This window comes from Magnolia sinica, chromosome 2, assembly GCF_029962835.1.
Source record: "Magnolia sinica isolate HGM2019 chromosome 2, MsV1, whole genome shotgun sequence".
NCBI classification, from domain to species: Eukaryota; Viridiplantae; Streptophyta; class Magnoliopsida; order Magnoliales; family Magnoliaceae; genus Magnolia; species Magnolia sinica.
In genome coordinates, this window is record NC_080574.1 from 139876156 (window position 1) to 139948244 (window position 72089).

Sequence of the window (72089 nt, forward strand, 5' to 3'; positions counted from 1 at the left end):
TTTCCTTTTATTGATGTCTTTCCTTTGATTTTTTTTGGTTCTAGCATGATCACGCTAGGCTAAACCTCTTAGCTAGGGCTAAGAGGTGAAGCTTGTAGCCTGATGGGAGAGATGTTGCTGGTGCCCTTTGATTAGATTGAAGAGATTTTTCTGATTTAATTTTATGGGAATATTCTTTAGTTTTTAATGGCATGTTGTGACTGAAATTACAATGGGCTTGCAATGGCTTTGAGTATTCCTCTTCTCTTATTTTGATTATAATGTCAGGAAGCCCTGATGTTCACCATCGTCTCCTGGGCATGGTTGGATGTCGTACCCTTCCTGATTTTCATACATTGTTGATTGGTTGGTAATTAGTTTAATCCTGTTGTTTACTTTGTCTCCTGGGCATGGTTAGATGATGGAATCCATTCTAATTCATACACCTTTCATCTCTTGAAACCTATATCAATGGCAGTTCAGTAAATTTCCATAATTTGTGATCCTGGCATACGATCTCCCTGATCTCTACAAGTGGATCCTCTGAATCCCTAGTTCCCGTCCTCTGAATTCCTAAAAGTCTTAGATAATTCTTCCACAATTATTCCTTAATTTCTATTTGGTTTAAATCACATCTTAGTCTAGTTCTAGTTCTTCTTGGTTTCGGATAACGTACAGGTATCAGTCCCTGTGGATTCGACCTCGGTCTTACCGAGTTTATTACTACATCACAACCCTGCACTTGGGGAGTGAACAATCACACACACATGGGCATTTCCCTTTCAGATGTGAGATAGGCCATGCTCTTCAGAATATCACTCTTCTTTCTCCCTCTTTAAAACCCAACTCATTTAGGTTAGAAGATTCATGTGGCAACCTTTTTAGGTGTATGACATTCAACCTGGCCAACAGATGAATGTGTAAACTGAGAGGAGCTGAATGCTTTTGTGTATTTGAGACAACCCAAAGGTGTTGAATATATAGAGATTACAGCATCTATACAAGGAAGGAAATAAAATCAGAATCATCTACTTATGAGAAAACCAACTATATAAGGTATGCTAGCTATACAAGGTATGTTGCAGCCTGTCTAACATCCCCCCTCAAACTAATGAGGGTCATCAACAAGTAATAGTTTGCCAACGAGAAATGAGTGACGTGCAGAAGTTAAGGACTTGGTAAAAATGTCTGCAATTTGATCATGAGATGCAACATGCGGTAGAGAAATGAGCCCAGACTGAAATTTCTCACGGATAAAGTGACAATTACCTTCAATGTGCTTCGTCCGTTCATGAAAAACCGGGTTAGAGGCAATCTGAATGGCACTGAGATTATCAACATGGAGTGGAGTATGATTCTGCACAGGAATGCCCAAGTCGGAAAGAAGTCCACGTAACCAGACAAACTCACTACATGCAGCAGACATCGCTCGATACTCCGCTTCTGTGCTTGATTTGGAAACAGTGGCCTGCTTCTTACACTTCCAAGAGATGAAAGAAGTGCCGAGAAAAACACAGTAGCCAGTGATAGATCTTCGTGTGAGAGCGCAACCAGCCCAATCAGCATCCGAAAAAGCACGAAGGTCCAGAGTCGCCGTGGAGGAGAAGAACAATGATCGATCTAGAGTTCCACGTAGGTACCGTATGATGCGTAACACCGCAACCATATGAAGAGTCCGAGAAGCAGAAACAAATTGACTGACGACTTGGACAGCATAGGCAATATCAGGGTGAGTCATCGTTAAGTAAACCAGAATCCCAACCAAACGACGGTATAAGTCGGGCTGTGCAAGTAGGTCACCATCGCCGCGGCCACAATGAATGTTAAGTTCTAAGAGAGTCTGAACTGTTTTCTGATCTATCAATGATGCCAAAGAGAGAAGATCCTTGGCATATTTACGCTGGCTGACCAGGATCCCACGTTCAGAACGTGAAATTTCAAGCCCAAGAAAGTATGTGAGATGGCCGAGGTCTTTCATCTTGAAGGAGGATTGCAGAACTTCCTTTAAAGCCGAGATGCCAGCAACATCGCTACCAGTCAGTAGGAGGTCGTCAACATAGACCAGAACAATGATAATTCCGTGAGCAGTGATGCGCAAAAATAAGGATGGGTCATGACCACTTTGAGTAAAGCGAGCACCCGTAACAACATCGTGAAAGCGTTGGAACTATGCCCGAGGTGCCTGTTTGAGGCCGTACAAGGCTTTCTTTAGGCGACATACTTTATTGTCAGGGATTAAGGAGCCAGGAGGAGGTTTCAAATACACGGTTTCTTGAAGATCTCCATGAAGAAAGGCATTTTTCACATCCATCTGAGCGAGTGGCCATGAGCGAATAGAAGATATAGCCAAAAGAGTACGAACAGTTTTCATTTTGGCCACGGGAGCGAAAGTCTCATCATAATCAATTCCGTATTCCTGTTTGTATTCCTGAGCGACAAGTCGAGCCTTGTATCGATCCAATGATCCATCAGACTTGAGTTTGACCGAATAAATCCATTTGCTACCAATTAGCTGTTGGTCAGCAGGTCGAGTGACAATGTCCCACGTATGATTATCTTCCAATGCTGCAAGTTCTTCTGCCATATCTTTCTTCCAATAATCATGAGTGGCTGCCTGAGAGTATGAAGTAGGAATAAAAACGGTATCCAGAGTAGCATTCATGGTAGACATAGAGCATATCAACCGATCAGGCGCTCGATGTTCACGAGCGGAACGACGGATCGATGAAGGTTCGGGATCAGCAACGGGTACAGTAGGTTCGGGTTGAGTAATAGGTGGTGGATCTGTACGTGGTTGACGTGAGTAAACCTGCAACGGACGAGGAAGAGTACTTGAGGCAAACGGAATTTCTAGAAAGGCAGTTAGACCAGGAGAGTTGGGAGTGTGCGGAGGAGGAAGAGATGAATGAAAAGCAATGTGCTCAAGAAAAACAACATGTCGTGAAACCCGAACACGACGAGAAACCGGATCATAACATCGAAAACCCTTCTGAGTCTCCCCAAATCCCAAGTACATACATTTGACTGATTTTGGAGATAGTTTGTTACGTTCACGTGAAGCCAGGTGAACATAACAGATACAACCAAAAACACGAAATGTGGAATATGAAGGGGGTAAGCCAGTGAGAACAGAGTAAGGAGATTTACTGTTCAGAACTTTGGTTGGCATCCGGTTAATTAAGTAAACGAAATGTAACATTGCTTCAGCCCAGAAAGAACGAGGAACACTCATAGCTGTCATCAGGGTGTTGACAGTTTCAACAATATAACGATTTTTTCTTTTAGCCACCCCGTTCTGTTGTGGAGTATCAGAACAGGTGGTTTGATGAATAATTCCATGCCCTTGAAGAAATGTATGAAAATCAGTTGAGAGATATTCCCCCCCTGAGTCAGAGCGGAGAGTTTGAACTGAAATCCGAAATTGAGTCTTCACCATACAGTGAAATAACTTGAATTTTTCAAAAACCTATGACTTCGATTGCAGAAAGTAAATCCAAGGTAGCGTATGAAATCATCAATGAATATAACATAGTATCGTAACCCAGAGAGAGACATGATTGGTGAAGGACCCCAGACATCCGTATGCACAAGTTCAAACATACAAGTTGATTTTGTAGTACTTAGGAAAAATGGAATACACTTACTTTTTGAAAGACAACAGGAAGAACAAGAATAATTCAAATTATTTTTATTAAGAGAAATATTTCCTAACATGCCAGACGAAATTAACTGAAGTAACCGATCGGAATGTGGATGACTCAGGCGAAAGTGCCATAGTTTCCACAATTTATTTACTGAAGAAATATCTGATGAAGAAGGAGAAAAGAAACAACGAGCCAGAGTGACAGATGGATCAAAATCCAGCACGTATAGACGACCATGCCGCCTACCCCTCCCAAGTACCTTCCCCATCACCAGATCCTGCACAAAATAATAGTTGGGAAGAAATATGACTAAGCAGTTATTTGATGTGAGTTGACCAACTGAAATTAAATTGGAGGAGAGGTTAGGGACGTGAAACACATCACGAAGGGTGAACTGGCGATGAGCAGAAGGAGAGAAAGTCAATGATCCAACAGACTGAATAGGGAGTCTAGTGCCATCCACAGTAGAAATAGCTTGATTGCCGGTGTAGGGACGAATGTCACGAAGATGGGATACAGCACCGGTCATATAATTGGAAGCACCCGAATTGAAGAACCATGTAGAAGATGGGGATATACCTGACATACCGGCCGCAAAAAGGGCCTGAACGATTTGTTGGAGCATCGCAGGAGTCAACGGAGATGAAAGACCTTCAGCAGAAACAGTAGATGTAGAATCAGTAACAGTCGGCTCGGAAGAAATAGTGGCAGCAGTAGCAGAAAGAGCACGATCACGGCCACGACCACGACCACCACGTCCACGGACGGAAGAAGATGCATATGCACGTGTACGGCAGTCTTGAATACCATCACCAGTTCGTCGACAATAAGCGCACCATTCTTTGCATTGAGTGACAACATGACCTACCTTGTTGCAGGCACGACAGGTTAAAGAAGAGGAGTCACGTGTTGGTGCAGTGGTGGACACAGCAAGCACCATATCAGATGATCCCGGAGTCGAGGAAGAAAGTGATAGAACTTTCAGTCGTTGTTCCTCAGCCAATAGGTCATTAATAACTGAATTCAACGAAGGAGTAGGGCTATGGTTCAAGAGAGCAGCTCGACAATGCTCGAATTCCGGACGCAGTTTCATAAGAAATTGGCTAACTTGCGCACTTTCACGCATAGTTTGGAAAATCCTAAAGTCATTAGGAAATATTGGATCCATCATGGCCATCTCAGTCCAAATTGTGACAATTTTAAAATAAAATGATTGAATACTGTCATCCCCTTGAGTAAGATTTACGAGATCCTGTTCCAGATGATATGACCGGGCCGCATTACTTTGTTGATAAATTGTCTGAAGATAGTCCCACATTGCCTTAGTCGTGCGATGAGGTGTGAGGCCAACAGCAATGGATCGATCGACTGAATCGAGAATCCAGGTAATAATCCGTCCATTATTCATTTCCCAATCAACCAATTTATCGGCATCCGTGGAAGTGGGAATAGTAACAGATCCATCAATTACTCCCCACAAACCACGACCCTTCAGAAAGTTCTGAAAATGGATGGCCCATAATGAATAGTTGGTACCATCAAAACTACACATTGGGGCCTCTGTACGTGATGAGTTCTTGTCCATTGAGCGGAATTAATATAAAGCACGCAAAGAGTTATAGCAGAAGAATGTTTTAGGTGCACCGTACAGAAGGAGATATCCAACGCGTAGTAGTATCTGGATCTTGGCTGAATAGGATCTTGGCGAAATAGGAACAGCAACAGCAATAGGTCTGGATGGGAGCAACAGCTCTGGACAAGCAATAGATCTGGATGAGCAGAGGTTGCTAGAACAGATCTGGATGAGCAACAGATCTGGATGAGCAGAGGAGCAACAGATCTGGACGATCAGAGGTGGTCGGACGATCAGAGGTGGTCGGACGATCAGAGGGGCGACGCTGGACGAGCAGGGGTGGTCGGACAGGCAGGGGGTGGTCGGATCTTCAACAGGGGATGGTCGGACGCGCCGGGGTGGTCGGATCTTCAACAGGGGACGGTCGGACGACGCAGCAGGGGTGGCCGGACGACGCAGCAGGGACGGTCGGACACGCAGAGGTGGTCGGATCTTCAACAGGGGACGGTCGGACACGCAGAGGTGGTCGGATCTTCAACAGGGGACGGTCGGACGACGCAGCAGGGGTGGCCGGAAGACGCAGGGGTTGCCGGACGACGCAGCAGGGGTGGCCGGACGACGCAGAGGTGGTCGGATCTGACAGGTGGTGCCGGATTTGGATCAGTGAGGCTCTGATACCATGTAAACTGAGAGGAGCTGAATGCTTTTGTGTATTTGAGACAACCTAAAGGGGTTGAATATATAGAGATTACAGCATCTATACAAGGAAGGAAATAAAATCAGAATCATCTACCTATGGGAAAACCAACTATATAAGGTATGCGCTAGCTATACAAGGTATGTTGCAGCCTGTCTAACAGAATGTGCCCGCAAGGATCAGAATAACTAAAAATACCAGCTTATCCAATGATAAGCTGGTGCAATACAAAAACAATATACACCACCAAAATGCATTCAAATTCACCTGTAGCCCATTTGATGATTCGCTCTGTCAGATATATGGTTTTTCTGGTCATCATGGTTGGCTCATATATTTGATGAATTGGATATCATACACATACTACATGAGCCCCGAAATTTCCCACTTATTACTTGAAAGAAAACTAAACGTGTGAATTTTGGCAATTGTATCCGTCAAAAAGAACTGCATGAGGAATTCCATTTAATGGATGTATTATTTGGCAAAATCCTATTCCCCAAGCATTTTGCAGTAAAATTCCCATATTCATGCACAGAAATCGTGCTAGCATGTACCTAGCCTGAGTATCTCACAGTAACCTTGTTTAGGTTCCTGCTGCTAACCAAGTGCCACATGGGTGGAACTTTCATAAGATCCACCCTCTCCATCATGCTCTGGAACCCAAAAATCATGATGATACAAAACTCAGGTAGTCCACAGCATAGGAAATAAATCATATGGGACTTCCACCATTGTTTTGTGTAGGGTCCACTGTGGTGTTTACATGCCATCCAATCCATTCATCTGGTGTGCCACATCAGGATAAATAGATTACCCAAAAATACCAATAAAACTCATGTGTGCCATAGCAGGATAACCCCCCAGCGTGCTCATGCATGCGCACACGCAGAGGGAGGGAGGGAAGGAGGGGGAGAGACAGAGAGAGAAGGGGGAGGGGGGTGTTTTTGAATAAATAAAAGAAATAATAATAATAATAATAATAATAATGCAAGTTGATAGAGAGAATAAGAGTAAGGGAGAAAATGGATAAGTAGACATCGGTGAGACCAGGTGGGGAGACCAAAGGTTTGGGGAGTGTTGGAAGGCTCTCTCCACCCTTCATATGGGTGTGTCTCCAGATCATGGGCCATTTCAGCCCTACTCTGCCCCCACCACTCCACTCTCTATTCTTTCAACCCTCACCTTCCTCTACCCTTCTGTCCCCCTATCATTAACACCCCGTGTCCACGTGCTCCCTCCCTCACCCGTCACAACTAAATTCAACAATGCATATTTGGAATTGAATTTCAACTAACCATATTCTAATTTCATTTGTTCACTATTCATTTTCACATGGAGTAAGTGGGTCCTACCAAAAATAAGGTTAATCCCAATTTAGATTTTAGAAGGAAATCCCTCCACCAATGGACCCTTGAATGTTTGTAGTCCATCTAATTTCCACCCTAACAAGTATTGGACACTAGAATTGAGAACATCCATATCTAGACTCTCCATCAATTCTAGCCCCTCTCTTCATGTGCCCCTACAGTTCATCCCTACCTCCTGATCAATCACCATTTCTTCAGAACCACCACTGATTGGATGGCTAGGATTGCCATATCAAAATGAAGCTCAAAATGGGCCAAATACTGGATGAACCAGCAACTTTGGTGATTGCATTAGGTTTCGTTAGGAAGTATATGGACTGGCTATTTTACGAGCCCTTGATTGGATGGCAATGGTTCTCAGACTAGATTGAAAACAGCCTATATATATACGGATTGCCTATATTGAGAGCCCTCAATTTTGGGGTTGGCTATTAAAAAAGATTTCAGCTTTCCTAGACTATTTTCCCAATTGCTTGGATGGAGCTAAACTTGCAAGCAGCCTGTAGTTGATCAGTTCTTCATATTAAAATGGTGGTGGCCAAGGAATGGATTGGAATGAATGGATGGTCCAAATTGAGGATTGGACTACAAATTTGCAGCATCCTATGATACAACAAGTTGTATAGGATCAATTCCAACAATCCAATTACACTCAACTAAAGCTCTTCCAAGTCACTATTTAAAAGTTCATAAAAAAGGTATTGGGCTAAAGGTTTTGAAACAGGTATATAAGATGTGATGTCATATAATTCACCCTGATACAGCCAGGAATCACCCTGTATCAGTCTGTTTCAGGCCAATGTAGCCAGTATCGTTCATTGATGATACCAGCATTCATGTCTGGGAAGATACTTTAAACCTTGATTGGTCTCCCTTGTCGAGGATTTCATCAAAGGAGACAGAGGGACCCTCCTGTTCACCCAACCTTCAATTATGCATTCTTATGCAAATGTGGGGCAATGACTTGTATGACCATTGATTGAATATTGAAAAGATAAATAAAATGCATACACCTTCAATTATATGACCATCTACCTCATGCACATGCCCACTCTCAATGATGAAAACAATAACCTTCTTCAATCCGAACGGTCCAAATCTTGGGCCGAAGTTTTACATCCAAACGAACCTTATTCACCCATTAATAGACCCTTTATTTTTATTTATTTATTTATTTTTTAATTTTTTGGTTGAGTATGGGCCACTGTCTTTATTTGTGTTTTGACTATCAATTAAATAGCCAAAACTGGACAGTTATATCAACCACTCTGCATAACTTTTGGATTTGTACAAAATCCATGATGGGTCCTAAGATCTGAAAGGTTTGGATTGAGTATATGTATGAGGGGATGTATATGAATACAACTACTCCACAGAATTATGTAATAACTTAATGGAATGAAATTGCCTGGTTCCTACAAAAAGAAAGTGGGAAGGAAATCCACTTTCGTAACTTTGACTCTGATTCGTCCCCACCTAAACCTCTTTTCCATCTTCATCACATCTATCTACATCTGTTTACAACTAAGATGATAGTTCCTCTCATCAAGTTTGCTACAATACATCCCACTTATTGCTTCATCTACGTTGGGATTCTTTGAATCGGGTTCATTTTTCAATCATTCAAACCGTACATATGGTGGGCCACATCATCGACAGGGTACCCACCCAAAAAAAAAAAAAAAAAACACCCTTGAGGTTGGAATAGTTCAACCCTTTGATGTGATTATTCTTTTATCCTGAATATGGACTACTAGCTGTATAGTTATTTATTTTGTGGGTCGTTTATTGAAAGTTTAAAGGTTTCTTTTTTGGGACAGTCATCATAAGTTGCGTGGCACATCATATTAACGGTGTTGATCACTGAACATGATCCATATATACTTTGATTAGTTAATTAGTCGATTATCAGGCATTTATTGGATGGTTGAGATGAGAAATAGACGAATGTTCAAATTCAGCAAACAAGTGTACGGTGAAACAGATTTTAAGACTGTTTCATTTCTCAATTTCCACATGTAACTAACCCCTCTTGAGAGGGACTGCCAATCAAAGATGGGAAACATAATGCATATAGATTGTGTCTATCTTATCTCCTGCCCATGATGGCTGGATCATAAACACAATGCAATATGAGCTGTCCATTTCCCTGGCTATTGATTGGGTGATTAGGATCATCCAACCAAAGTAACTTTTTGAAAAGAAGGGTGAAAACATGATTGATATGGATCGTCCATTTTCATAGATATTGTTTGGACGATTATGTTCATCTGATCTAGGGCTGTCAATAGGCCAGGAAAATTTAAAAAAAATTTGAGTTTTAACCACACCGTCCATCCATTTTGCCATATCGTTTTAGCATATAAACTCAAAAATGAGGCAGATACAATCTCAAGTGGACCACACCATAGGAACTAAAAGTGATAGTGACACCAACCGTTGAACCTTCTTGGGGCCCACCATGATGGTTAAGTGATATCCAACCTGTTCTTAAGGTCACATAGACGTGGATGAAGTGAAAATACAAATATCAGCTTGATCCAAAACTTCCGCGACTTCCAAGAAGTTTTCAACGGTGAGAGTTTAATCCCTACTGTGTGGTCCAGTTGAGCCTTGTATCTGCCTCATTTTTGGGCTTATATCCCACAGAGATATGGAAAAACGGGTGGACGGTGTGGATAAACCCATACATCACGGATGCCCCCCAGAACCCCTGCCTGTTCCGATCTGAAGACCGCCTGGTAGGACGCAATCCGCGTTCGATGGTTAAGGCTACCTAACAAACTTTTATTATTATTATTATTATTATTTTATAAGTGTGGGCAATGAAGGGTGGGACTGGCATGATGGATGGTCTAGATAAGTGATCGATAGTTTGTAGCATGATCAATATGAACCGTTCATTTCCCCAAGCTTTGAATAGATAGATGGGGTCACCCAACAAATGATCTCTGGGGAGGGATGGACAATCAAGGGTGGTAACACGATGGATGGTCAAGATCAATGATCGGACCATTTTTAGTATTATGATCAATGTGGATCATCTATTTCCATGGGTATTAAATCAATGGTTAGGATCATCCAACAAAAGTGATCATTTGGGAGGGATGGGCAAACAAGGATGGGATACATATGGAAAATTGTCTAGATCAAGGATCAGAAATTTTATAGTATTGTGATCAATATGGACCGTCCATTTCCGAAGGCATTGAATGGCTTGTTACGCTTATTCGAAAGAAAAAAAAATGATTCTTTTGAGAGGGATGGAAAGTCAAGGTGGGACCCACATCATGGATGATCAAAATTAGTGATTAGGCTGTTACTACGATGAATGATCAATACGGACTGTTCATTTCATTAGGCATTGAATGGATGGTTAGGATCATTTTTCCAGAGTAATTTTTTAGAGATGTGCAATCAAGGGTGGGACCCACATGATGGATGGTTCAGATCAAAAATAAAACCTTTTATAGTATGGTCATTAGGGACTGTTTTTTCCCATTAGAAATATTTGAATGGTTAAAATCATTCTACTCAAGTGAAGATTATTTTAGAGATGGAAGTCAATGGTGGGATGCACTATATATATGGATGGTTTAGATCAGTGTTGACATCATTTGTATTGTCATCAATATAGAACATCCATTTCTTTAGTTATTGAGGATCACCTAATGTAAGAGTGATCTCTGTTTTTAGAGAGATGAGCACTTAAGGTGAGATATGCGCAAGAGATAGACTAGAAAAATGATTCAATGATTTTATACCATAATCACTAGGATCATTACATATGTGACTATCATTTTCTTTATTATTATTATTATTATTATTATTATTATTATTATTATTTTCAATTCATAGATGGGACGGTTAGCATTCTCTACAAACATAAGCAACCCAAAGTGTTTTTTACACTCAAACCGTAGTGGGATTTCACTAGAGTTGAATATTGAGTCAAGTCGAACCGAGTAAGGGCTGACTCGACTCGATCCAGTTTCGAAATAAGCTTGACCCGAACTCAATCCTACTCATAGCGAGTCCAGCATGCCTGACTTGATCCGTGTTCGGTCTGCCCTGGATTAATCTGGATCGAGTTTGTTCCAGTCAGAAGTACCGAGTCGGGTCGAGTTGGCACCGAGTCGGATTAAGAGATGAGGGAGGGAGGGATTGGAGAGGAGAGGAGAGGAGGGTGATGGTGGTGGGTGGTTGCCGGGCTTGGAAGAGGAAGAAGAGGAGGTGGTTGTCGGGCTTGGAAGAGGGAGGGAGGGAGAGGAGGGTGATGGTGGTGGGTGGTTGTCGGGCTTGGAAAAGGATGAGGTTGAGAGAGAGAGAGAGAGAGAGAGAGAGAGAGGTTGGGATCGGGTCAAGATAGGGTTAGAAAGTTGGGTCGAGTCGGGTTTTGGATCGAGTCAAGTCTAACCGGATTGAGTTACTGGGTAAACTTGAACTCGACTCTTTTTTAGTTTATATTAGGTGAAGCTTGCTCGGCTCGAACCGACTCACCCGTTCGGTTCAGGTCAAGTCAGATCAGACCCGAGTTGAACGAGTCGAGTTATCCGGATCGGTCGTCCAATGCCTACCTCTAGATTTCACCACATATGGGTACTTGAACCATTGACCTAGTGCTGAAACTCCTATGAGTCTACCACTGGGGCAAGAGTAAGGACCCAAGCAACCCAAGTTTGCACCAAAGTGGATTGGTGATTTAAGATGAAGATTGCTCCAATTTTATTTCTCTCCTTAAGCTGTCCACCTTTTGGTGTTATTAATCAAATGGCTAGGATCACAGCATTTGTTTGCCCCTAACAAAATGATTGAATGGACCACTTGTGAATTGAATGGATTCAAGAAAAAAATCTCACGCACACACAACGACTTGTAGATTAAAAGTTCGTGCAATTAGTGGTGTGGGCCAACCCTAGCATGTGTACGGTATCCAACCTGTCCAACGGATTTCCACGCTATGATGATGGGACGTACCAAAAATTAAATTGGTTGAACCATTAAGAGAGCCCCACTTGAAGTTGCAGGTCTTTGATACGCTTGTCCTTTATTTTCTATGGTGTGACCCATATGCTGGTTGGATTGGTCTGGTCTGAGCCGTCTTTTCACAATGGTGCAATCCTTCAACAGCTAGATGCCATACACACAGCTCCGTGGGCCCAACCAACAACTAACTTATCATGCACTATGTGTGAGAGTTTCTCATATGTGTGGGTGCACGTGCGAAAGATCGTTTCTTAGATCTTTAGCTTCGGGTCAGGTTTAGGACAGATCCAGGTTGAATAAGAGCATCTACATGGTCAGATCCACCCGATGGATGGAATGGATCTTACGCACGTGTGCAATATAGGTTGACACATTCATGGCGTGTAGATTGGGTTGACAAGAGCTGAAGGGCATGGGCTTAGCAAAACCTCATTCCTGTAATGCGAAGAGAAAATTATCACAGTAAACGCTACCTTTCATTCAGCATCTTTTATGTACAGTACAAAACTTATCTTCCCAACTTAAACCTTAAACGTATGGATAGAGCATTTAGAGGACGAAAATACCCCTGCCCGTACGTGCAATGCTACGTGAAAAAGCAGGGTATTTTCACATATGTTGGTTGGCTAAATTAGCTTTTCTTACACATAATCATATATATGCTCTGTAAAGTAACTTATTCTAGTTTTGGAGATATGCTTGTTAAATAAATAGGCGGAGAACTGGATTAAATGTTAGGAAAACATTTTTATATACTTACATATATACATATTTATATAATTATGTATTTGAGAAAAATGTAAGAGAGAAAAAGTTCTTCTCATAGAAAATAAAAAATAATAATATGCCAAACTGCCGTACGGGCGGCAGTGCAGCGGCAGCCTAGGCTTTTTTGTTTTTTAAATTATTTTTTTCCATGGAATCCTCGTTGCTTTTGTGGGTCCCATCATGAGGTCTGTGTTATATCCAAACCGTCCATCTATTTGGCAAGCTCATATTAAGGCTTGAGACGAAAAATAAGACAGATCTAACTATCAAGTGGACCACACTCTAAAAGGCAGTGGGGAATTGAATGTCTACCATTGAAACCCTTTTAGAGGTTATAGAAGTTTTGGATCATTATGAAATTTGTTTTTCCTCTTCATCCAGGTCTTTGTGACCTTATGAATAAATTGGATGGAAAATAAATGTTATGGTGGGGTGAAAATAAATTTTCCCGCTGCTCTTTGTGGTGTGGTTCAGTCGATCTTTGGATATGATTTATTTATTTATTTTTATTGGGGATAATGCTTTAAAATGATCTCGAAATATGGATGACCGTTTTGGATATAATAAATACGTAAAACTGTCGAGCCATGTAACTTTGATCTTTTTTGAACCGTTCGTACGACTCGGAGTTCAAAGAGGGTCAACGCTTGTCTTCGAGCACCAGCCGATCAGCTTGAAGGAAAAAAGCAGGGGCATTTCGACCTTCGGCAAGTCGTCCGTACAGATGGTGCTTATTCCGGTGAGGTAAAAAGAACTGGGCTCAAGAAAGTAAATGGGCCATAAATGGGTCGTACAATGGTAAATTTCTCAGTGCACTTTGTGTATGGGAACCTTTCCACGCGTGTAGTATTATTTGGATTCGGTGGCATCTAAATCATCCATGTGGACCGTCCACTTGGTCCAGTGAATTCCTCATAGGTCTCCTTGAAAAACATGCGCTTATCAGATGATCCAAACCGTCCATTTAGTGGCATGCAAAATGGATGTAGAAGACTGTTCGTACAAGAAAGACTCAGTCAGGGATGCAGAGAACAATGTTTTTGCTACATCTTTTGTCCAGTAGGGGGAGAAGAGAAGGATGGAGCTCATGGACGGTTCAGATAAGTGATGTAGATGCCAATATGTCTAAATGCAACAATGTGCACGGGAAGGTTTTGATGCATTCAGCTCACCGTAGATCCTTAAGTGTATATAAAGCAACAGGGAGCACTATAACTTACGGTACTCTAATAGCATACCAGATAGAGACATAATCACTGCTCATAGATCCGGTCTGTCCATTAAATAAAGTACACAGGTCATGGCCTACCCAATAATTTAAAAAAGAAAAAGGAAAAAAAGAAGCACTAATGAGATGTTTCATAGCATTTGATCAATAGCCTGTAAAATGAACGGTCATGATATTTTATGAAAAAGTAGGTCAAGTAAAAAATCTGATTGATCTATGGAAAAGGCCTATTCATGGATGGATTGAACTCTCTCCTCGGTGTTAACTTTCAATGGTACCTCATGGAAAATGAGGCGAACCTAATGAACAGTCCAGATTCACGGGTTGGACTCTCCAAATGTCCCGATGCAAGTAGGAGCACTATAGCTTATATTTCTCAGAGGGAGTACCGGATCATTTTCTTGCGTGTGTGTGTGCGCGCGCGAGTGGGTGCACGTGCCGTCACTGTCCCATGCACATTGACTCTCGCACGAAGTGAGATTTTTCATGTTGTTGGCCGGTAGATGTCAGCCATTTTAGTTTCACGCATTTTTTTGAAAATGCAAAAGGCCCGTTTGGGTAGGGGATACTGCTTAACGGAATTAATTCTAATGCTGATTTGGTGGGCCCCACGCACTCCATGACAGATTTGCTACACGTACCTCCACGTAATTGTAATTAGTGGCATTTTTAGTTCTTTCTAGAACTTTCACAATTGCAATTTTTTCCGAGAGATGGAGGGTAGAAGCCTACCAAATACCCGAATGGACCCAAACCATTGCATTCTCTGTTTTAGATAATTCCAAAATCATCAGTGTAATGATCATATTCTCTCTCTCTCTCTCTCTCTCTCACTCATAGATAGGCAGAGAGGGAGAGAGAGAAATGATCACCTGTGCTCCTTCTTAGTTGAGAACTCGTGCACACCTCTATGCATGCGTCATGACTACAAAATTTGAATGGTCCACATCATGTGGCACCCCATAAAACCTCTATGACCCAACTTTTAGCCTAATCCAAAACTCTGGTGGACCATAACAAAGGATGGGGCGAATCAAAGGAGGAAACTGTTTTCCTTTGCTATAGCCCACCAGAGTTTTGGAGTAGGTAAAAAGTTTGGGCCCTACAGGTTTCATGGGTGCCCCATCACTTGGACCATTTGGATTTTGTGCCTGTGGCACATGTGCGAAGGTGCAAATAAGTTCTTGCTTAAGGTGTGCAGGTGATTATTTCTCTCTCTATATACATGGTAAGCTTTGTGGGACTATATCATATCATGGTAAGCTTTCCATGAGGTCGAGCTCTGTGGGACCCACCAAGAAAAATGATAGACATCCATCCCATCAATCAGATACACCCTTTCATGGTGTGCCATGGGCCGAAAAATCTTGCCAATCTATGGCTTATTGGGCCACACCATAGACAACAGTTGAGAATGGATGCCCACCCATTAAAACCTTGGCCTAGTGAGATATGGTTTAGACATCGAGCCCATCCATTGTGTGTGTTCCACTTGGATGAGGGATCACACCAAATTTACGCCATTCGAAAATTTGAGGTGGACCTATGGAGTGCTTTCAAATATTTTTAACATGATTTTTCGTAATTTCAAATGGTGTAGCCTTCTAAATTCTAGATACAGTTGATTTTTTGAACATCCCATGACATAGAGGGGACTTACTGAATGCACGGTATGGATGTCCATCACACATCACGGTAGGGCCCACAGCTCGATCTCATAGTACAATTTATATATATATATGTATGTGTGTGTGTGGGGGGGAGACCGAGAAAAAGCTTCTCCACTATCTAGTCTATAGGACAGAGCCTTTTGAGAGTTTGATTGAGCTAATTCAATGCAAGGGTTTCCCACCCAACTGTAAAGATGGTGGAGAAGAAGTCCTTTAGGGTTATGATGGTGTCTGGTTGGGACAGTCGTCAAAGTCAAAAGAAGGATTGAGAGGGGCTAGCTGGATTTTAGGGACATGACCCCTCCTTTCCTATATTTCAGCCTCTAAAAAGAGAGAGCTTTTTTCTTGAAACTCCCTCGTGTATACAAAGTACACACAGGCAGTGTTATGATAACAATCATTTGGCCATGGAAAATATTCCAGTAGAGGATCTATGCAATCTTTCATGGAATAAAACTTACAAATATTTCAAAGCCCATATGAAGAAATATGGAGAAAAAGATAGTGGAATGATTGTTTAGTTGATTAGTCCTTTCATGGCTTCATATCACTAATCTAAAGTTTGTGAACTTGATATGGAATCCACCCATTATAAAACTCACTTTTTATCTTTTTATCTTTTCTTATCTTTCTTTTTTAAACTCTCTTTCTATGCCCATTTCAATTTAGTAGTTCTCTCATCATATGCATGGTATCTTTGGGAATCATGATTATAACTCCAGTTAAAATTCAACCCAAGCATAAAAAATTGTCAATGTCATGCGAATCTAGATTCACAATCGGCAAAATTTTGAACTTTGTCAAATTTCCAACATTTTCATGGAGAGGATTGATAGTCTACAATCGGCTATAGGTTTCCACATACGACCCAATTCTTAAAGCATTCTTGCAAAAAAAAAATTATTTTTTATTTCAATACTTGTTGAATCTGCTCCTTAATTGATGCATTCTCTGTGAAAAAGAAAATGAGGAGTTGAGGTGGAACACTCAAATCAAAATATATGGAATAGTGATAAATATACTGATTATACGTCGATCAACCTCACAACCATTGGACCTCTAGGCCGAGCAGGTCAGGTTTTCTCATTTGTTTCCAAATAGTCCATACAAGATAGGACTATGTAAGCCTACCTAATATTTGAAAGACTCAACTCTATTTCTTTAACATTGTGTATCCATCTCTTTGAAAATTTAGGCATTCCTTATTACATTATTAAGGTGTCCGAAAATACTCAGGATCAAAGTATCACATTTGATAATTGATGAACAAGCCAATTAAATGATCTTTAAGTTTCGCAATTGACACCCAAGAAGGGAAAAAGAGAAAAACAAGTGCCAGTGAGATAGCATACTAAACGCAACAAAAACTAAAGGGTTTCCTGGTAAAGATTTAAGGCACCATTTGGTAGGCGCCCAGTTCATCTTATTTTAATTAACAGTAATTCTGTAATAGAGATATTGATCTCAAATACATGATTACTTTTTAACACGAACTCATTATGTATTAGAGATGTAATTATTGTTAACTAAAATGCCACAAAGTTAGCCTTGTTAGGAACTTCAGCAAAAGAGATTGGCTTGTCACTAGTGATCACTGGTATCAGTCGATGGTATCTACAAAAGAGCTTGGCTTACCACTACAAACTGAACATCGGTGGCATCTGCTGATGTACTATCCATATCCAACCTGGGCGATATGAAACTGAGGTTAAGCTCATTTTCTCCTCATACCGTGTGATATTTTGAAAATTATCGCAATGAATCAACAATATATTGATACATTATGATATTTTGTAAACATAAACTCCTTTGTATTGTCCATACCATCTTACATATCGTCGAAACCATCAATACGTGTCATTAATACAATCTTCAGCTCCATTTGCAGGAATTTTGAAAAATTCACCAAATTCCTCAAAAAATATTTTTTATTTTTATGAAATTTTTGTTATGGTAATCTTCCAATGGTGATTTCAACTACTTGATTATTTGAAGAAAAGAAAATTTGGGTGCAAAAATCGAAATTGAAGATTGCGCAGTACCAGAAACAAAAATCAGTGGGCATTTTCAAAGTTGAATAGTTTTTCTTTTTTAAATCACTTGAAATCTGTGGAATGAAGTTCATAATCCATAATTTTACATGTTTTGCATTCTCAATTACGGAATTTGGCCAATGATTTTTCTAGTTTGAGAGAAAGTGGGAATAATTTTAAAAAATCTGATTTTTCAGAGCCCATTGATTTTTTTACTTTCTTGCATGTCTTTTATGATTTATATATTACATATGAACTGATTTTGAATATGATAGAATTACTTCTATGATACAACGGATAGTTTAGGCCCCTATACAAAGGAAGTTTATTATGTGTACTTATTTTTGTGATCTTTTGAATTCCAAGTATATAATAATGTCTTTTGTCAACATCCCCTGGATTTCATTGAAAAATTCGATGAATTTCTTAATGTTTTTCATTATTTCCCAAAAATGGCAATACAATATGCAATATATGCTATAATTCCCCCTGATATGTTTATGCATTCTAAAGGTGTGATACGTGCATCGATATCGATATTGAAAACACTACTTGCCACCACAAAGTTCTACTTCTATCAAATCAGCTAGTCTCCAAGGGAACGGACCCTCATACCAAGAGATGACAATAATCCCCCCAAATGATGGCCTGGAGAAGTGGAAACAAAAAGTCTTGAACAAGTAGTCTGGACATTTTCAAATGAGTATCCAAGCAAAAGAAGTCTCAGCTCACTCTCATTTTGTTAATTGAAGAAACCTGGGAAGTTGTAATATTGATTTGGCTGACTTGTTGAATCTGCAAAAGATGCAAAAAAGGGATACTAAATTCAGAAAAGATGAATAACACAATGATTTCTTTCAGTAAATCCTCTTACCGCCTCTGACCAGAAATGATAAAAACCCTTCTCTTCTCTTCTTTATAATTTAGTTTATCAAGACAATCTGTTGATTGTTTCTTATTCCTCTCCCCCTTCACTGGTACAATTTGGTGTCTGAGTGAAGATGGACGACAAGGTAGGAAGCATTTCACTGCTTTTCTTGCCTCCACAAATGGAGGGATTACAACACAAATGACTGCCTCACTTCCTATCAAAGACCTCTGCGGATGAGGAACAATTAGTTGATGGGGAAGTATATGATCCTTAACCCAAGGATATGCACTGTATACTCCAGTTTTCAATTTGTAAAAGTTAGGCCATTGGTCCAGTAATCTAGGCCATCAGTATGATCCGACCCGCCATGGATGCAGTCTTCTAGGTTTGATCATTTCATGGAGCGAATTATGTGATAGCTTCATCATGGATTTACACATTCTCACCACTCTCTCAGAATTTCACAGCTGGGAATGGGAGCATCTGTGAGAGGAAGGCGGTCTGAATGGACTAGGAAGAGATCAAAACCTTAGGCCTGAAATCATGAAGCTCAGACAGCAAGAGCAAAACTTATAATGTCAACTCTTTGCGAAGCAACAGATGACAGCCCTCTCTCTCTCTCTCTCTCTCTCTCTCTCTCTCTCTCTCTCTCTCTCCTGTCTTTGTAAGGTCACCTGATGGTTCTACTGCCTCATTCGGCACTTTGACATGCCCTGAGTTTAGAAACCACAAAAGACAGGGTTGTCTATACAAAAAATAAAATAAAATAAAATAGGGTATATGAATATCTGCAGCACACACACACACACAAATCCTCAATCGCATCTAATTATATTTCCAGAATCTCAATAACATGAAAACAAGCAGCATGAGATGACATTCTTATTAGGTACAGAGCCAGCAAAAACAGCTGACCAACATATGCAAGGAACCAAACTAACTGCAAATGCATGTGAGAGTTAGCACGACAACAGAAAGCAGTCATTCACCCAAACTACATCTTAACAGTACACCAGCATTTTCTCTGCTATAAGAATATAAGCTGGAAAGGGAAAGAAGGATTTGTACAGGGAACTTCACCTTGAGCTTTCTACACACTTTTCTACATGCTCAGGTCATTTATCTAATTCACCACCTGCTTAAAAGAGGGCCAAAGATTTACGTCTAGTGAAGATGCTCATTTTTCTTTTGAAAAAATTGGAAGATTTTAATGCTGGTTGCTTTTCTTTGCAGCTGCTGCCAGAATCCCTTGATAATTCGGCATCAGATCCAACCTGGAGGGAACTGTCAAGAGGATCATTATGTCTGAGATCTCTCAATAGCTGGAGTAACTTCATGGCGCTCTCTTTCCCCCTCATATTCCCATTGATAGATATATTGACAAGAGCCGGGATAACACCCTCATTCATGACCGAATGGCAACAGTCTGAACTATGAGAACATATGGAAAGGAGAACAGCAACTGCATGTTCTTGTTCATCACGAGTGCCCGTGTCAAGCAGTTCTGAAATAGACTCGATGCATCCATTGGTTTCAAAGATCGCAACTCTAGCTTCTTCAGTGTCGCATACATTTTGCAGAATCTTTATGCAGTTTCCAGTGACTACTCCATCACCCAAAAGCTGAACCAGCTTTGCAATGCATCCTGAGGACAGAATGTGCGATCTGAAGTCACTGTGAGATGACAAATCACAGAGGACTTTAACAGCTTGCACCTGCAATTCATTGACTTGTGAGCCGAGAATCTTTATGAGCGAAGGAAGAGCACCAGATGCCATGATTTTGGATTTAAAACTCTGGTGGTTGGTTAACACTTGCATGATTGCCAAAGCTTCTTTAGATATCTCTGAATCAAGAAAAGATGCTAAAAGCTGAAATGCATCTTCATGTAAGGGTGGTGTGCCATTTCTGCATGGTGCACCACAAAGAGGGTTAGTCATTGTACTGTGCAAAGGGAAATACTAATTACATGACAATGTAGAACAAACGTAGCATGACCAAGGCCGTAGTTGCAACATGCAGAAGAAGTGGGGGAAGAGTAAGCAGGTATTATGCATGCAAACACCTCTGGAATTGTGAATGATAATGATGCATCTTAGCAAATATCACATAATTTTGGCAACTGATTCAATTGAAGCTTGAGAAACTCCTATGTTTCGTCAAACAATTCAATGAAAGGTTCCAGTAATAAAGGACTGACCAATCATAATGGCAAGGTAGATATGAAAATACCTGATGTTGCTTACAAAAGCCAGAAGGACCTGAGCTCCTGTTCTCTGTGCTTCTACATTGGATAGGTCTCTTGCATCCATCAAAAATCTCATCAGTGCTTCCACGAAACCATTAGAGTGCATTGAATGGCAGGCTTCATCATTGCGTTTCAAAAAGATCTTGACATCATCCACTGCTTTCAATTGAAATTCCAATGGAAGCGCACCAAGTTTCGAAAGGAAATCCGAATACATTTCCTGGCTAAAATCAGCAAAGGATTGACTTCTGTCAGAGCCATCATTCCAAGAGGAGATTTGAGTGTGGTTATCCTTCAAGCTTTCTATGCTGTTAGTGTGGGATGAATCCAAACAGTTACTCGTATCAAAGGAGCTGATTGATATATTGCTGGTGTCACTTTGATTTATGTAATCTGAAGTTCGGTTGTCTAACAAGGTGGGCTTGACGTTAAATGAACTTCCAAAACTAGAGAAGGAACTGGAGTATGAAGTGTTCCAAGATGAAAGTGCTTCAGGAATAGACTGTAAGCATGGATTCTGAATGGTGACATTGTGCTCTCTGCACCATTTTGAAATAAGATCCTTCAGGCAAGAGTTTGGAGTCAGAGAAAAATGTGATAACTTTTTCTGTGTCTTTGGACATGTATCGTGACCCTCACTGAACCACTTCTCTATCCATATCCTTTCAAAAGTTTGCCCAGAAGCTATGACCACAGGGTCAAACATCAGTTTTGATGAAATGGGGCACTTGAATTCCTCAGGGGGCATGTCTGGTCTAGATACGTCGCTTTGAGCTTCGCAGAAATCAAAATCCCTATGCTGTCTCAGCTCCACAGACTCATCTGTTTTTTCACACTGACCACTATTGCATGCAGAATTCATGATTGAAAGTGGATCTTTCCACTGAGCATCAGCACTTTCTGCTTGTTCACATCCCACTAAATTTCCATACTTACTTAGAAGGTATAGGAGGTACTTGAGGATATTCTCCTTTCTCTGGTCAGTATCACGGACCTTATCAAGTAGTTTTTTAATAGATCTTTTCTCTATCACAAGAGCCTTGGGAGATGTAATATGCAACCGAATAGCTGCTATTTGGAATGCTTCAAATTCTGGCATTTGCATTGAATCTGTAGCAGATCTATCATGCCTGAGCAATGCTAGCACCACTCCGCCTGCCTCCTCTTCAGAAGAATCTATTACAAACTTTGCATCTTGAAGATCATTGACAATGGCAGAAATCTGAGAATGAATTTTTTTTTTTTAGCATCCATTTCTACCAGAGGAAAACTGTTCGAAAAGTAGTAAACAGCAGTATTCAGATGGTATAACAAACAGATGCCTTGCCCTTAAAATCCAAATGGCTCAATCCAGGAAAATGATAATTTGCAACACAGAACTGACAGTCATATCAGAAACATATTCAAACTAATTTACAGTACAATCTTGCACATAGACAATGTATAAAGAGAGGATCAAGTGTGCAACATTAAAGACAGGATCAAGTGTTCAACACTAAGTTATCAAGCATTCAATATCTGCAAATGTGGTATGCGTACTGGACCTGTACCTTTCATCTTTCGGGCTCTATAGTTGATGGGTAGTATCCAAGATTCACACCAATTCATTGAACATAGCCACTGATTGGAGGACTGTTGAGGACTTCAAATGGGTGATGAGGAAAAAGTCCTACCAACAGCAACCATTTAATGAGCAAAAATCCACCAAAAGATCGCTACCATCATCTAATTGGTATCATTTTTGGTGCATGACCTGTCCACAAGGAGGTATAGCAGACAAACAGTCTAGATTTCATACACGTGCCATGTGTATGGAAAATGAATGATTGATGACAACTTAGATATTAGCATTTAGTACTGGGTGCATGATATGCATACATACATTTTTTTTTTTTCATATTGAAAGGTAAGGATTTTATTGCTGGAAGAGAGAGAGAGAGAGAGAGAGAGAGAGAGAGAGAGAGAGAGAGAGAGAGAGAGAGTACCAAAAGAAAAGAAAATACAACAAAAGAGAGAACGTAAAGGAACTAAAAGAAACAGCAGCTGTACAAAAACTGTCCCCTGGAAAGCAAGACCCCCAACATGACCAGCTCAAGGAGCCCAATTTCTAAACATGAATTGGTGTGAATACTCCACCAGATGCATATATGCTCTTCTGCTTTTGAGTCCCAATACAAATATGTGCCTATCAATACATGAGAATGTACATCCATATTGCAGTAGAAAGGAAAATGTACGTAATCTGAGCTCATGTGTTAAACATCTGATAAATTCAGCTCTTAGCATATCAGAGCCAATGCATCTATTAGAATACTTCTAGGACCAGGTCTTATATGAAGAGGCCTAGGAGTGGTATTACTTACCAAGCCCAGCCCACAAAGTAAAACCTAGGATTGAACCCTAGCCCTGCCTGATTAATAAAAGGGCTTTAATTTTAGGTCCAGGCCAAGCCCTCAGGCCTAATCTTCCAGCCCAAGCCACCCAAAGTGGGCCAGCCTGGCCATTGACAGCCCTAGTTGAGAATGCAAATTCATCTTTTATTGTGGTGTCTTATGTTTGTTGTCTAGTGCTCTTTTATCCCACATCTGGCAAGTGTGCTTGTCACTCCTATCTATATAAAGGGGCTCAAGTCATCTAGTCTTGCGTGGAAAGTGTGCAAACAGTGTAGCACCATGTGCACCTAGAGATCTAATCTAGCGAGAATTCTACAATACTTCTCTTAATACAAGTCTTTGTGATTTCTCTTTATTTAGTTTTTTCAAAATGGAATCAGAGAGGGTAAGAACACGTTGATTTTGTCTGCTTGGTCTTGTTCTGCTTCTTCATCCTCATTCATCGAATGGATCTCTGGGGTCATAGGAAATACTCTGTGATTGACCGCTTCTTCAACACCATTGATTCGCTTTATTGCACACTCTCACACCATTGATTTCACCTTTGTTGGACACTCTGTTCTCATCTTTTCTCCATTCTCATCCTGATCATCCCTCAAGTCACTACTAACAAGAAGTTGACATCCTTGTAGACCTGGTAGCTGTTGTCATTGGAGAAGCCGTCGTTATGGTGGGTTTCTATCCAAGTGGCTGTCCACCACAATTTTTTGAAACCACTTTCCCCATTTTTCATTATGCATCACTTTTTCAATGTCATGAATCATCAATGGTATGGTCTTGTAGAGGAGCTTCGTGAGGTTCTTTTGTGAATTGCGAGGGTCAACGTAGATGTGGCCAGGCATTGAATGTTGAAGTTGGAGGAGCATCGGACCAGATAATGGATTACAGTTCTATCCCAAGACACATGAGTTCCAACCTTATTTGCTCGCCCCACACAAACTATTCAACATAATGCTCGACCAAGTTGACATGGAGGATTTCAACCTTCACTTGAACTTCCCTTTTCCAAAGATTGTTTCTTCTTTTATTTAGGCCTTTGTTATCTGTTTTGGGCATAGTTCACTCACCTATTGCACTTGTGTCGTCACATGCCGTTGCGGGTCCAGTTCTCTTCTCAACCATTATGAGTACATTTCACTCACCTATTGTCTAGTATTGTACTTTTGTCTTTGAGAGAAGCATGTGTGTGAATGATAGTTTGATGGCTCAATGGTTGCCGAGTTTGGCTATAACCTACTATTTCAAATGAAAATTCAGTAGACCACAAAAGCTTAATCTAAAGCCAGGATGTAATTCTAGATCTTGAATTCCACCATGTTGAGTTTTGGGGGGAGTACTAAGAATACAAATTCATCCTTTTCTTGTGTTGTGCCTTATGTTTCTTGTCTTGTGTTCTTTTGTCCTATCTGAGTGTGTAAATGCAAGTTGTCATGCTTATCTATATAAAGGGCTCATATCATCTAGTCTAGCATGGAGAGTAATCAATGTAGCATCCTGTGCACTTGGGAGTTAATCTGGTAAGATTGCCCCAACACTTCTCTTAATATAAATCTCGTGTGTTTTCTCATTGTTAGTTTGCACATATTGTTCTGATTTTATTTTATTTTTCTCCTTTTCCTCCTCGTTTTCTTCTGCTTCTCCTCCTGGCCCTTCGGCTTCAATTCCTCCTCCTTCTTTGGCTTTCTTCCTCTCCCTTCTTCTCCTATTTCTCCTTCTACTCCTTTAGCTACTTCTGCTTGTTCTCCAGCTACTTTTGCTTCTTCTCCTTCAACTGCTGCTGCTGATCATTCTCTTCTTGCTTTTGCTCCTGCTGCTTTTCCTCCTCTTCCTCCCTCTCCTACTCCTTTTCACTCCAAGGATGTAATATGGATACATATCATTGTCTATTATAATTTGATGATCATACATGAACTACCAAAAAAGGAAAGTATTAACAAATAAAAAATAGGAAAGATCAAAATGAGAATGAACCAGAGCATTGGAAGTTCTTTCATACAGAAAAAATGGGAAAATGAAAAAAAGAAAAAATAAAATACAAAAATTGAGACATTGCTTGTCATAGAAACTGCCCAACTCTGTAAAAACAAATTCAAAGATGACTTTTATCTAAAAATGAATAGGGACTATTCTCAGAAGAATAATGCTTGACAAACCTTCATAGCTAATGGTTGTGGAACCATATTCTGAACTTTTGTTAAACTTTGTACTAGTGCCTTTCTTGCTCTGTCAAATCTTAACTGAATAGCCTCCCCTGTGATTGCCTGAGAAAACTTATAGAAACAATAATGCATAAGAATTCAGAAAAACAAAAGATAATGTCCAACTGAATAAACTGGAAATATGCATCTTGCATGATTTTGACTATAATCACAAAGAGCTTCATGCATCAATGGCATTAGATATAAACAACAGAGTTTCAAAGGTTCAGTCTCAGTAATAGTAGAACTAAGTAAAATAGTATCAGAAAAATGCTAAAACAGAAAACACCTCGGACATAATTACTACAAATTCTTTTCATGTCAATACGAGCTACCAATCTTCAGAAAACAGGGGTAGGATTAAAAAAATAAAAAAGCTTCAAAAAACATAACTAATTCCAGAAAAGTGACCATAGAAGTTTGGAAACACATCCTTCTGAAGAACAGTACTAGGACCCTTAAACATAAAATCAAGTGCGTCATCATTTAATCCTTATCCCAATTAATTGGGGTCGTCTACATGAATCTTGTACCGCCATTCCACTCTATCAAGGGCCAGTGCTTCAGTTAGAGCATAGGTCATCAAAGTCTTTTCTTAATACTTCCATCCACATCCTTTTGGGCCTTCCCCTTGCCCTTCTAGAACCTTCAACTTGTACCAAATCTCTCCTTCTAACTGACACGGTTCTTGGTCTACGTTGTGCATGACCAAACCATCTAAGTCTACTTTCCCTCATCTTCTTACCTATTGGTGCACATGACCAAACCACGTATATGATCAACTCTGGCATTAATTGTGTTTGAATAATTCTTTCATATGCGCAGTAATTCATATATATGGGGACTCATCTGGTGTGAGGGCTCTTCCCTTCGCAATTCTTTCCCTTCTCTAGCCCGTCTTTGCCCTGTAGCAGACATCTCGGTGACCAGCTGCTTCACGACCTCTGGAAAGGGGAGTATCTGGAGCCCTCATTGTCGGCAGAATTTATCGGACTCTTGAGTTTGATGAATTGTTGCTGCTTCTTTCCTGGTTGTAGGGCTTTCATCCTTTGCCAAAGCTGTTAATTCTTAGGCGTGTCTGAAAGATAAATCAGGGACCTTCTTGGTGAAATCTCTTTATAGGCTCGCGGCTTAGCATGGGATTTCCAAAGCCCACTCCCATATGAGTCATGTCTGCTCCTATGGAACGCCTCTAAAGGTGGCAGTGTTTGCGTGGCTTGCGAGTAGAAATAAAATTCTAACCATCGACAATCTTCTCAAGAGGGCAATGGTGCTGCCTAACGCTTGCCTCTTATGCCTAAGAGATGCAGAGTTGGTGGATCAGTTGTTCATCCACTCTCTTTTTGCTTTGAAAGTCTAGGACGCTGTCTTATCTTCGTTTAAGGTGAGCTGGGTGATGCCAATCTCCATTGAAGGCTTGTTTCAGTCTTGGCACTTTGGCGGGCTCAGAAGAAGGTACATGTCGCATTGGAGGGTTGCTGTCCATGTTGTTCTTTCGGTGATCTGGGGTGAAAGGAACAGTTGTTGTTTTGCAATAGTAGTTCGCCTAGGGGCATTGTTGGTCAGGTCTATTTGTACATTGGGAATTGGGTGTCCGACTCCCTAAATGGGTGTTTTTTTTGTCTCTCTCCTTTATTTTTTCTGTTGCCCTTTGCTGGCTTTTTGTCCTTTCAATAAATTGCATTATCTTTAAGAAAAAAATCATATATGTGAATTTTAACTATTTTATTGTGTAAGCACTTATTAGCAAACAATGCTCATTCATAATGTCCATGTTACATTCACACTCAAAAACAAGTTCCTTTGAGGACTATTGTTCATGGATACCAACACATGATAAGCATCGAGAGAAACCAATTCCCACAACATGAATATTTTAGAGGATATGTACAAGTCTCTCGTATTGTCATCAGTGTTTCAAATAGTGCCCGTAGCGTACACTACGTAACGTGGCTGTAGCGCTACGTAGCGTCCTAAATAGTTGATGAGGACATCGTGCGCACGCGCGCCCGCATGCGCACGTGGCCCCCATCATCGATCTGGCTTGATGACGACGTCCAAGGAGGGCCTCTTAGTTAGAAAATGAAGTTTTGATTCAAAGGAGTGGGCCCGATAGTCAAGAAAAGCCCATCACGGGATCTCATGATCGTGGCCCACTAGTCGGATTGATTTCATATTTTAAGTTTTGCTTATTTATGTTATTTAGAACATCATGAATGCTTTAGATTTATTTGATTGGTTTTTATTTTAGTTTACTTCATCGCTAAGTAATAGGTTGCGCACATGGCACGAGTTTTAGGGTATAGGATTTTCCTATAAATAGGCACCTCTTATAGTTCTTTTAATTCATTCAAGTTTAATAAAAATTCCTACAAATTTTTTTCTTACTTCTGAGTTTTTAAGTTATGGAAACATTCAAGTGGGTGCGAAGCCCTCCCTTTTCGAGGGGCTAACTACCGTGGTGCGAAGCCATGTTTATCCCAATCCGCCACTCCATCTTATTTCATTCATCCTTCGATCATCTTCACCTCAAATCCACTTGTTTTACAGTTGTTTGTCTTTCTACAGTCAGTTTTCAAAATCTGACCCTACAAGAGGGCTGAAACTTCGATAGAGCATCGCGCTTCAACTGTATGTCGAATTGTCATCAAATTTGGAAGGTTTGAAGACCCCCCTAGCCAACCAAGGCCAAAAAGTCCCTTTTGGGATTCGGGCCTCCTCCACACGTGCGGCCCCCTACTGCACATGTGTATCGGTACCCTGCCCCGCTGCCCGCACGCGGGATCTGTTCCAGGTTCAGGATTTCCTTCTCTTTTCCTTTTCTTACCTAGTTTCATAACCCTAGTCCTAGTTTACATTATCCATAATTTGTTTACTCTTTTTCCTCATCCTAGGGTTCCTCGAATTGAAATTGGGGAATCTCTTAGATTAAGGGCTGATTACTATGCATGTGTGGCTGAATTCTATTTCCCTTTTAGTATCGCTTGGCTTATAAATTTTATTGTTCCAGCCCTAGCTTGTGTAGGCCTGGACCCGCATAAATTTCCCTTAATTGAATGTTTGGACTTTCATGTGGGATATGGAATTTGTGTAGTTGTTTCTGAACTAATATGATCTTAATCTTGAATTCTTACACAACATATTTGAATTTCATGTCCTGCACCAAAATTGGTATCAGAGCCTAGGGTTCTTGTAAGGGAATACATCAGATATTTAGGGTTTAGTTTGTTTAAGTCCTTTATGCATCCAATTCATCACATATAGCTGTTTAGAAGACCGTAGTCCTTGATATTAGCTGCTGAAATTTCTGGTAGCAGGAAGTTAGCAATTTACATTGCTGTAACTTTCTGTTATTCTCTTATTTCGACAATTATATTGCTGGATTTTAATAGCTCTGCATAGTTCCCTCATATAGAGTCTCATAGGATCATTTAGTCCTATTTAGTTGCATATAGTCATCTTAGAAAGTCCTTAGGTGGAGTTAGCAAGTGTATGCCCACACGTACGGGTCGCGGTTTCGGTTTGCACCCTACACTAAACATGGAGCGATAGCAAGAAGCAGTGGCCAAGTTAACTTAGCAGGTTGATTCCCTAAGTAGGCGCTTGAAACAAAGCATAGATCAGCGCCTTGACCAAATAGAGGCCACCCTCAGGACAAACCCTACCATTAGGGAAGATTTTCAATCTCAGACAGGTGGTCAGGAGATTAGACCAAGGAATGGGGGCGGCCAAGGAGTTATTCATGGGCGCGCATCTATGCACCCACCCCGTGAGGGATATTATGATTAATATGACCCAGATGCACAACTCTTCAAGGGAGTTAAAGTAGATGCCCCTACATTTGATGGCCACTTGGACCCTAAAGCCCTTTTAGACTGGTTAACGGATATAGACCATTATTTTGAGTGGTATGACATGTCGGATGCTCGACGAGTCCGGTTCGCCAAGATGAAGCTTGTGGGCCAAACAAAGAGGTTTTGGGCGACAGTTGAGCGAAAGAAAGAAAGAGCGAGGGAACTCCCAATAGTCCATTGAGGAGAAATGAAAGAAACACTTAAAGAGAAGTACCTCCCTTTCTCTTATCAATTAAGGTTGATTGAGGAGTGGCAGTCTCTTTAACAGGGTTCCATGAGTATTGCAGACTATATCGGCAAGTTTGAAGAGTACTTGACCCACTGTGAGGTTGATGAGGACCCAGTACTTACCCTTGCTGGTTTTAAAACGGGCCTCCATCCTGACATTAGGAGAGAATTGATCGCCAAAGACATACACACTATTAAACAGTTGTACCAAATAGTGTTAGATGTCGAGAAATATCTCAAAGCGTCTGTGGGAAGGCGGTTTGATTTTCGTGAGTCCGGTACTAAGGTTAACCCCTCTGGAGCTAAACCTAACACGGGATACTAAAACAAACCTTCCAATAATGTTTAGCCCGGGCCTAAGGATGATAAGGGTAAAGAGATTGCCGGGTCTAGTTCATGTGGAAGTAGGGCCACTAGGTGTTTTAGGTGTCAAGGGTTTGGTCATTTTGCTCACCAGTGCGGTACGAGAGAGGGCACCAAAGTATTCTTCATTGATGGGCAACTAGAAGTAATGCCCTTAGAGAGTGACGGCGAAGAAGAAGAATATGAGCCCGTAAAGACCCTTAGTGATGAGGAAGAGGGAGCGCAAGAGTCTGCGACCCTCACAATTATGCATTGCGCTTTAGCTCAAGCCAAGAGCACTGATGACTGGCGTCGCAACACGATCTTCTATACTCATGCAAAATGTGGAGAAAAGAGCTGTAAGATGATCGTGGATAGTAGTAATTGTGCCAACGTGGCATCGATTAGCACTGTGAGTAGTTTGGGCTTGAAGTTGGAAGTTCATCCTCAACCCTATAGGGTCTCTTGGGTTGATAAAACATCCATTCTAGTCTTGCACCGTTGTCTTATCCCTATTCAGTTTGGATCATATAAAGACACCATTTGGTGTGATGTTGTTCCTATGGATGTTAGCCATATCATTTTGGGTAGGCCGTGGCTCTATGACAGAGATGTTACTATATTTGGTCGCTCAAATGTATATACATTCTGGTTCGAGAGCAAGAAGTTCAAGCTAAACCCACTGACACTTAAGAACACGACTGGAAAGGAGTCCACCACACAGAGTAATGTAAGTGGCCCAAAAGAAGTTAAGGAGTCGAAGTCCAAGTCCAAACCGCTCCATATTTTGAATGACAAAGACTTTGAGCGAAAAATGGAGGCAGACTCGATGGTATACGCCCTTGTGGCTAGGGAGAGTGTACCAGAGACTAGTGTAGAGTTACCCACTGAGGCCATTTAGGTAGTACATGAGTTTCGTGATGATCTACCGAATGAGCTTCCCCCTATGAGGGATATACAGCATGTCATTAATTTAATCCCTGGGGCGACTCTACCAAACCTCCCGCATTACAGAATGAACCCAAAGGAGCACGTTAAGTTGAAAAAGCAGATTGATGAACTCCTAGAAAAGGGTTTCATTCGAGAGAGCATGAGTCCGTGTGCTGTGCCCACTCTTCTTACACCTAAGAAGGATGGCACATGGAGGATATGTGTAGATAGTAAGGCCATCAACAAAATCACAGTTAAATACCGGTTTCCTATACCGCGTCTTAATAACATGTTGGATATAATAGCTAATGCTACTATCTTCTCAAAAATTAACCTCAAGAGTCGTTATCACCAAATCCGTATACGCCCTGGTGATGAGTGAAAGACAGCCTTCAAGACAAAAGATAGCTATACGAATGGCTAGTTATGCCCTTTGGGTTAACTAACGCCCCAAGCACTTTCATGCGTGTGATGACCCAAGTGTTAAGGTCCTTCATAAGGAAGTTTCTGGTCGTATATTTTGATGATATCTTAATTTATAGCATGACGAAGGAGCAACACCTCAACCACTCAAGGCAGGTTTGTGGGATCCTTACGGCCGAAAAGTTATATGCCAACCGAAAAAAGTATGCATTTTTGTCTAGTAGTGTGATCTTATTAGATTTTATTGTGTCAGCTAAGGGCGTATTGGCAGATCCCGAGAAGGTCAAAGCCATCGTCAATTGATCTGAACCCCGCAATATTCATAAGGTGCGCAGCTTTCACGGCTTAGCCACCTTCTATAGGCAGTTCATTCGAGGCTTCAGTTCCATTATGGATCCCATCACGGATTGCATAAAAAAGGGAGAGTTTTAATTAAAAAAGGCAGCTTCAAAGCCTTCAAGGAGATAAAGGTTAAGATGACCGAAGCTCCAGTCACGCGACTTCCAGATTTTTCAAAAGCTTTTGACGTTGCATGTGATGCGTCAGGTCTCAGAATAGGAGTACTTAGTCAGGAAGGGCATCGTGTTGCCTTTTTTAGTGAAAAACTGAATGAGGCGAAACAAAAATATCTCACCTATGAGAAGGAGTTCTATGCGGTAGTGCAATCACTATGTCATTGGCGTCATTATCTATTACTGCAAGAATTCGTCTTGTTCTCAGATCACGATGCCTTGAGATACTTGAACTCTCAGAAGAAATTAAGCCCCAGGCATGCCAAGTGGGTTCAATTCCTTCAAGGGTACACTTTTGTACTTAAACACAAGGCCTGTGTAGAGAATAAGTCTACCGACGCGTTGAGTCGTCGAGTCGCATTACTCAACTCTATGAGCATTGAAGTTACGGGCCTTGAGCGCATTAAAGAAGAGTATTCTAAGTGTACCGATTTCGGAATTGTGTACGCGTCGTTGTTAGGAGTGACCGCTTGTGCATACCAGGCACCTCCCTCCGCGATTTTCTTGTCTGGGAGTTACATTCATGAGGGGTCGGGGGTCATTTCGGTAGAGATAAGACCATTACCCTAGTGAAGAATAGATTTCATTAACCAAGCCTCAAGTGAGACGTGACCAAAATTATAGGGCAATACCGTACTTGTCAACTGGCAAAGCAAATGAAACAAAATACAAGATTATACACACCTTTGCCAGTCTCATTCATCCCTTGGAAGGACATCAGTGTCGTGGACCGTTTCTCTATAATGACCCACTTCATTCCTTGTTCTAAGACCTCCGATGTATCTCATGTTGCCAAGCTGTTCTTTAGTGAGGTCATCAAACTGCATGGGTTATCAAAAACCATAGCGTCTGACCGTGACGTGCGATTTATGAGTTACTTCTGGAAGATACTATGACACATGATGAATACTAGGCTCCAATTTTCTTCTACCTACCACCCTCAGACTGAGGTGGTTAATAGGAGCCTAGGGAGTTTACTTCGATATTTAATGGGGGAGCATACCAGGAAATGGGACACCGTACTACCTATGACCGAGTGTCAATAGGTCCACAGGTCTAAGTCCTTTTAAAGTCGTTGCTGGTTACAAGCATAGGAAGCCTATTGATCTAATCCTTATGTCATTGTCCCATAGGCCGTTGGAGTTCGCAGAATCTTTTACGCATCACATCCATTCATTGCATCAAGAAATCAGGCGAAAGATCACTAGTAATGAACATTACAAATTTTCTGCAGACCAGCATAAACGTTTTAAAGAATTCAATATGGACTCTGTGATGGTCTGCATTAGGCCCTAGCGGTATCTTTCAGGGGTCATTCGTAAATTACACGCGCGTAGCGTTGGACCCTTCAAAATTATGAAACGAAACGGTCTCAATGCGTATAAGGTAGATCTTTCACCTTCCATGGGAATTAGTTTCACATTCAATGTGGAGGATCTAGTTGCTTTTCAGGGACCCACTGATACTTTGTCTGGCCCTTCGCCCACCCATCCTGATTCTTCAGATTTACCCCTTGATCCATGACCTCTTCCCGACCTTTCTTCCCAGCCTCTACCTCCCATACCTAGCCTTTACACACCCAGAGAATAAATAGAGGATATCCTGGACCATGAGATAGTTTCAACGTTGGATGGTGGGTTTCAGAAGTACCTGTTTAAATGGAAGTCACGCTCAGCTTCAGACAACACGTGGCTCACTAAGGAGCTTCAGAGACTTGATCCTGACATCCTAGAGCGGTTCAAGAGTTTTATTTCACCAGTGGCGAAATCTTCGCAACCGGGGAGAGTTGATAAGGACATCTTGCGCACGCACGCCCGCACGCCGCGTACACGCGCACGCACACCACCCCCTACGTACTTACGTACGAAGGGCCTCGTCGATCTGGCTCGATGACGACGTCTAGAGAGGGCCTCCTAGTTAGAAGACGAAGTTTTGATTCAAAAGAGTGAACCCGATAGTTAAGAAAAGCCCATCATGGGATCTCATAATCATGGCTCACTAGTTGGATTAATTTCATATTTTAGGTTTTGTTTATTTATATTATTTAGAATATCATAAACGCTTGATTGGTTTTTATTTTAGTTTACTTCATCGCCAAGTAATAGGTTGCGCACATGGTGCGACTTTTGGGGTATAGGTTTTTTCCTATAAATAGGCACCCCTTGTACTTCTTTTGATTTATTTAAGTTTAATAAAAATTCTGTAAGTTTTTTTCTACTCTCTAAGTTTCTGAGTTGTGGAAAAAATTTAAGCGGGTGTGAAACCCTCCCTTTTCGAAGGGTTAAATTCAAGTGGGTGCGAAGCCCTCCCTTTTCGAAGGGCTAACCACCGTGGTGCGAAGCCACGTTTATCCCAATTCGCCCCTCCATCTTATTTCATCAATCCTTTGATTATCTTCACGTCAAATCCACTTGTTTTGCAGCTGTTTGTCTTTCTACAACCAGTTTCCAGAATCTGGCCCTGCAGGAGGGCTGAAACTTCGACAAAGCACTGCGCCTCAACCGTACGTCGGATCGCCATCAAATTTGGAGGGTTTGGAGATCCCCCTAGCCGACCAAGGCCAAGAAGTCCCTTTTGGGATTCGGGCCTCCTCCACACGTGCGACCCCCTACTGCGCACATGCGCCAGTACCCTGCCCTGCTGCCCGCACGCAGGACCTATTCCTGGTTCAGGATTTCCTTCTCTTTTCTTTTTCTTACCTAGTTTCATAACTCTAGTCTTAGTTTATATTATCCATAATTTATTTCCCCTTTTTTCTCATTCTAGGGTTCCTCAAATTGAAATTAGGAAATCCCTTGGATTACAGGCTGATTACTATGCATGTGTGGCTGAATTCTATTTCCCTTTGAGTATCGTTCGACTTATAAATTTTATTGTTCCAACCCTAGCCTGTGTAGGCTTAGACCCGCATAGATTCCCCTTAAATTGAATGTTTGGACTTTCATGTAGGATATGGAATTTGTGTGTTGTTTCTGAACTAATATAATCTTAAGCTTGAATTCTTGCACATCATATTTGAATTTCATGTCTTGCATCAATAGCGTAAATCCCCAGCGTACGCTACAGCTACATAGCGAGTAGTGTACGTAGCATAAGCTACAATATATTTTTTGACTATTTTATTTTTTTATTACTTTTTTCATGTTTTATTTGTATCTAATGTTGAGGAATGTGACAGTTGTATTGTACTTGATACTTGTAAACTATGTGATTTTTATTTCATTTCATAATTGTGACTTACGGTTTCAATTAGATATTATTAATTAAAGTGGTTTGCTTAGAAAATTATTGATATGATAATTATTTGATTCGGCTTATACATGTGGATTGGCTTTTGATAAATGATAACTAATAAATCATTTGAACATGCTTATAATTGATCAAATGAATCATCTTTTAGGCATTTTTATATTTACTTTTCCTTTTTTCCACTAGTTATTATATTTGTCCTATTTTTAAATTTAAAAAAAAATAGAAGTATTGTGTAGCTTACGCTACTCACTACGTATTTATGCTACACGCTAAAGAAGGCTAAGCGCTATGCATCACGCTACCGCTATTTAAAACATTGATTGTCACACAAGCAGATGATGAATGCGACAGAGATGAGGATATTGAGCTAAATGTGTGGTAAGACTAGGAACAAGGAAGGATAGAATTAAGAATAAGATCATTTAAAGCAAGCTATCAGTAGCCGTAATTGAAGAAAATGATGGAGAGACGACCGTGATGGTTCAGCCATGTACTAAGAAAGTTGGACACAGACCTAAGAAGAAGGGAACTTTCATTAGTTGAAGGGCATGAAAGGAGGGTGAGAGGAAGACCTAAAAGGACTTGGATAGAGGTGGTGAGAAAGGATGAAAGCTTTATCACTTACCAAAAGAAATGGCCTAAGGAATTATTATTATTATTATTTTTTAGCAAAACAGGATACGTAAAGCCCACTCCAAATAGCTTGGACAGGGTATTTGAGGATGAAGAAGATTATCATGTAGAATAACTAAAATGTAACCTGAAAGTACAAGGGTAAGCACCAACTCAAGATGCTTGATCTTGGTCATATGCGGGTTAGTTAAAGATTTTATGGCATAGAAGTATTATGACTCACAAGCATCAAGTAATAATGTGAGATTGGGCACTTTAGGAGAGACTTGTCATCGATGAAGTGCTTCCCCCAAGCGTATACCGTGCGGCACTCGATTCACACCCCTTGTGAATGAGTCAGCCAACCATGCAAGAGCTACAAAGCAGCTTGAACAGAAGAGAGCACAATAGAGTCTTGACGGAAAGAAAACTTGTATTGCACTAATTACTCAAGAGAGCTTACAACTTTCTTGGATGCTTTACAAATGAGAACCCCTCCATATATAGAGCTAGAAAGCTTCTAGTTTCTCTACATCAAAGGCTAGAATGATGCCATGTGGCAATCATCCAACGGCTAGGAATGCCATAGAATCTTTCGAGATTATTTTACATAACTCTAGCTACAGGAAGACACAAGAGAACTCTTGAATGTTCTAGAGATCTCTAAACAAATCTATTATTTGATAGAAGTCACTACACTACACAAAACCTTTGGAATACAAGTAGTTTCAAAATGTCCAAGTCCATAAGATGGGGAATGGATATGATCGGTCTGTGACAGACTGCATTTTGATCAACAAAATCACATCCTATAGGAAATGGCTTTCTCCTTCAGAATGTGTGCATTTAAATTGTACTTCAAGAAGCTAAGCTAACTAATATTGCAGTTGACTGTATACATTATTCATCATCTGAATTATGCTAGGTGAAGTTTTATTCAGGAGTGAAGAAGTAATGCTCCTTGGTCCTAGGAAGATGTCAGATAAAAATACTGAAAGTTATTACTCATGTACCAAGCAACCATTGGCAGATGGAAATTGGAATAATGATCACCGCCCCAGATTTAAACCAATTCAGCAAATTACATTGAAGGCATTTCAAGCAGTTTGAAAACTTGAACTGATGCTTCAACATTTACCATGTTTCTTAACTATTCCAAATGCCTCTTCAATTGAATATAGAGAACGCACCAGGTAAAGCTTGCTTGATTCAGCACAATGCTGAAGAAGTAACTTGGCTTTCTCAATCGCAAGGTTTAAAGCACACAATGCCTGTATTCCAGACATGCATCCCGGTCGAGCTGATTCTATGTCTGGAAATATATGTATGATCCTATCAAGAAACTTTGTGAGCTCCCTGTACATTAAACTATGTACCTGCCATCGAGGAATGTGCTCAGATAAAATGTGCCAACAATAATAGGATAACTGTAGAGATTTTGAAAAATAATGCCAAAACATTAAAATATAAACAAGAACTTCTGGCAAAAAGGCATTCATCAGTCCACTGGAAAATCATACAAATAGAGATAGAGAGAAAAAAAAAATTTCTTCATAGAGGTGTGACTTAGGACGTTTAGGTTGTTTGGTGATCAGATTCACTGTTTTAAATAGGTACGCTATGTAGAGTGTAGCTTATGGTACATAGCGTTACCTAGCCTTAACACTATGTAGCTCATGAAAATAGCATAAGTCGTGGGTAGCCTAAACTACATGATAATTTGCATACGCTACACACTTCATAGACTACATACATGCTATATAGCTCACATTACAAATTATTTATCACTTTAACATTAAAATCAATTAATGTTTCCAATGATTTGTTACATTTTTCAATTTTCAATAAAAAATAGTTAATTTTTTCAATGCTTTTCATAAAAATAATACAAGTAACAGTATTAAATCAGTTTTGTTGCTATTTCTTTACCTTTACACTTAATCATTTCCCTTTCTTATTACCTCAGATTGCATTTGGTTGCACCAAATATCATGAAATTGGTGCAACCAAGTGCAACCTTGATTAAAAATTCTAAAAGTAGGGAATAGTGTAAGTAACATGCTATGTAGTTTACGCCTCACACTTTAGAGGGGTGAATGCTACACTACATGCTATTAGCTAGTTAAAACACTGATAAGAGTTTACACGTTGATTTAGATTTTGAATGACCCAATTGTTCTTTTTTTTTTTATTGTGAGTGACACGCAGCTTTGCGTGGTGGAAATTAACTATAAAAGTCCACAAATTATGTAGCAAAGGTTTGGAAATAACTCATAGAGCTGAAAAGTTCAGCAATCTCAACTCTTTAATGATCTATGAAAGTTTTGAACCAAAAAAATAAATTGGTTTTATTATCATTTCTATAGGTTATACTATGAATGCAAAATGAATCCAATCCTCAATAAGTAAATCATTTTATATCTATCAATAATAGATCTCTTCTTGGTGTCCAACAGAAAGTCCTCAGGATTTAAATGGCCTAGTACTGATGTGTGGCCCCACTTTGGTTGCACTACCAAATCGAATCAATGAACGGTGGACTTTGGATGCACAAATGCTACGAGAAAACAATATGGAAATGAGAGCCATGACCCTCCCTCTGTGTGCGTGCGCACGTGTGTGATAGTTCACATTTAAAGTGCGTGCCTGTGTGATGGTTCACATTTAAAGGAAAACCGTTACATTTTTAATAGAATTTTAGTTTTTTTTTTTTAATTTTATTTAAAGGAAAAAAAAAAAAACTGTGGACATCCCCATTAACATCGAATTTGAAAAGATCTGTAAAAAAAAAAAGTTTATACATGTGGTAGGAAACCACACCACACTGCACTATACTATGCCATGCCACGAGCATGGCCTGGCTCGGTGCATGTGCATGAAAAATGCACATCAGCACACCCTCTCCTATACACTTCAATGCATACTCTCTAGAATGGGCTCAAGCCCCTAAGAGAACAACAATGCCCATAAGGGTGTGTAAGAGCTCTTCCGTATCCAATGTGGGACAAAAACCAAGATGCTTTTGGAAACAAAACACTTGTTTATTTTAAAACAATATAAAACAAGCACCAAAACATCGCTTGCTCCTTGATTTCTTGATAAAAGGAGAGGAGAGAATTTTCATGATTCTTATTCCTTGCTTAGTACATGCAACATGGCTGTAGAAGATTGACCTAAAGCATGCAACTTTTATAAAAGAATTAAACGCATTTAGAATTTAATACTACACAATTCTATAAGTGTTCTTAATATGCTAATGATCCATTTACTTTCACGGCGATCTTCTTCATATGCTCAAGGACCTATTTGGATTGAGAGCAAAATAGGGAAAGCATTCAATTTACATCGACGAAAGTTTGCACTTACTTGGGAAGTGGAGATGTTGTGGCAAACTGTTTGCCTTTTCTTTTCACACCTCAACAAGGGAGTACAATATTTTTTCAAAAAGTCAAATACTGAGAAAAAAGTTTGCCCCTGATTTGACATTTTAAATGGCAAAATTGGAGGGAAAGGAGTTTCCCTTGGTAGGATTGTGACGAAGGTGTTCCGTGTCTATTACAATATGGCCATAAAGGCCGAGACGTATAGGTAACGGCCGGGATTGTTACATGATACAAGGGTGAAACGGGGCAGTTGATTTTTTTATTTTTTATTTTGGACCGTATCAGCCATTATGGGGGCTGTAATGACCATTACCCGCATAATAGTCGAAAAACAATCACTTTTTTTTCTCTTTAAATCCATTTTCTCCTTATTTTTCACTTTTCTCATTCTAAAAACTTTCCTAAATTATTCAACAGTAGATTTTGATCACTCTTACTATAGTTTTTATAATTAAAACTGTAGATTGAAGCGATTTGGGTGAATAGAAGCTCCGAGGGCTATTTTTTCAAAAAAATAAAAAAATAAAAGTGGTATTTATGCCTTTTTTTCGATTTCTAGTTCTAATGCTTGATCGTGATGTGTAAATATTAGAGATACATAACTATGTTCATAAATTCACCAGACAACCAGATACAACACTATTACCAAAGAGTGGACTGTTATATTACCATAAACATGTTCAAAACAAAAAATTGAATACATATTTCAAATATTCACATTATTCTAAATTTTCTAAATATATTTTTTTCCAGATTTTTTTGGGTAAAAAAATAATTAAAAAAAAATCGACCGCTATGAGGGCCATAACGGTCGTTACGCCCCCATATCGGCCGTAACAGCCGATACCCACATCAATAATGATGGTGACCATTATGACCACTATTACTAATACGGAATACCTTGATTGCAACCCAAACACTTTCAAATGCAAAGGCAAAGCATTTTCCAGGACTTTTCTTTACCAAAATAAACAAGTGCAATAGGGTTGCTTCCCCTAGTGCTAATGTTAGTTTACCATCCGCCTATGTCACAATTTTGCTTTCACTTGCATTCCCCCTAGTTTATCCCCAATCCAAACAGGCTAGAACCTTCAAGCCCAGTCAAATGTGTAAGAAGCCATGAGAGAATTAGAAGAAGAAGAAGAAGAAGAAGTCATGTGTAAGGAAGAGATTTAAAAAAAAAAAAAAAAAAACTCGATTAAGATTTTTATAATGAAGCTCCAAGGTCTAAATATGTCATTAAACCTTGTATTGGATAAAGTAAGTAATGGAAATGTATAGCAGGATGGTAAAACTCCAAATGCAGAAAGCTTTAAAAAAGATTTTGGACCAAGTGTGAACAAATGTAACTGTTTTATTTGTACCTTTACCTGAGCAGAATATGGCAATACTTGCTCAACTTCAGCAACATCATTCCCCATTCAGTAAGAAAGCAGCCTTGATCTGCACATCAAAGATAAAATATGAAATGATCGTTTGCATACCAACTACTATATCAGACATTAGTAGCTCAAGTGATAAAAGAAAAGTTAATCAACCTGATTCATAGATAATCATTTTCATCAAAATCAAACTGCATAGAAACAGGTGAAATGATATATATTTGAAGTTAGAACCAGACTATAAATGAAAATTGTCGAGGGGGACCACAAAAAAGGACAGAAACTTAAATGAGAAGATTGTTCTAAAGTTCACAGGAAACACCCTTATAGGTCGTTTGGATGCCTATAAAATCATTAAGTTGTAACCCGATTATAGGTAATCCAATTATAGGTGTAAAGTGTTTACAGCCTGTCCTGTTTGGCTTTAAGCTGTAATCTGATTACAGGTAAATGGTTGTTTGTGTTTGGATAAGCTGTAATCTGTTTACAGCCTGTAATTGAGTATTCACACACAACATAGCTTGGAGTGGTAAATCCTTTAAACATCATTAAATAACAAATAAATCTTTATTTAAGATAGATCATTAGAATAAGCCCAACTTAATAAACCCTGTGGCTGATCCTTAGGCTAAACCAATAATTTGTTGGGCCACAGTTGTGGGTCCACTAATTCAAATTAAGTTTTAGACGGGGAACTATTTAATATAAATAATTAACTATAAAGCAACATCATCAACATCACAGCTAAGCTTTACCCCAACTAGTTTTGGTCAGCTACATAGATTCCTTTTCTTCCATTCCACTCTATCTATTGCCTTAACTTCAGTTAGGCTTAGAGAATTGATGGACAGAATCTCCCAATCTGAGTGATTCTCTGTGGCATAGCCCATAAGCAGTGAGACCTGTAAGATAAACAGCTTAGATCACCGACCCATGAGACCCACTTGTGCAAACTGAAAATTGAAATACAACATACCTTTTGATGCTATCGAGATTCTCCTCCACAAGCTTGCAGAAAAACTTTCCACAGCTGCCTATTGCAGTGTCCTTCTAAGCATTACAAACAATTACTTATGAGACATGTTATGCTTGGACTATCACATGCACACAATTTCTACACAGGAGGGGATTAGGTGTGGCCTGAGCTTACACAAGACGATGCGGCTTTTACTATGGGGTCCACCTTGATGCATTTGTTATATCCACACCATCCATCCATTTTGCAAGATCATTATAGGGCACAAGCCCAAAAATGAGGCAGATCCAAAACTCAAGTGGACCACAACCACAAAAGGCAGTGGGGACAATGACACCCACTGTTGAAACCTACCCAAGGCCCACCATCATGTTTATTTGCTATACAACTTGTTCATAAGGTCACACAGACCTGGACGGAGGACAAACACAGATATCAGCTTGATACAATACTTCTTTCATCCCCAAGAAGTTTTTAGTGGTAGGAGTTCAATCCCCGTTGCTTGCTATGGTGTGGTCCATTTAAGGTTTGGATCTGCCTCATTTTTGGGTCCATGCCAGATTAGCACATGCAAAGGCAGGACAGCTGAGGTTGGTTCAGCTTCCTCATTTTCCACGAATGCAGACTTTCACAAGAGCTTCCTGCGACAAGAAGCTAGGTGAGGCCCATTGATGTTTGTGAGAAATCAACCCCATCACCAAAAATGAGGCAGATCCAAAACTCAAGTGGGCCGCAGGATAGGAAACAATGAGGATTGAACGTACACTGATGAAACATTTGTGGGCCACATTTTTATTTTTTTTTATCGCGCTAATATTTCCAGTTCACCCCCATAGGAATGACCTTATGAACAGAATGTATCGGATATAAACATCACGGTGGACCCCAAGAGGTTCAACGGTAGGCATTTCCCTACCCACTTTTTCTTGTCCTACTGCCTACTTGAGTTTTGTATCTGCCTCATTTTTGGGCCCATGTCCTGCAATGATCTGGACAAATGGATGGATGGGGTGGATTTCTCAGAAAAATCACGGTGGCCCCACCTAGCTTCCTAGCATAGGAATATAGGATTGAATGATCTCAATAGTCTCTGAAAATAGATCGGGAGGGTTTTTTCTCCAAGGAGTTTCTAAAACCAGTTCTGAGGGTTTCTGTTCAGGAGGGTTTCTAACCATAGAGACAGAGCTCTCTAGCTCTCAGAACTTGGAGATGGAGGTGGAGAGAGAGAGAGAGAGAGAGAGAGAGAGAGAGAGAGAGAGAGTTTTGCAGTACAGAGATGGAGGTATGATCTATCTATCTATCTTCTTCTTCTTCGATAGAGGTTTTTAACTCCTGGGTTTGACAATTTCACAACTTCTGTTAGAAGAAGCTGCAACTCTCATTTCATTGATATAAATCTGTTGCTTAAAATCCCTTTACCTGTAATATGAAACATGCCCTTTTGTCATGTTTCAGTCAGATTACAGCTAAAAGTTGTAATCTGATTGCCTGTAATCGGATTACAACTTACTGATTTTACAGGCATCCAAATGACCACTAGGTGTTGATGCTAATAGGATGCACCTCGACAAAGGTATGAAGACAAGCTCAAAATGTGCAACTCAAAGACAGCCAAAACGCATGTCCACGTTTTCCAATGGCTGCTTTGGATTTAGAATTATGGTACTTGTATGTGTCATCACACCATCGTGACATGCTGTATCAGTGCACTTGCATAAATGGCAAAGGATGGACAAAATGGATGAATAGATTTGAAGAGAAATCTTAAAACATGGCTGCAACAAATTCCCCCCACAGACTTGTCAATCTTCAGAAACGCCGGAATGCCTCTCCTCTTCTTCAGTCTTTTGGTTGTTATAAATTTGTCTATCTAGGGTATGACTGGATGCATTACAGAATTGAATTGCAATCGTAATTACTAGTCCAATGAGTGAAAAATAACCATGTTGAGGTTCTTGAGTTGGAGCGGAAAGGGACTTAACACCTTCATCATGCATGCTTCTTGATTAACAGAACGTCTGCAATACAACTCACTTGTGCATTCAAAAGCAGCTTTACGGTGTTATGTTATCTTAATCAAGTATTCATTCCATGACAGGAGGTAACCTAAGTGGGATTATTATTATTATTATTATTTTAAAGGTAGAGAAACAATAAGATAAGGATTTCTTTCTTTCTTTGTTTCTTTCATTCATTGGGTAAAAGTAAATGACACTCCCAATAAGCACTGGCATGGAGCTATGAAGCAAAACTGACAGTAACACACGACAAACACATGACAAAAGCAACAGGTGTCCACGTTTCCAATTTCCTACAAACAGGAAAAATTGCAAAATCATGTCATCATAAAAAGCCACCTAAAGAATCTATTAATAAACCCTCCATTTTGTTAGCATGAATGGGCGGAACACGCAAAATTCAAATCAGAGTCAGTCAATTGCCATCGGCAACATAGGAAAGAAAATCAAGAGGAAAGATTGATCGTTTGGTGCCAACAAATGTAAGAAACAATCACATGAATTCAATTAACAGAATTTAGGGAAATCTCAATCAAATGAATAAATAAAAATAAAAAATAAAAAATAAAAATAAAAAGACGAGAAGACAAGAAGAGAAACGACAATTACTTGTGAAATCAAGGGGAGGAGAAGGACAGTGAGCCGAGAACTTCAAGGAGAGGAGGAAGCGTCTGCTTTAACAGGAATGGGAATAAAAAAAACCGCAACAACGGAAACTGAAGCAGCGAGAATTGCATCAAAATTCCAAAACCAAAAAATTATTCTCCGCTACTGCTTATACGATCTTCCCAATACGATAACATGAGTTAGAATTCCAGAGGGTTGTTGGATAATATATAAATATATATACCTAATGAACGAGGAAAGAGAATCTGAGAGCGTTTGGTTTTGGGTTTTGGACATGATATTGAAGAAAAATAAAAAGGGGAAAAGAAGAGAGCTGATGCTGAAAAAGCAACTGCTCTTAGATATCCCGTTGGCTTAGCAACCCATCCCACTCGGCCTGTGACACACGTGCTACCCTCGTGCACACGGCGTGGCTTTGGTGAATCCCCGGATCCACTAAGTTGGGTGTGACCCCTGACTTTTGAGCCCACTTTGATTTAAATGACTAAATCCATGCCGTCCATCCGCATTGAAATCTCATTTTAGGTGAACTATAGTACAGGATACAGTGGTAAATGACTATTAAAAACTTCTTGTGGGCCGCAAAATCTTTAGATCAAGATGATATTTGTGTGGTCTCTTTATCTAAGTCTACGTGACCTTATCAACATTTTGGATGGAAAATAAAAATTCTGGTGTAATCCGAGAATTTTGTAATGGTTTTCATTCGATCACAACTGCTTCCTGTGGTGTTGTCTATCTAAGAATTTGTTCAGTTTCATTTTTTGTATCATGCGCTAAGATGAGCTTTAAAAATTTTTGGACAGTGTAGATTTAAGTTGGATCCCGCCTACTTCAGCGGATCCAGGGATGCACCGAAGCCTCCTCCCGGACACACCGGCCCACGGAACGGCCAGTAGCTACTGGACGGTGGTCTGTGGATCTCATGGTGTATTTGAATTATCCACGCTGTCCATCAAATTTTTCAGATCATTTTATGAAAATATAACAACATTGAGGCAGAACCAAATCTTTTGGACCACACCCCGTGAAACAGTAGTGCTTGAACGCCCATCATTAAAAACTTCCTGGGGGCCACAAAAATTTTGGATGAAGCTAATATTTGTGCTTTCCCTTCATCTAGGTCTATGTGATATGATCAACAGGTTGGATGGAAAATAAAAATTACTGTGGGCCCTAGGAAGTTTTTAATGGTGAGGTTCAATCACCACTATTTTTTGGTGGTGTGGTCCACTTGAGATTTGGATAGAAATGCCCTAAAATGATCTGGAAAATAGATGGACGGTCCAGATAAAATACATACATCGTGGGGCCCACATAGCTCTGTCCAGTAGCCACATCGGTACCGTCAGCGTCAGTAGGCAATCCGCGTCCCTGCTCACGCGCTACGGCCTACACACGCAATAGAAAACGAGAGAAGGGTTTGGACGGTGATGATGGCTAACCATGCCCTCTCGAGCTTTAGCTTTAGATATGTTTAATTTGAAATTGACGTCCGAACATGAGCTTAAACTACTATAATAGGCCCCACACAACATTTGTTGTACGGTCTCCCTCGTTCCCATACTAACGTGCGGGCTACACCTTACGAAGAAGAGAAGAAGAAGCAGGCTACTCTCATGACGAAACTACCCTTCTTTTTAAAAATACTTGTTATCTGTGGCGCCCCTTTCTCACCCCACTAATTAATTCCAGCCAATAAAATTGACCAAACGCTACTCGAGTATAAAAGAACTTTCCCAATTACATACGATAAAGCTCATGTACACGTGACACATGTTTTAGGATCCATTCAATAAAAGAACGTACATCAATACTCGGTGTTTACTGCCTCGTGTTTTAGGATCCCCATCATCCCTCCAGACGGTGGGTCGCACCTGATCCACACTTCGTGAGAGATAGTCATTCGGCACGTGTGACGGCTGGGGAAGGTGTGCAATCTTCTCTATTCGGACTTCGGAGCATCTTCCCGGGGCTTACGGCGACATCCCAACCTCTGACACTTGCATATTTTATAAAATGGAGTCGAGAGACTCACCTTTTTCCCAGTCGCTTCCCGTACGTAGAAAAATTGAACGCACGTGCAATATCAAAGCCGTTCATAGGTTGCGTAGATACCCATAAAATATAAACCCAGTGTGATAATACTCTGACCCATTTATCCTCTTTGAATTTAGAACAATGATTAAATATCTCTTAATTATCCATTTATGCTGAGCATTTGTAGCTAACAGATATTAAGGCCATCTTAATCTTCTGGACATGGCGAACAAAAAGGTAAGGGTCCATCTGATGAGTGGAATTGATCTGGTACACGTGTGATGTAGGGACTTGTGTAAAAAACAAAGCGTGCACCTCGTTATTCCCGGTTGTTCTCAACAATTGAATCCCCATTACGAAGTCAGTCAACAGACCAATCATAAAAGCTCCGCCTCTCGTTTGTAATACTTTAAAACAAGTGAAAAATATCTCCGGTTTGGATTATTGCAAGTTGGGGTGAGCAGAAGTCACAGGCGGGCTGGAGCAATGGGATCCTTCCACGTTAGGGTGATTGCTCGGGAAGGCCAGACCTATATCCCAATAGCCTAATCAAATCTCACCTTGTCAGCTAGGCAATCTGTTTCCAAAAACACTCATATTAATCGTTTGTTTCACCCATGCGTGGGGGCCACTGTCCTTATTTTCATCACTTAAGAGCTTGATGTTAGAGTTTTAAATATATCCTGATATCAGTATTGAAACATAGCCTGTCTATGGAGCCTAAACTGCTGAGGAGCTTTAGATGAATGGGTCTGATAGCATATATACAATACAGTGGACCAAAATACAATTTTGAACTGTTTTGAATGGTTAACGGCATGGATGTCGGGATCTCAACTGTTCCTTGAGTTTTGATTTGTCAGATTTTTAACCCGTTCAAACACTCTCCTCATTCCATCTCTACAAAATTCTAGGCACTGGCCCATCCATGAATTAGACATTAGTTATTTATGTCGTTGGCCCACTCAATGCGGGTACCATTATTAAACACCGGATGTGTACCGGATCCAGCCTCCTTTTCTATATGTATATAAATTAATCAAAAGCAGACTCAATCAACGGTCCAAACTTTTCAACCTTTTTGACTAAAACCTCACGATTGACGGGAAGAGAGGAGGCAAAAAAACGGAAAGAAAACCGAAAAAACGGATTCCTAACCCATCACCAATCGACGTATCGTAGGGACGGCGGGTTGCTGTGCCCCCGCCACACGAAGTTCCGACCCTGTGGTCGGAAGTTATACGGGGCACACAAAGATTTCCATGAGAAATAATTCCGTCCATCAGTTGCTTAAGATCACAATAGGACAGGAGTCCAAAAATCATGGGAATCAAAATCTCAGGTAGGCCACACCATATTAAAGAGTGGAGATTGAATGCCCACCATTGAAACTTTGTGGGGCCACATAAGTTGTGTATCATGATAATTTTGTGCTACAGTTTATCTGAGTGTTAATAAACTTATAAGAAGTTTGGATGGCATATAAAAATCATGGTCAGCTCCAGGAAGGTTTCAATGGCGGACATTTCCATTCTCACTGTTTCATGTGGTGTGGCGTACATGAGTTTTGGATCTGCCTGATTTTTCGACTTCTGTCTTAATGTGATATTGAGAAACTGATGAACGGAGTAAATTTGCCACAGACAACTCTATGGATCCCATGTAGCTTCCAACAACAGGAAGAACAGGCAATTCGCGTCCGTAATATACGGTGGGGATATAATCCTATGTGAAATAGAGTCCGGTATGAATTCCTAATGAGAGTGGAAATTAGTTCACCAACAATAGAAAACGACCGTCAGATGGGACTGATAAACCGGTATGGAAATTAGTTGCACATGGCCCAAAGACTAATCATCACAGGCAGAGAAACAAGTAGCTAAGGGCCCCTGAATGTAGGCTCATATTTGAATGTCTTTGATTGCCCGATCAGAGTTATATTTGGGCCACATGCAATCCACCGTGGACCCCTCTTATCCAAAGGTCAGAAGTGCACCCACTTGGGCTTATCAGATAAATTCAAACCTTGAAAACCAGGGCCATCAATGGCCCACGCTCAGGCCAGGCAAAATCAAATTTTTGAATAGGCTCGGCCTGAACAATTCAAAATCCGGGCCCACTTGCATGCACCATTCACAGCCGATCCCAATATATCCATGGATTTTGCACCACTGAAGCTGGACACTTGTGGACCATTAACAGCCAGTCCCAATATATCTATGGTGGGAATTTTGGGCACTTGTGCCTTTTCAAAGTGCCAAGTAGCCCATCTTATGGTGGGAATTTTGGGCAACTGAGTGGATTACTATTATCATACTTCCTTCATTTGATTATATAAACATACATGGAAAATTAAGCCTTTGATTTGACTTAGCTCCCATTGGACCTCTATTTGGTGGGTTCCACACGACCATCGGGCTAGATCATATGATTAAATTACTTCAATGAACATATTAGCGAGTGATTGTTACAGATTGGTCCGGGGCAGGCATGGCCAGGTTGAGGGCAGTCCAACCTTAAGATAAGGAGTCCTGACACCTAACCAATCTTTGTTTTTTGTTTTTTTATTTCTTTTTTTTTTTGTTTTTTGTTTTTTTTTCCCATATAAAAGAGTGTACAAAGAAATCAAACACCATCAAGGGCTTAATGCATGGGCTTTGACATTAAAAGGTGGGGATTCTCTAACTCTATTAGCAGGACCGTGCACTCAACGAGAGAGAGAGAGAGAGAGAGAGAGAGAGAGAGAGAGAGAGAGAGAGAGAGAGAGAGAGAGAGAGAGAGAGAGAGAGCAGAAGAAGAAATAAGATATTGCTTTTGTTGTCCACTAAAGGAAAATGAAAATAATAAGAAGAAGAAAATCTGGGGAAAAAAAAAAAGAAGCAAGAGAGAGAGAGAGAGAGGTCATAAAAAAGGAAAACAAGATCAACCAGATACACTATCATATGTATTTGTCTAATCTCACATGGACAGTCTTCCTGAGAGATCCAAGACGTCCAGTAAGTGAGACCTTTCAGCCGGATCCTAAGGTATTCTCTTCGATCTTTTGGCACGATCCTTTGTTTTTGGGCCCGCAGTCTTCTTTACTAGAGGTCGGAGGGGTATCACCTCAAAGGGACCTTCTGAGCCCCTGCACTCAGAGTCCATACTCTATGGGTCAGACTCATCTCCAACTGCTCAGACTACTTGAACCTCGTCCGATCCGTTTGACAGAATGAGATTAAAGGAAATTGAAAGAAGGTATAGGAAGGAGATAACTCACAGAAAATCGTTCTCCGAAAGATGACTGGCAGCACAAACTCTCTGAGGAATAAAGTGCAAGAGGGTCCAAATGGAAATGGAGTGTGGTCTTTATAGCCCAAATCGGCTACCCGTAATCATGACAGACAACCGTTTCTGGAAATGATGCGGCGCGACGCCGAGCCCTACGGTATACGTGGCGACTTATCATTAATTCGAGCTGAGATACTTAAAAGCCGTGTGCCACCAACAATGAATAGCATTTAATTCACGGACAACCCTTCACCTCTCAGCGTCCACGCGGCAACACCCCACTTGCTCAGACGATTCGAATCCCTAACCGTCGCCACATGTTCACTTACCACAGGCTCATACTCGAAAGGCTACCGCTGTAATACGACGCCTTGATAGTAGAGAGTCATGATCGCGGCTATTTGTTCCGATTTTACCGACTCATCATTAAGGAGGGAATGACAATTCATGTCCCCAGGCATTTACTCTCTGAATCCGAGCTCGAACTCACAGAGTAGAGGGCTTCTGTTATGAGAAAATATGGGACGACTTCGAAAGAGGCGGACTTGGCTCAATCGATTGAGTGGACACGCCTAAACAGGAACATCTCCGACCTCAGTTGAGGAAAGCACGACTCGACCAGTTGGGGGGACTCGCCATAGTAAGCCAGACGACTAAGGCTGATGAGTCGAACCTCAGCTCATCGGTGACAACTTGTCTAACTTGGTCCGGTAGTTGCTGAAATTCGGCTCCCAAGTTCTTTTGTAGAGCTTTCACATTAACCTGAAACCTAAAAGAAGCCATTATACATCCCCTCCATCGGCTCCGACCCGATCCTTGCCAACCAACAGCTAGGCTTGATCTGCTTATGAGTTTGGACAAAGGAAGGCTCAGACTATACGGTCGGCTCAGACGAAAATGGAACCTATGGTCATGCTCAAAGATCAACTCCAGTAACGCATGCATGGAGTAAGATCCGACATACGATCTCCGAGTAACTGCTAACATCAGCGCATGTGTCGCTCACTCCTATTGTCAGAGATCGTGTCGGGAATGATGGGCATAATTACTTCGATCAAAAGGTATAAATATGAGACATATTTACAAGAACAGGTATGCAAGATCTAACACCTTAAGCCCTAGCTACACTATTTAAACCTAGATCCCTAGCATGACTTTGGCATCGGAGGCTCTCCTGCTCTTGCCAGGGTCTCCTTTGTCCTTCTCCCGTGCAGACTAACAGGGTTCGGAGTGAGGGTTCCAATCTTGGAAAGGGTGAATTAGATTTCTGCATCAACATATATAAATTAATCAAAAGTAAACCCAATCAACGTTCGAAACTTTTCAACCTTTTTTTAACTAAAACCTCGCGATTGACAGGAAGAGAGGAGAAAAAAACAGAAAGATAACCGAAAAACCGTACTCCCGACCCATCACCAGTCAACGTATCCGTAGGGACGGCGGATTGCTGTGCCTCCACCACACGAACTTCCTGTGGTCAGACGCTATACGGGCCACATAAAGATGTCATGGGACAGGAGTCCAAAAATCATGGGAATCAAAATCTCAGGTAAGCCACACCACATTAAAGAATGGAGATTGAATGCCCACCATTGAAAACTTTGTGGGGGCACATAAGTTGTGTATTGATAATTTTGTGCCTACAGTTTATCTGAGTGTCAATAAACTTGTAAGAAGTTTGGATGGCATATAAAAATCATGGTCTGCTCCGGGAAGGTTTCAATGGCGAAAAATTCTGTTCTCACTGTTTCATGTGGTGTGGCCCACATGAGGTTTGGATCTGTTTGATTTTTCGACTACTGTCTTAATGTGATCTTGAGAAACTGATGAACGGAGTAGATTTGTCACAGACAACTCTATGGATCCCACGTGGCTTCCGACAATAGGAAGAACAGGCAATTCACGTCCGTAATATACGGTAGGGCTATAATCCTATGTGAAATAGTCCGGTATGAATTCCTAATGCGAGTGGAAATTAGTTCCCAATGATAGACAACGACCGTCAGATGGGACTAATAAACTATGGAGGTTGCACATGGCCCAAAGACTAACCATCATCGGATGAGCAACAAGTAGCGAAGGACCCCTGAATGTAGGCTCAACTCAAAGAGGCTGAATAGTCGGTGGCTGGGATCTTCTAATTGGGTGATTTTTGATGGATGCACCATTCACAGCCAGTCACAGTATATCCATGGATTTTGTACCACTGAACCTGGACACTTATGGGACCATTAGCAGCCAATCCCAATATATCCATGGAATTTTGGGCAACTGAGTGGATTACTATTATCTTACTTCCTTCATTTGATTATATAAACATACATGGACAATTAAGCCTTTGATTTGATTTAGGTAGCTCCCATTGGACCTTTATTTGGTGGGCACTCCACATGATCATTGGGCTAGATCATATGATTAAATTACTTTAATGAGGCATGTTAGCTAGTGATTGTTATAGATTGGTCTGGGGCAGGCATGGCCAGGTTGAGGGTCAGTCCAACCTTAAGATAAGGTGTCCTGACACCTAACTATTTTTATTTTTATTTTTTCATATAAAAGAGTGTACGAAGAAATCAAACACCGTCAGGGGCTTAATAGTTGGGCTTTGACATTAAAAGGTGGGGATTCTACCTCCATTGGTAGGACCGCGCACTCAATGAAAAAAAAAGAAGAAGAAAAAAAGAAGAGGGTCTGCTTAGGTCCCGTAGATATTGCTTTTGTTGTCACTGATGGAAAAGGAAAATAATAATATCAAGAAAATCTGGGAAGAAAAAGTAAGAGAGATAGAGAGAGGTCATAAAAGGAAAACAAGATCATATGTATTTGTCTAATCACACATGGACAGTCTTCCTGAGAGATCCAAGACGTCCAGTAAGTGAGCCCTAAGAAGCAGATGCCGTAGCCAATAAATCAGTCCAATCCACATCATCATGTAGGTCCTGATGTAAGAAACAAATAGAAGGTTAGAAATAATTGAGCAGTGGTCCACGTTCAAAGTGAAGGTATGTTTCGCCCAATGAAGAGAAGGGCCAGAATTTTTGTAGTAGGGAATCTAAGCATTGGAGAGTATCTAACGAAAAGCTTGGATCTCCGGATGTTAGCACATGTACAAGGCATGCAAAGGAATATGATTATACCCCCGCCCGATGATGTGTGTGCGTGTGTGTGTGTGTGTGTATATATATATATATATATATTAGCCTAAAGCTTGCCAATGTGGTTTTAGTGTTTCAGGACCGAGTCAAAGTCATTAATTTAGAGATGGAGAAAAAAGCATGGATGATGGGCTGTCAACGTCTATATTTCGGTTTGTGTATTATAGGACCCGTGCCCAGCTAACCCGGCTTCAGGTCTTGCTAGGTCCTGCTAGGTCTGATATTCAGGTAATTGTTGGATACCCATCGGATCTTGATATCTGGATTTTGAATCTGTATCTGTTGGTCCAACTCGATGGATGTATTAGATCCTACTTTGATGGTAAGGATTCAAATGTTAAAGAAATCATTTCTAATAAATACTTGTATTAATAAATTGGAGACCCTAGTCCCAATTATTCCTCTGATTGAATCAGTGGCTATTGTTGGGTGGGTTCTCCTGCAGGTGTGTGGCATTGGTGAGCTCGTTTCCTTTGCTGGAATGCTGAGCACACACGAGTAATGCTCAAGCACCATTGATTGTATGTCAATTACTTGGAATGCAAGGCTCAACATAATGTTTGTATGACATCTCACCTGACAAAGCCTCAAAAATCAGCTGGATCCAACCATTAGTGTTTTTTTTTTTTTGGGTTTTTGTGTGGTGTTTGTTCATTGATCTCATCCCCAGCCTTTGTATGGCATATGTTATACAAACACCATAGTAGGCCCGAGACACCAATAAGTTGTATGAAAGATAAAACTCATGTATATACATAGACTTTCTAAAATCACACGCCTAAGAAATAAAACTTATGTACTTGCCAACTATTAGAGGTTTGGGAACAAGGCTAGTCCATATCTATCATCAGCCGTTCTCATGTGAATGGGCCATATCTAAGGGAATCAGGGACCGTTGATACTAGTGGGTTATCACGTGTAAGATCTATATATAGAGTACATAATCATGAATGGGACATTCAGAAAAGTGGTCATAGATGAGGGATGGGTCAGGCCAGGCCCACTCAAGTTTAATGCCCAGTCCAAGAAGGTCCTGGCGAGACCCATAAAAGGTCTTGGCCCATAGGCTTAGCTAATGGGCCCTACAGACTGGGCTCCATGGGGCCCAATCAAGATCCTAATTTTAGTCATCGCTTTGTAGATTAAGGCTATCAAAATCTCTTCAAAATCACTTTGTAATCCGTTGCATTCATCTTCTAATGTCATTATAATTAAGTTGGTAAGCCTGGCTGAGCGCACACGCGTGTGTAATAAAGTTTAGCAAAGCTCTTAAGTTGGTAGGCATCCGCGTAATCCAACTATTCTACCAAAGAAAATGTGAAAAAGTAGTAGTGTTGGGTTACACGTTTTCTGCACATTTTGATTATCAGTGTACAGAACGTGTGCTTACTAATATATATATATATATATGTGTGTGTGTGTGTGTGTGTGTGTGTGTGTGTGTGTGAAATGGTATTATAAGGTCAACCTCATGGGAACGTGTGTGAAATGGTATTATAAGGTTAACCTCATGGGAAGTTCCCATGAGGTCGAGCGGTGTGGGCCCCATCGTGATGTGTGTCGAAAATCAACATAGTGCATTTGATGGGTCCCCTTCAGGTTACAGCCACCTAAGTTTCCATGAGGTTGACCTCATAGTACCATTTCCATCTATATATATATATATATATATACACACACACACACACACACACACACGTGGGATGCTAGTGCTTTCAATTACGATTTTATGATTTTAATGAAGGTTTGGATGCTAAGAGGGACTTTAGTTTATTATTATTTTTATTATTATCATCATAGTCATAATCTTGTTGCAGCTACTTGGGGTCAGCTTTCTAGACTTGTTTGGTAAGAGTTAGATTGACAGTTGACTACTCATCCAACACCAACCCTTTTCCTATACACACCTTAAACTGACGAATGTAACAATACCACCACGAGGAATATAATTTTTATTACTTTTATCTTTCGTATGACATACGGAAGAAGTGTGTATTTTCACTCATATTTGACTAGGCTCATTCAATACAAGAATGATGAGCTGCGGCATCACTATTGGATGTATGTTACTGAATTGTATAATCATGATTATTGGATACTTTAAATTTAGATTATCTACTAAATGTAAGATTGTTCTTAAAGGTGGGTTACACGCAACACCATGTCCAGACCATAGGTTTGGATGACTTAGATCCATATGGGATTAGCATCACATAAGGCTCATAAGGTTCTAGTGGTATACACATGGTCTTATAATTATATACAAGCCTCTCTCTTAGAGGTAGCAAGCTCTCTCCCACACACAAAAGAAGTGCGGAGAGGTTTGAGTCTTGAACTCTCATTTATGTTCAATCATTAAGGAATAGAGTATGGGGACTCTAATTACTCCACCAGGATACAAGAGCTCTCTTAGGCAATAAAAGTAACGCAAATAATTATTAAATTTGGTATTGGAGGCTTGGACTTTTTTATTTTTATTTTATTTTATTTTAAGGTTAGCTTGTTAGTACACACCCATGTCAGTACACACACTCCATGTTAGCCACCCCCACTAGGGATCGATACTAAGACCTCAAGTGTTGAAACGAGGTATCTCCACTCAGTCTGCCAGTTGAGCTATGGATCTGGGTGTAGGCTTGGACATACATCTGAGAGAGTATTGCATTTTTTGTGTTCGTTTATTATTTGTTCCTTCAATTAGTGTAAGACCTGTTGTTACGTTAAACGAGTGAATATACCTAATTTCAGCACAGTACGTAGGAACTCTTGTGACAAGCTTTTTAATTTGATTTCATTCAAACATTTGGGAGCTGCAGTGTTGATAGACTTTTTATTTGGCTTCAAGTATTTTGTAAGCTTTATTAATGACTTTTTAAGATTAATATGTATTTATATATTCAAATCTAAAGAAGAAGTTTATGATACCTTTAATGAATTTCAAAAGATGATGGTTGTTACTAAATATGATACCAAACTTAGAATTTTAAGATCTAATAATAGGTGGGAATATATGAGTAAAATGTTTAGTGAATACCTTGAAAATAATGAGATGATTCGACATGTCCAAACACTCCGCAACAAAATAGAGTGGCTAAAATTAAGAAAGTTATAAGGCCCTTTTTATTTTAAATAAATGTCTCAAATTTCTTATAGCTAGATGTTGTATTGTCAACTAGCTATGTAATTAACAGATTGCCAAGTGTAGTTCTGAATTTAAATAAGCCTATTTTAAGTTTTGAAAGGAAGACTTTCTAACACCTCACATTCACATATATTTAGATGCATATGCTATGTTCATGTACCATAATCGAGTAGGAATAAATTTGGCAAAAAGACTATAAAGTATATCTTTATTGCTTATTCACCACACTAAAAGAGATATGAATGTTTTGATCTGATAAAAATAAAAAAAGGAAAATTAACTGTATTAGCCTCGATGTATGGTCAAATTCTCTAAAAAATTAAACCGTTCAAATATTCCGAGGGTGGCCTTTTGACAAGCTTCTGAAAATTTCTAGGACAAAAATGCCCTTTGTCCTTGGTTCAGTAGTTTTGTATGGTTTTTCAGCAATTAAGAAGTTATGTCGTTTTTAATGACACGTACGGGACCTTTTTTTTTTTGCCGTGGCAAGGCCTAACTCTTGGGGCCCACATTGATGTATGTGTATAATCCATGTCACTCATCCTTCCTGCCATGTCATTTTAGGGCTACGCCCCAAATATCGACCTGATTCAGAGCTAGTTTGGGCCACATAATATAAAATAATGGTGATAGTGTCACCCACTGTTGATACTTTCCAAGCTCACTGCGGTGTTTGTTAGAAGTGGACAGCGCAGGGCGGGACTTTTTGGGCCCAGGGCGAGTTGTTTGACAAGGTGGATGGAACAGATCACTTCATTGTGGGCCTTAAGCTATGGTACCAATGGCTAGCATTTCATTTGATAGTAAAGGATGTGAACATGTAACAACAGAAGCCCATATAACATGACAACCACGACCCATATAATATGACAACTACGACCCATGCAAATCACAACCCATATGGGCCCACATTGATGTATGTATATAATCCATGCCGCCCATCCTTTTTGACGTGTCATTTTAGGGCTAGGGCCCAAATATCGGCCTCATACAGTGCTCGTGTGGGCCACATAATAGAAAATAATGGTAACTGTTGAAACTTTCCAGGCTCACCATGATATTTGTTAGAAGGGGACACGGTCCAAGTCAGGACTTTTTGGGCCCACGGCGAGCTGGCCGATAAGGTGGATGGATCGGATCACCCAATCCTGGGTCTTAAGCTATGGTAATAGCGGCAAGATAGTAAAGAAAGTGAACACGTGAAAACCACAATCCATTTAACACGACAGATACGATATCATTTAACATGATAACCATGACCCATGCAAACCACGATCCATATGGGCCCACATTGATGTATGTGTATAATCCATGCCGCCCATCCTTTTTGCCTTGTCATTTTAGGGCTAGGGCCTAAGTAGCAGCCTGAACCAGTGCTCGTGGGCTACATAATAGAAAATAATGGTGACTGTTGAAACTTTTCAGGCTCACTACTGTGATGTTTGTTAGAAGTGGAAACTGCTTAAGTTAGGACTTTTTGGGCCCACGGTGAGCTAACCGACAAGGAGAATGGAACGGATCACCCCAATATGGGCCTTAAGTTATGGTACCAATGGCAAGATAGTAAAGGAAGTGAAAACATGAAAACCACGATCCATTTAACTTGACAACTACGGTCCATATAATATAACAACTATGACCCATGCAAACTATGAGTCATGGTTGTGATATTATATGGGTCGTGGTTGTCATGTTATATGGGTCATGGTTGTGATGTTATATGAGTCGTAGTTGTAATGTTATACAAGTTGTGGTTGTGATGTGATATGGGTCGTGGTTGTCATGGTCGTGGTTGTGATGTAAATTGGGTTGTGGTTATAATGTTAAAGAGGGCCCTACTTATATAATCTACTACGTTCATGTAACGCTCTGAAATTCGGGGGTCGAGCATAACTCAGCTCCCGAGTTTCAAAACATCACTTATGCAACATATGCAATGATGAATTGTATGTTGTCTGTATAAGTGCATAAAACATGTAATAGATTAAGCCAAACTGCAAACATAATCCAAGGATAAGTGGAAGTCGCAAGCGGAAGACTTAAAGAAATATATGTGTACATGTGCAAATCCCTGGGATATGTATGCTCTGTCAGGTCATAATTACAAGTATTTATCTTCAAAATACAAGTATCAAAATAAAATTATCTATTCCAAAAGAAAACCCAGAATCCCCGTCGATCAGGACACGACTCATATGAACCTGCCTGAGAACTACATAAAAGAAAATGCGTCCTCATCATCCTCGTACTCCTATTCTGCCTTAGGGGTCGCGTCATCATCTGCATTTAAGACAGAGTCTGGTTGGTGTTGAAACACCGTCTCAGAATGTGGGAGGGAGTGATCAACTCAGTGGAACTACATAGTAAAAGTTAACATGATATCAAATCAATCAAGCAGTAATGATAAGACAATACAATCAAACACGTCCTAAGTATTCTTGTTAATGCAAGAATGTATGAAGAAATGATGCATGCCCTCGCCTGCACTCCCTCAGCGTCTTCATCTTACGATACGCATGACAACCTCCCGCAATGCCAACAACTCCTACGCACATGCAATGCGGTGCATGAACATGATTACCAAGTTGTTATTAGTCCTTTTCATACAGCAGGAATGGGAAGCTAAGGTACCTTCCTCATATCAATTCCCAAACAGTGATCCATTCTAGGGTCATCAGTCCTAAACAATCTCATACGATCATATGGTTCTAGGTCGCTGTAAAGGGCTCGTCACTAATCAATGCACGCCTATCATACCTTAGTTACTGCTCTAAGGCTCGTCACCTTAATGCAGTATCAAGGTATGCTCGAGGTCACTACAAAGGGCTCGTCACCGATCAATGTAGGCCGACAGCGCGAAGATAGTGTCCCATACCACCATAATCGGCTCACGAGTCTGGTGTACTCACTGGTCACTACGGGGAGGCTCGTCACCCCAGCGTAGGCCGACAACTCGACCACGGTGTCCCATACCACCATGTCCAGCTCATGAGTCTTAGCGGATCAAGGTACAACGGTTAACGGGATTGCATCGGTAAGTTTGGTACCCTAGATTCAAACAATAACGTCCATACATGGTGAACATACATCGGGACAATCGAGTTATTTGGCGAACTCGACTAGCACGAGCGCACGTTAAGTTGAACGACATAGAGTGCGCAAACACTCCGTGTGGCTAAACCACTGCCGACAACCCTAATACGACTCGAGTTCGTCAAACATGTCCTACGTGGCGAAAACAACTTCGGCCACGAACTCAAGGTCTGTTACCAATTTCCTGGACTATTCCATAGTCCCAAACACATTCAGGTATAACAGATATTCATATTAACAATTTAAAACAGTAATGGAACAACAATTCAAATCATACAATATGTAAGCATTTGAAGAATAACAACTTAACATGGGTTTCAACATAAGTAGTGCTTGAACTTAAATAACAAAGAATGTAAATTGAATGTAGGAAATCATACACACTAATAGGAGAGTTGAGAATCTCTTTTCAACGCTCGTAATTAGGATAATATATTATACATTAGATCATTCAGACATTTCTACAAACACTTAGACTACATATTCCAACATACATGACGTAAATTGGTGATAACACACATTTGGACAATTCCTTTTGCCAAGGAGTTGACACACATACAACTAGTACAAGTACACAACGATTAATCATGGCAAACACATGTTCGTATTTCATACGTATACGATACTGTCTACATATACAAGAAATACACAATTCTCAATATAATTCAAATATATCAGGAACGCAATATAAACATCGCATTTGGCATGTGAAATTACACCCACAACAATACTAAACCATTATCTGACATTGAAAGCCTTGAAAACCATAATCTATAAGAATATAATATGCACCTTAAACCAGAAAAGTGCACCGATCTGATTTAGACGATAAGTCTTCGTCAACGGCGACTAGATAACCTAAGGCATGAATCGAAATGAGTTACATCAACACATAGACTATTCTAAGCTCTAAAACAGACTAGGGTTTGATTGACTTACCTAAGAATAAACTTAGAATCGCCGGAATAACGATTTAGAAGTGACGGTTTAGGGATGCAGAGTAACAAGGAAGAATCTCAAGATGATTCACCAACTTCTCTCTCACTTTCTCTCTCTTTTCTTCTCTCTCTTTTAGCTAGGGTTTAGGAAATTCATATGGAATAGAGAGTGAGGGTTTTAAGGTCTTTATATAGGCCTAACATTGATGAAAATAGCCCCAGGGCCAAGGTATACTTAGGTTATAACCAAAACAGGCCTCTCTCGATCCAACGGAGCGCTTCTGGTGGTCCTTTTTCCACGTGTGGTCGGACTTAAGCTCATTGACCATGGATCTAGGTCAGACTAAGTTTTTGTACCGATCGGATTTACAGATCAGCCGTGGAGGACCAATCTCAATTCAACGGTCACCAAAACTCGATCAGGTCCACAAGCACTATGACATGCCTAGGCCATCTTCCTTGATCCGAGGGTGAAATTGGGTCAGAATCCAACGGTCAGATTGCTTAAAATCATCGCGCAAGCGACACGACTTAGATTTCATAAAATCATATTTAATTTCTCAGCTTTCTCACACTCTTCACTCGGGACTCAAGCAAATCGACCCAGGACATCATCTGGACTTGATTTTTGAGGTGATGGCCAAGCCCAACCAGGTGACCATAAATGTCTAAGATCATCGCTATCGGACTTTCGATGCACGGTCCAGGTCCGATCCAAAGATTCCAAGTACTCCCGAGAGCAATTGGATCTAGCGTTGAATCCCAGATTTCAGGGTAACATAGCGCTAACAATTCTACAGGTTTTGAGTCCTGTAGATCAAATTTAAAGTGATTGATGCTAATTTCACAAGCAATCGAGTTTAGCACTAATTAACCCACAATTAACTTCTCAAGAATTTGAGGTAGTACTCGGGTCTTAGCACGAAATTTTTTCCGGTCATTACAATTCACCACGTAGACGTGCTCAAGAATGGGCTAATAGGCTTTGATTGAGACTGGTTTGGATGAACAGGAACTGCATTGTGTGCCTAGGAATGTTTTAACATATAAAAATCGTTCCCCTCCATGCGGTCCACTCCAATCTCTAATCCCCCTCATATTTTATCTCATATACTAAAATGATCTACAGAAGTTGGTGAGTGGATCAGATTAAATATATACATCAAGATGGTCCCACTTGTGAGACCCAAATTTACCTGACCAAATTTACGTGGGCGGTTATCCATTCCTGGCCAAATTTGGGTCTCACATGTGGGACCATCTTGATGTATATATTTGATCTGACCCATCCACCAACTTCTCCAGATCATTTTAGTGCATGGGATAAAATATGAGGCGGATTCGAGATTGGAGTGGAACGATTTTTGTATGTTAAAACATTACTAGGCACACAATGGAGTCCATGTTCATCCAAACCAGTCTCAATCAAAGCTTATTTGCTCCTTCTCGAGCTGGTCTACGCGGTGAACAGAGTAGATTATGTAAGTGGGGCTCTCTTTAACATTACAACCACGACTCATGACAACCACGACCTAATTAACATCACAACCACGACCCAAATAACACTGCAACCATGACCCATGACAACTACGACCCAAATAATATTGCAACCATGACCCATGAGAACCACGACCCATATATCATCACAACCACGGCCCACATAACATCACAACCACGACCCATATAACATCACAACTACGACCCACACGACCCACATAATATGATAAGTTGTCATGTTATATGGGTCATGGTTTGCATGGATCGTGGTTGTCATGTTAAATGGATTGTTGTTTTCACGTGTTCACTTCCTTTACTATCTTGCCACTTGTACTATAACTTAAGGCCCATGTTGGGGTGATTTGTTCTATCCACCTTGTCAGCCAGCTCGTCGTGGGCCTAAAAAGTCCTAACTTGGGCAGTTTCCACTTCTAACAAACATCACAGTGAATCTAGAAAGTTTCAACAATCACCGTTATTTTCTGTTATGTGGCTCACACGAGCATTGGATCAGGCTGATACTTGGGCCCTAGCCCTAAAATGATGAGGCAAAAAGGATAGGTGGCATGGATTATACACATACATCAATGTGGGCCCATATGGGTCGTGGTTTGCATGGATCGTGGTTTTCATGTTAAATTGATCCTGGTTGGCATGTTAAATGGATCGTAGTTTTTACATGTTCACTTCCTTTACTAACTTGCCACTGGTGCCATATGTAACATCACGAATTTTCATGGCCAGAGTATGTACTTGTGCCTGAGGAAACCGGGTGTTAATAATGTACAACTAGATGCTCTGAAATCACACCCTATTTTTTTCCTTTTGGGTCACATCCAGTTATATTCATGAAGGTAACATTTGCAAGAATGAACCAACTGTATTGATTATATATCATTAGAGTAAAAGAATAATTAAATGGCCTCATAATGAGAAGTTTATTACAATATCAAAGTTCATAGCGGAAGTATAAAACTAAATAGTAAAACTGTCTTCTTAGTCTTTTAAAATAATCTTTTATAGGGAAGTAGTTATCTAAGTCTTTAATTTGTACGTCACCTGCATCAACTGTATGGTTGGGAGAGGGTCAATGCCCTACTCATAGTGAAGATCATCCTTTAAGATTAACAATAATTTAAGAGAGTCATAAAAGTAAAGGGCACTGATACGCTCGTACTCCACTAATACATGAGATATCAGTATGCCAAACAACCTACATGAGATGCATGCCTAGCATAGTGTGTGCGGCTCATCATACGTAGTGATCGTCACAATGTGGAATATAATTCATAGAAAACCCGGCTCGACCTGCATCCCATAACTACGGATATTTGCCGGCATGGGCAACGCTAACGTGGATTTATGCGAACATCTCAAGGCAACACAATACACGATTGGGGGATTTAAGTAATATAATGTGTTCATGGAGTGACTATTTGTGACATCCAATCCCGAAAAGTTGATGTAACACGTATGCCGATTTATATATATCGATTGTGCACCACGCTAACCAACCTATAGAATTACGTGCCGACCAAGAGGGCCGTTACCCGTAACGCATTACGTCCATGATAAGATATCTGAATTACTAGTTATGATACTTCGTAACACATCACTTGCACTTATAAAGAATATAGCTGAATCATTAATAATATAAGTTGAATTATGGAGGTCTTGGAATAATAAGACACATGCCCAAGCCTTAAAGATAGACGGCACAAGGCCAATATAATAAGAGAAGAGTGACAATTGTTAACTTAACAAAAGTGGCAATGACCAATATAATAAGAAAAGAATGACAATGGTCAACTCAACAAAAGAAGAGTGGCAGATCCAACTCAAATAAAAAGACGAGTGGCATAGCCGACTCTAATAAAGAGATGAGTGGCAGAGCCAACTCAAATATAGAGATGAGTGGCAGAGCCAACTCAATAAATTTGATAAGGCAGGGGCAAGGCTTGTACCTACAGCCTCACATAAGTTCAGAGAATTCACTTGTATTTGACATCATGTCATAATCCCAAAAGGGTCAATAGTTGTAATGATATTAAATAAATCAATTGATAGGATAATTCCCAGAAAAACATGTAATCATAAAAGACAGGATAATTCACATCATTAAAGACATGAAAAATGTAAGATAATTCATATCGTAAAAGGCACGAAAGAGGCCAGATGAAATAATAGGAATACAGGTAAAGGGCAGAATAAATAAATCAACTTAAAGTACTGTAAGCTTAAAGGATAAAACCCTCACCTCTTAGACTTGATCACACTCTAACCTTGTTAGATTTAAATATATGCGTTGTTGTACCTAACTCTAGCATAATTAGCATGATTCATATGGTTAGATCATCATATTTTACATAGATTATATGATTATGATCAATATCAAGCTATGGTTTAGTATAAACATAGATTTAGGGTTACGTTTTAAGTGGTTTCCAATCTAATTGAGAGTTTCAATTTGATTGAATCGTAGATATTCACCAACCTTAGTCAGCCAACATTCTTTATTTAATAATTGGTGGTTCAATGCATTTGACATCGAGTCAACTAGATTTGACTCGCTGACTAATCAATCTATTTAGTCATGAACTCAAATTATAATGTAAAGCTTATGCATAATACAAAGTTGAATGAAAATTAGCACGTAGCTCTTACTCGCTGAAGTGGTTAGCTTGACTCATCCTAACTCAGACCTAACTCGTTGGTGGACTGAGCTGACCCAAAAGATCTTTCTTCTTCTTCTTCTTCTTTCTCTCTTTCTTTTCTTTTCTTTCTCTTTTCTTTTCTTCTCTTTTCTTCCTTTCTTTCCTCTTCTCTTTTCCTTCTCTTCCTTCTTCCTTACTGGACAGCATCAAGCTTGGGCGGACGGAGCTTCTGCTCGGCTGGCGAATTCCTCTCTCTCTCTCTCTCTCTCTCTCTCTCTCTCTCTCCCACGTTTCTTCTTTCTTTTCTCTCATGTCAGATGGAGGTAAGTATTTATAGGGGTACGAGCATCTAAACTCTTCTTATCAATAGCTTACGCGACCCCTGTTTACGCAACCCGAAATCGCGGTAACTTACGCACGGCGTGAGGTTCACGCTGTCGGTTTCACGACGACACGCCGGCCAGTTCTCCTTAGACGAGCTTTTCACGACGACACTCCATGGATGAGGTCGAAAATCCCTGGGTATGACTCTGAACGGTCCAGATCCCTCCGATCAGGCACGGTGGTGGCCTACTTGTTTCACCGTTTAGTTTTGCTACGGAGTCCATCCATTTGAAGGAGTTGCAAGAAGACCAAGGTTTTGGTCGCTTTCCCCTTCTGGTTATGATGGACAATCTGGATCATCCTTCCGGATGGTGATAATGGCCCATCGATCGTCCGCTGGGACGATCGTCCGCACGGACGCGAGAGTGGAGGGAGATTCCCTCTCAAATTCTGCTTTCAATTGGGTCAAACGGCGTTTGACCCAACCTCATGTACGCTGCACCGTGAGTGCACCTCTGGGGTGCATGTGCATCACTCGTGCGGGGCCCACAATGATATGATTCACGGAATCCAGTCCATCCATTCGTTTTCCCTTCTAATTTGAGGCTCCGACCCCAAAATTGAAGTGTATCCAAAGGCCAGGTGCCCCTAAAACTGACGTTTAGTGATTGATCTATCCAATGGGTCAGTTTTACGATGATCCAAGGATATTAATTTTTCATGCACGGTTAATTTATGATATAAAGGCATGGTGTAAAGTTTCGCATTAAATGGACGATGAGAACCACATGAGTTAGAATCCAGTGGCCTAGGTTAATGGTGTTTTCATAATTATTGCTGATATGAAGGTTTTAATGGTTCCATATGGTTTTAGGCCCGTTTCTAAGAAAATTATTACACAAGAATGTATGTCTAAATTGTTATAAATAGGGAGTTATTTGTCAATTTCCTTTAAGGGAAGCCTCATACGTTAGATCACATGATGGAGAGTCTTACCTTGAAGTTTACGGTTAGATGTCTTGATCTATGAATGGAGATCATCCCCAACGGTTAGGTTAGCGTCAGGGCAAGGATATAAGGCTAGATTAGATAGATTGGTACTGTACTTATGTACATAATAGGTTAAATTTAAGGTAACGCTTGAGAACTTTTGATGCCCGAGTATCGAAAAGTTCGGGGTATTACACCATAGGTTAAGGCCCACGGTAGGGTGATCCATTCGATCCACTTTGTTGGCCAGCTCGCTGTGGGCCCAAAAAGTCCTGACTTGGGTAGTGTCCACTTCTAACAAATATCACAGTGAGCCTGTAAAGTTTCAACACTCACCATTATTTTCTGTTATGTGGCCCACACGAGCACTGAATCAGGCTAATACTTGGGCCCTAGCCGTAAAATGATAAGAGAAAAATGATGGGTGGCATGAATTATACACATACATCAATGTGGGCCCATTTATGTCGTGTCGTAGTTGTCATGTTATATAGATCGTGGTTGTCATGTTAAATGGATCGTGGTTTTCACGTGTTCACTTCCTTTACTATCTATCCACTGGTACCATAGCTTAAGGCCCACGATGAGGTGATCTGATCCATCTACCTTGTCGGTCGGCTCGCCGTGGGCCCAAAAAGTCCTAACTTGGGTAGTGTCCACTTCTAACAAACATCACAGTGAGCCTAAAAAGTTTTAACTGTCACCATTATTTTTTATTTTGTGGCCCACACGAGCACTGGATTAGGCTGATACTTGGGCCCTACTCCTAAAATGACAAGATAAAAAGGATGGGCGGCATAGATTATACACATGCATCAATTTGGGCCCATTTGTGTCGTGGCTTGCATGGGTCATAGTTGTCATATTATGTTTTATGGATTGTGGTTTTTACGTGTTCACTTCCATTACTATCTAGCCGCTGGTACCGTAGCTTAAAGCCCATGACAGGGTGATTTGATCCATCCACCTTGTCAGCCAGCTCGCCGTGAGCTCAAAAAGTCCTGACTTGGGTAATGTTCACTTCTAACAAACATCACAGTGAGCTTGAAAAGTTTCAATAGTTACCATTATATTTTATGATGTGGCTCACACGAGCACTGGATCAGGCCCAAACTTGGGCCCTAACCCTAAAATGACAAGGCAAAAAGGATGGGTGGCATAGATTATACATATACATCAATGTGAGCCCATATGGGTTGTGGTTTGAATGGGTCGTAGTTGTTGTTATAGATTGTGGTTGTCATGTTAAATGGATCATGGTTTTCACGTGTTCACTTCCTTTACTATAAAGCTACTGTTATCATAGTTTAAGGCCCACGATAAGGTGATCCGATCCATCCACCTTGTTGGCCAGCTTGTTGTGGGCCCAAAAAGTCTTGATTTGGTCCATGTCCACTTCTAACAAACATCATAGTGAGCCTGGAAAGTTTCAACAATCATCATTATTTTCTACTATGTGGCCCACATGAGCATTGGATTAGGTTGATACTTGAGCCTTAGCCTTAAAATAACACGGCAGAAAGGATGGGCGGCATGGATTATACATATATATCAATATGAGCCCATTTGTGGCGTGGTTTGCATGGGTCATAGTTGTCATGTTATATGGATCGTGGTTGTCATGTTATATGGATTGTGGTTTTCACGTGTTCACTTCCTTTGCTATCTAGCCACTGGTACCATAGCTTAAAGCCCACGATGGGGTGATTCGCTCCATCTACCTTGTTGGCCAACTCGCCGTGGGCCGAAAAAGTCCTGTTTTGGGCTGTATCCACTTCTAACAAACATCACAATGAGCCTGGAAAGTTTCAACAGTCACCATTATTTTCTGTTATGTGGCCTACACGAGCACTAGATCGGGCTGATACTTGGGCCCTTGCCTAAAACGACAGGGCAAAAAGGATGGGCAACATGGATTATACACATACATCAATGTGGGCCCATATGGATCCTGGTTTGCATGGATCGTGGTTGTCATATTAAATGAGATCGTGGTTGTCATGTTAAATGGATTATGGTTTTCACGTGTTCACTTCCTTTATTATAAAATGAAATGTTAGCCATTGGTACCATAACCTAAGGCCCATAATAGGGTGATCCGTTCCATCCACCTTGTCGGACAGTTTGCCTTGGGACCGAAAAGTCCCGCCTTGTGCGGCGTCCACTTCTGACAAACATCACAGTGAGCTTAGAAAGTATCAATAGTGAGTGACACTATCACCATTATTTTCTATTATGTGGCCCATACTAGCTCTAGATCAAACTAATATTTGGGTTGTAGCTCTAAAATGACATGGTAAGAAGGATGGGTGGCATGGATTATACACATACATCAGTGTGGGTCCCACGAGTTGGGCCTTGCCACGCTAAAAAAAAGGGTCCCGTACATGTCATTAAATACGACGTAACTTCTTATTCACTGTACAACTACTGAACAAAGGACAACGGACAAAGGACATTTTGGTCCAAGTAATTTTTAAAAGATTGTCAGAAGGCTACCCTCGGAATATTTGAAAGGTTTAATCTTTTTAGGAAATTTCACCATACATCGAGGCTAGTATGGCTAATTTCTCAAAAAAAAATCATGTTATCATAAATGTGCAATTTGTTGAAGATATTTCATATTACTCAAAATCTAAAAATCTCAAATTACCAAAAATATTAGCTAAGGGGGAAAAAGATAGCAATTAGTTGATAGGTCCTTCTATAGTAATGCAGCCCATCATGCAATAAACCCAAGTAGAAGATGAAGATCAAATAAAGAATTACTCGATCGATCATGCTAAGGGGGTGTTTGGCGCATGGTATTAAATGTAATTAAAAAAGTATAATTATTACATATGAAAGGGGTTGTCCCCTATTACGATTAGATAACATGGCACAAACACAACCCTATACTCTGTTTGTGTCATTGTAGTTTTTGGTTGTTAGTTTGTTGCCTATTAAATGGATATGCCAACTATCAGTTGGAATTATTGAGAATAACATATGTGTTATTTCTGAACTATTCATTTATTTTGCAACTTCATTTTATGGCATGGGCTCAAAAATGAGGTGAATCTAAAGCTTACGTAGACTACAATATAGAAAACAGTGGGATAATGACACCCACCGTTGAAATCTTCCTAGGGTCCACCATTATGTTTACTTTCCATCCAACCTGCTCATAAGGTCAAAAAGACCTGGATGAAGGGAAAGCACAAATATCAACTTGAACTAAAACTTCAGTAGCCTCCAAGAAGTTTTCGATGATAGGCGTTCAATCTTCATTGCTTTCTATGGTGAGGTCCACTTGAGCTTTGGATATACTTGATTTTTGGGCCCATTCCCTAAAATGATCTCGAAAAATAGGTGGACGATGTGGATATACTCCATACATCATGGCGGGACTTACAAAACTTGCTCACATTTACAAAAAAATTTAAATATTTTGGGTTGGAGTCATCCTAATCTAACGCGGACCAAATGGAAATCCATCCAATCTAACCCTAGTCTTTCCCATTCTCCCTAAGCACTAAATTCCATCGCACCTAATCCCATATAACATTGTGAGCCAAATGCCTCCTAAGGGCCTATTTGGATATCAAGATAGGAAGGGCCTATTTGAGTAATGTAATGGCATAAAATGAGATGGTTTAGATTGATTAAGCTAAGGGCTTATTTGGATATCACCCCATAAATTACTTTTTAACTTATGTTAAGTGATCGAGTTACTTTTTTCATTTAAATTAGCTTGGTAAGCATTAATGTAAAAGTAATTTATCTATTAAAAGGTACAAATCTCTTCTTCTTTTTTAAGCCTGTCGACTTTTTACTTTTCCACATATCTCTCTCTCATGGTCCATATCAAAGGAGGCTCTCTTACCATCAATGTCAAGAAAGGATCTCTCACGGTCCATGTTAAAAGAGGCCCTACTTGATGGATTGTCTACATCAAAGGTGGGGCTCACACAATGGACGTTCCACATCAAAGGTGGGGCCCATGTAATGGATGACCCCATATTAATGTGAACCCACATAAATGGTCCATATCTAAGGATGACCCATGATGATAAATAGCCCACATCCCAAGGGTGTTGGTATGATGGATGACCCACATCAAAGGCGGGGCTTACATGATGGATGCATGAAAAGTGGGCTCCACACGATGGGCAATGGACATTAAGCTGTGCACCAAATGATGATTACCCCCACATGATGGATGATCCACATCAAAGGTCAACTCTTAACGATGAATGACTCACATCGAAGGCAAGCTTCACATGATGGGAAACCCACATTAAAGGTGGGGCCCATATGATGTATAATCTACATCAAAGGTGGGCTCCACATGATGGGAAATTAATAACGGTGGGTACCACATGAGGGAGGATCCACATCAAGGTGGGCCCCACATGATGGATGGCCCTCATCAAAGGTCAGCCTAATGATGAGTAGCCCATATTCAAGGCAGCCCTGCATGATGGACGGTCCACATCAAAGGTGGGCTCCACATGATGGGTGGTGGATATTGAAGATGGGCCCCATATGACGAATAACCAACATCAAATATAGGTGCACATCAAAGGTCAGCCCCTAATGATGAGTGACCCACATCTAAGGTGGGCCCCACATGATGGACGGCCCATATAATGAATAGTCCACATCAAATGTTGACTCCACATGATTAACAGGGCATGTGAGGGGGAACAAGGATATTAAATTATGATGTTGAAAACCAAGCATGCTTTTGTATTTTTTTTTGGATGATAAGTATATCCTTTCCCAAACATACTTACATGCTAATTAAGTAGAAAGCTTATTTAAAGTGATTTACAACCCAAACACCCCCTAAAAGAATCTAACCATTGATATTGCTGCTTATCATGTAGGCTTTACATATTATTGAGCAGAATTCTCAGGAATCACTTTGATTGGGTGCTTGGATCATTGATCAATGGCCAAGAAAATTGGATAGTTCATATTAGCTTGCCTAAAAATAGTATGACGGGAAGACCATCTATCATGTACGCCCCACCTTTGATTTAGTATATAATTCTTGGGAATCACTTTGATAATGTAATTCTAACCATGTAATCAATGGTAGAAAAACGGATGGTCTAAAATAGATGCATGGTGGCACATGTTGTTTTGAAGATGATAGTAACACGTGTGGCACAGGGGATGTGGGGCACATGCGGTACATGTGACACATTGGCAAATGTATCATGAGTTAAGATAGATGGTGACACATGTGGATGACTAGAGTACCTTACCAATATCTTACCTGCGATCATGCCACCTGTCCAGGACATCAGTAGCATGTAAAATGATGGACCCCACTATGATGATGGCCTTGAAAATAAGGCAGCTCGGCTGATCAGGTGGGGCCACACCTTTGGAACCAACGGACAACAGATGGTCTGACTGAACATGCATACAGGTGTGGCCCACCTAGTTAGCCTTACTTATGGAAAGGGTAATTTTGATTATGGTGGGGCCGACCATTGATGGAACTGATTTTCTAAACAAGTGACATTTAGGTGGTTAGCTGTCATTCCAGAAATAACAAAAAGAGTTCACCGAAATTTCATGTGGCAAAATAACTTATCCAAATGAAAGTGTGGCTCTGGTTGAGACACCCCAACTCAGAATTGCGAATCACAAACACTCAAAGAGGAAGATCGATCGCTCAGTCAGATGGTGATCAAGAGACAAGTCACATGTAGTATGTTAAGTAGGCGAAGCGGATTGCCCGTGAACCCAGGTGTGTGGGGCCCACAGAGATGTCTGTTAATCCACTCTGTCCATCCTTTTTGCAAGACTACAGTAGGATAATAATCTAAAAATCAGGCAAATCCAAAACTCATGCGGCCATACCACACGAAACAGTGGGCGTATTTGTCTCTACAATTTATTTAAGTGGTAATAACCCTATGAACAGGTTACATGGCACATAAACATCATGGTCCACTCCAAGAAGGTTTCAACGGTGGACATTTCCGATCCCACTGTTTTATTTGATGTGGCCCACTTGAGTTCTGGATCTGCTAGATTTTTAGGCTCTTGTTCTATTGTAGCCTTTCTGATGTAGAGTGGGTCGCGGACAGTTTCATGGCCAAGATGGATCAGAAAAGGCCCGGTCGACGACAGAAGTGATCCAAACCGTCGGACCTTAGATCGGGCGTATCTCGCAATCCGGAATGAGTTACCTGACGTAAAATATATGATTTTGGGGTAGAACGAGCTACTTTAGCCAACCAACCCCGCTACGTTGGGTTACACAGCCCGGAATTGCGAAAAACCCCTGGATCGACGGTCGTTTTCCTACTTTAATTTCATTTTTACTATAAATAGTTAGTTTTAGTTTGATTATAACTCTTCATCCGTTGGGATTTAGGAGTTGCGTCCAACTTAGAATAATTAGGGGAACGGTTTGGTGAAGCCAAATAGGACACTTACTATTTTTGGCCGAAAACCTTGCGCACTAGTAGACATCACGACCGTCTATAAATAGTAAGTTTACTATTTATAGTAAGTCGCGGATTCTAGGAGTTTTAGTTGTAGTTTGATTCTGATTTCTTTCCCATTGCTTGGTACCCCTATTTAAAGGGTTGTGAACTCGTTTTTAGTCATCAATTAATCAATTTGAATTTCTTAGAATTTATTTCTATTATTTGCTTTCTTTCCTCGTGGATTCGAGAAGTCTCTGTGAGGAGTCCAGAGAAGCTCCTTGGATTCGGAGTAGTTATCCTCATCAGGTTCATCCCTGCGTCACTTTCTAAACAAATGACATAATGTGGACCTCAC

The 72089-nt window shown here is 40.4% G+C and overlaps 1 protein-coding gene across 6 annotated transcripts; it reads right to left on the reverse strand.

The window, feature by feature from the left end:
• Window positions 1–19673: 19673 nt before the first annotated feature.
• On the reverse strand, window positions 19674–44509 carry LOC131237972 (U-box domain-containing protein 6-like). Of its 6 annotated transcripts, XM_058236098.1 has the most exons (7): window positions 44180–44509; window positions 41553–41623; window positions 40559–40637; window positions 37002–37187; window positions 25614–25730; window positions 21052–22289; window positions 19674–20727 (listed from the first exon to the last, which is right to left on the reverse strand). In XM_058236098.1, exons 3-7 carry the CDS (start codon window positions 40613–40615, stop codon window positions 19959–19961), a joined length of 2367 nt encoding a protein of 788 aa, XP_058092081.1. In that variant the 5' UTR covers window positions 40616–40637; window positions 41553–41623; window positions 44180–44509; the 3' UTR covers window positions 19674–19958. The 6 variants fall into 6 exon arrangements, with proteins under 6 accessions (XP_058092081.1, XP_058092082.1, XP_058092080.1 ...); XM_058236099.1 differs by lacking the exon at window positions 41553–41623 and having other exon boundaries at window positions 25614–25721; XM_058236097.1 differs by lacking the exon at window positions 41553–41623.
• Window positions 44510–72089: the final 27580 nt, after the last annotated feature.

Bases quoted from the DNA above. Each gene is read 5' to 3' on its own strand.
- LOC131237972 (XM_058236097.1), bottom strand. From the start codon at position 40,615: ATGGGGAATGATGTTGCTGAAGTTGAGCAAGTATTGCCATATTCTGCT. The intron at 37,188-40,558 runs GTACAAATAAAA...CCTCGATGGCAG, and splicing joins CATATTCTGCTCAGGTAAAG to GTACATAGTTTAATGTACAG. The intron at 25,731-37,001 runs GTGCGTTCTCTA...TGTTTCTATAAG, and splicing joins AATCAAGCAAGCTTTACCTG to TTTTCTCAGGCAATCACAGG.